Here is a 70,875-nt window from a genome sequence, read left to right as displayed (position 1 = left end):
TAAGGGACCCTGCCAATTGCCCACCAACACCTCCCAAGGAGGCCCCTCCCACCACCACAAGCTCGCAGATAGAACGTGTGTGATGTCCTGCACACACCTCTCACACACAGGGCTCCGCGGCAAATCCTACAATTCCCTCCGGGCCAGCGGCCGAGCTAATCACAGTTAAAGGCGAGTCTCCGCGGCCTTCACTCTCTCGCATATACAGTGAGGACCAGAGGCCCCCCCCCCGTCTCGCACCCTGAGGGTTGGGAGCATCCTGAGGATTAACACAAGAGCCCGTCCACCGTCCACCTGTGGGAGTCGGCCTTCCGCTGCCCTCTGGAGAGTATGGGTTCCATCCTTGACCTCCTGGAGTCCCGTCAACGCCCAGAGCCCGCAGTTCTTTGTGCACTCAGGGGGCACACGGCACACACTGCTCCCTCAGGAGGGTGCCCTCACGACGGGGCGTGCTCCCGGCAGACACGAGGGTGGCTGCGGAACTCCGGGGTTCCTTGCCGTGGGTGTGGGTGCTGGATCACTGTGCGCAGTCCCTGGAGGGAGAGGTCTGCTGAGCTGGCAGGGACGGCCTGCAGGTGAGCGAGCAGAGGACATGGGGCGTGAGGAGGGGGCTTCCCTCAGCGCCCAGGGGACGCTCTGGCCTGGCTTTCCAGACGGCACTGCTCGGAGCCTGGGGTTTCCTCGGGGACTCTGATCTTGTTCCCTCAGGCCTCCATCCATCGCCCACGGAAACTGGCAGAAGTGTTGGGTGCTTGGAAGGAGTCCGCAGGGATGAGTCTTTGTCATGGTACAGATTCTGGTCTCCTGAGACCTGTCCTGGGACAGACATCAAGTAAGAAGCATTGCCTGTTGCCCTTGACCAAGCGGGGTCACTGGCTTGTGGACACTGCAGTGCTGTTCAGCCCTGGCCTCTTCCAGCCGTGGACTCCTACTGTGTCCAGTCCACTCCCTGCAGAACTGTGAGTCTGTGTGACCAAGGGTGTTTTGTGCGTGTCTCCCCTCGGCTGAGAGCTGACTGCAGGGCAGGGACCCGCCTCTCCTCTGGCTGCAGGTCTGGCTGGCCACATGGGGCCATCTCCCCCTTCAGGGGGTCATGTCCTGCATGATGGATGAAGGCGGAGGAAGCTAAGATGGGGGAGGTGACCTGTGTGGAAATGGTGGCACTGTGCGGCCTCACGGCTGCCACGAAGCACAGACTAGGAGCTTCAACAGCAGGACTTCACTCTCCCGCGGCTCATGGTGCCAGGGTTCAGACTCTGCTGTGTCTGGGGTCTGCTCTCCGCCTTGCCCCAGCTCCTGCCTGCGCACCCCCAGCCACTCCTGGCTAAGGCGTGTCACCCAACCACGGGGCGGCCTCCCCTGTGCCTTCAGAAGCCACCTTGCTCTGGGGACGCCAGCCTGCTGGGCTGGACACCCTCTCCTGCTCACTACCTCACTGATCCCATGGACGGTGGCCCTGTCTCCCCGTGGGTGCTGCTTCCCAGGGTTGGGTGACGGGACTTCAGGGTATCCATTTTTCCTTTATTTTCCTCATTTCATTCTTTCCTTTCTTTATTCCTTTCTTTGTGTTTGTGAACACAGTTCAAGCCGTCGGAGTGGGAAAGCGGAGACCAGCTCAGAAATCCATGGCCCTCAGCTAGTCAAGCTCCCAGACATGCTTCACTGACATCTTGGCTGAAGACCCAGTCGGGGAGGTCACGGCTGGCCTCCCAGGACCTGGCATGGCATGACTGTGGGGACAAAGCAGCAAGCCAAAGCATGGGTGGCCAGGGTCACTGCTTGAAAGCCACGCTTGGCCTTGGAGCGGGTTCTTGGAAAATGAGGCCGTTCCCCCTGTGGAAGGGGGTTTCTAAGGACCGTGTGGTGGGGGGGGGTGCGAAGTGAGTTCAGGTCTGACCTCTGGATGAACTTGCGTGGGTGGGCAGGGGTGTGGGGACATAAGCAGGAGGTCCATGTTCAAGTTCAGGTGAACTTCACTAGCACCTGTTTGGCTGGGAAGCCTCCCTAGCCCACCACTCCTCCCAGGCCTTCCTCAGGAGTTGGGTCCACTTGGGTGGGGGTCTGTGCCAGAGGACAGCACTGTTGGGAGGGCCATAGCTGCCTGTGTGGGCAGCACACGCCAGCCCTGTGGAGAAGGGAACTTGTTCTGGGCACTCTGCAAGGGGAAAAGTTTGCTTCTTCAGGAAGCTCATTGCTTACTGACCCAGGGGACCAAGCCCAGGGGACTGTGCAAACTCAAGCATGTCCCCGCACTTGGATCCTGCAAGCCCATCTGCAGGCCCGTTGCTGCGTCACGTCCCTACGCTGGTGTCCTGGCCTCCCACTGAGACTGCACCCTGACTTGGAGATAGCTCTTCTTTGCCTGTGACCAGGTCCAGATGAGGTGGCACTGCATTAGGGCCGGCTCTGGTCTAAAGATGGGTTATTGGACCAGGGAAATGTGGACACAGACACAGAATGTTCCCAGTGTGCTTGCTGGTCAGTCAGGGGTCAGTGACTCCATAAAGAGCCCAGGAGGCCCTGCTGCCTCTTGTTCCTCATCAGGACCACACTTCAAACACTGAAGGACAGGCGGCAGGCCCTCGCATGAGGTCACCTGGGCCTGCCCACCACGTCTCACGGCAGGCAGGCTGTGGACTCACAGGCTCGGGACGGGCTGCCTGAGGAGCGTGTGGTGCTGGGTTGGGGCTGGGCCACCACAGGCTTGGAGGGACCCCGTTCCACTATGCTCTGGGCCCTCGATTACATCTCAGAGCCTATGCTGTCCCAGCCTAGGCCCTAGATCCCTTTCCTCAGCCCTGTTCCCTCGTCACTGCCCCTGATCCAGTCTCCACTCAACCATTGGCTCCAACCAGCTGCTAACCATGACCACTTCGCCTCCTGTGGTCCTGTCTCTGCCTGAGACTCGTCACTCTCAGCTGCACAAATCCATGAACCCTTGGTCTCTGATACAGAAACTTTGTACAAGTCGGGCCCTACCTGTGAGCTGTAGGGTGAAATTAATAGCATGCAGCTTTGAGGTCCGGCATGAGGCTCTGCCCGCCGTGACCAGGCAGGTGCCCACTGGGAGCCAGTGCTTCCTCCCAGGGAGGTGGCTTGGGCTCCACGGACAACCCAGAGGTTTGACCCTCTGATAGTCCTCAAGCACACTGAGGGCACACTGTCCACCCAGAGCTGGACTACTGACCTGCAGAGGGGCTGAGTCGCATCCAGCTCCCACCCAGTCCTCTGCCCTCGTGATGCCACATTATCATTGCCATCTCCTAGAGGGTGGTCATTCACACCTGGTACCCACCCAGTCCTCTGCCCTCGAGATGCCACATTATCATTGCCATCTCCTAGAGGGTGGTCATGAATACACCTGGTACTCACCCAGTCCTCTGCCCTTGAGATGCCACATTATCAGTATTAGCCCCTAAAGAGAAATTGCTCTTTAAACATTTGTTTTAAAAGGAGTTTTGTTCTGTTACTGAGGAGAAACAGCACAGAAACATAGTGGACTATTCTCCTGTCTAAACAATCATGACACATCTTGTAGGACACATTTGGGTGGGCAACCACAAATCGTTCTTTTCCCCCTGAATATCAGCGCATTATTTCTTTTGCCAAATAATCTTTACCCACAATGGAAAGGTCCTTTTGATGGTCAGAATGAACTTGTGAATCTCATTCCTTTTTTCTCCATGGCACTTCAGACAGTGAACGGGATTTTCTTTGTCTCTCGGACACGCGTGCCTGTGAATTGTTCCCGCGGCTCCTGAATTTCCACATGTGGAGGGCGGTTTTCCTGCAGTCTCTTGCCCTTTCTCACAAGAGCTGCTCACAGGTGGACCTGGCGGCTCTGTCTGGAATTGCAATCGCTAGTGTCCGGCACTTCATAAACACCCTTCCGATGCTATTTGATACCTCCGATATCTTGGAGGAAACAGTCTGGATACTTCTGTTTCCAACGCAGCTAAATGTATTACAATAAATTTGCTTTCTCTGTCTGTGGAATTGGAAACCTATAAGATGGTGAATAAGAAAGCTGATACCACTGCTTATCAGTCCAAAAGCTAGTGGTGTTAGGAAGCCCAGTAATTGAAAAATGGATAGCATTGATATTTGAACCTTTTCATATAACCTTTGAGGTGTAAGCCTTTGGGGAATAAATTGCTTTTTGTAACAAGAGCCACGTCAGACCCCATATTTAGAAGCCGCACACTTAATTCATTTTCAGACAGAGAAACTCATGTTGTCTTGTTGGGAAAAACATTGCAAAATGGATTAAGCCTCGCCCTGGAGAGATGATAACCTAATATAAATAACTGCAGGCTGATCTTTATTAGTTACTGAGCAAATATTGCCAAAGAGGACAGGCGACCTTCAGTGGTGATTGATCTGGGATAAGTCATCAACAACATTGTCTTTGGAGAATAACTTTGGGGCATTTGGGATCTTTACTCTCTTCTTATTTAGCGGCTGTGATGAAGCTATGTGGGGGTAAGAGCACCTTATTTACTGGTAAGACAGGAGCTCACGGGAGCAGAGAAGTGACATCCCATTCCCGGGTGGGCCCACCTGGTCAGAAGCAGGGCAGTGGGCTGAGAACCTGCCCCCACCCCGCATCTCAGGTTCAGGGAAGGCTGCCTGGGCGCTACGTCTCACCAGTCCTGTAACAGTGGATGATTCACTCAGCCCGACGCTGGGTGACTGGCCCATCTCAGGATCCGGCATATACTGTAACTCGGAGCAGGGCCGGGAGGGGCCGGGCCAGGCACGTCTGCGTTTCACAGAGACGAGAGAGAGGAAAGTCAAGGAGGTAGTCTGTGATCACAGAGGTAAAACATGCATCATGAAAAGAGAGAGCAACAAACTCGTAGGGCCTTATTTTTGTTTTCAGATGTTACCGTTACGGGAAGAAGGGCTATGTTGTTCCATTTTCCTTTCTTTCCCTTTTGACAAATAAATAAATAAATACAAATTAAAATGGAAGGCCCACATTTCCAAAGCCTTGGTCTGCCTGTGTAGTTCTCACCTGAGTCCACTCAGTGTAAGTGGACGCATAGGGACCATGCTATGTCCCTGGCTGCCGGTGTTCCCCTTAAGCCTGCACCCACGCGTGCTTCATGGCGGGACCATGAGCATGGTTAAGGGCACTTGGCGCGTGGCGGAGCCCATGCAGTATTCCTAGGGAGGCTGGGGCTTCTCAAGCCTTCCTTCTGAGCCTCCATGATGAACGGGCAGCTCAACTGGCCTCTGCCAAACTCAAGCAAAGACCAGAACCAAGAGGCGGATGGTGACAGTGGCAGGACCGACCCTCAGACATGCGCCGTCTTTCCCTTTGGCATGAAACAGAGCTGCTCCCAGCCCACGGCAGCCTTCTCATCCCACCACGAGGTGAGACCCTGTGGCCGAGGCAGCATGGAGGGCTGGTGCTGGAGGCCGGAGGGAGCTAATGGTTTGGTTGAGTGCCTTGGGCAGGGTTTTCACCTCACTTTAGTGTATAAGCAGATGTTTTTTAGATAACAGCAGGAAGTGGTCAATCTGTCTCCTTCTCTATTACCAATTATAACGATGAGTCACTGTGGGACATCAATTGTTTTAGGATAAGTCTTGAAAATTTTAAAAACGAACTTAACTTTAGAATATTTTTAGACACAGGAAACTGCAAAGACGATCCTGGAGTCCCTCTGACGTAACACGTGGTGTTAGCGTGTTGCGTGTGCCGTGATCGGTGAACGTGAACTGCTCTGCTGAACCAGGCTCATGCGTTATTCAGAGGGCCTTCGTTTGCCTCCTGGCCTGTTCTGTCCTAGGGTAGCGTCTAGGTCAATGCGCTGCCTTTGCAGGCCTCCCGGGCACCCTGGAGGCTGTGGGTCCTTCTGTTCTGCTCGTGTTTGATGGCCTGAAGCATTTTGAGGAGCACTGGGCAGGTGACCTAGGACCCGTCCTTTTGAGCCTGTCTGCTGTTTTTCTCAGAGAAGACGGGTGAGGGGTTTTAGAAGACCTCGGGGTAAAGAGCCTCCTTTCTGCGTCTCCCAGGGCTGATGTGTTAATGTGGCAGGTCCCAGCTGAAGCTGACCTTGACCTGTGGAGGGGCCGGAGTGGGCCAGGCCTCTGCACATCCAGCGTGATTTGGGAGGAAGTCACTGAAGGACGGGGAAATCGTGCTTCTTCTCCTGAAGACGGCATCTACACACAGGTTTTGGATTCCTGTACATGGGAGATTTTCTGGTCTCAGTCATTTCCCGTATCATTCCTTTATTGGTATGAATTTGTAGATACCTGCTATTTCTTTGAGTTGTAAACCAATACTTTAATGCTTTGCTAAAATCTTCCTTCTGGGGGGCTGCTGTGTCCCTCAGACACACTTCATCCAGGTGTGTGTCTGACTCCCTGGCCCTAGGTGCTACTCCATTTCTGTATTCCTGCTCCGCCCTCACAATCCGCCTTCCCTTCCGGGAGTGCTGTTCCTTCCGTTGGGAATGCTGCTGACAAGCAGGGCTTGTGTGCCAGGTGGATGATTAAGTTGGGGTTTAGATGCCGGAACGGGCTGGAGGAGCAGGCCGGCTGGTGAACTTGAGCTCGAAGCCTGTCTCCCCCACTCGCTCCCTTGCCTTCAGGGTGGGCGTGGGGGCAGCATGGGCTCCTGGGGCAGCTCCGAGGGTGGACGAACCCAGCTGTGTGTGAGTGCTGCATCCTGCCCTGCCGTGCTTGCTGTAGGCTGGCAGACAGTCCTGGGCAGGGGGGCCTGGGCAGGTGCTTCCCAAGGACCACAGACAGGAAATCAGACCCGGAGGACGGAGCTGCTTCCTGTGCTGCTGCCACCTAGTGGGCAGGTGCTGCCGTTGCTGGCTGCGCAGGGGTGGCAGGGATCTGATGCAGCCAGGTGGAGTCGGCTTCCTCTGTCATGGGCCTGCTGGTTGGAATCTGCCCTGCTCTGGGGACAAAGAGCTGATTGTGGCAGTGTCCCCAGCAGCAGGTGTTGGTGGGGACCTGGTGAGGGGGTGCCAGCCTTCTTAACCCTGTTCATCCCAGCACCACCACCTTCTCCCTTTTTTCTTATAGATATCCTGATACCAGGGCGCAAAGCCTCGTGGATTATGCCCTTTGTTTTGCAAATATTTAGAGAAATTTTGTTTCCCTGGCTGACAAACCATTGTTATTTCTTTTACTGTATTTCTATTATTGATAAGGTCAGCAATTTTTGCACTGGACTCTTTCGGTCAGCATACTGTAATCTGGCTTCCCATCTCACAGGTGGCTCATGGGGCGAGATGCCGGTTTTTGAAATCATTTGGCTCTCCCCAGGGTGGAACCCACCCAGCAGATAGGGCTGATGGAGAAGTGGGGTGGACAGACCCTGGCTCCTTTTACAAGATCAGATTCACAGACAGGTTCTATTATAACAGCGGGCATGTAGTCTCTTTCTAGAATCGGGAAAAAGGGCGGCCTGCCACCCTGCCTCAGGGGCCTGGTGCTGGTGGATGCAGTGCACCTAGGTGAGCCTCTGCCGAGGCCATTCTGTCAGGAAGCATCTTGGCCCAGAATCAGTCGCTGGCCCTCTGGTAAAGGCCACTTGAAGCTCCTGTGAGAGAAAGAGAATGTCCAGGTGGGTGGAGATGGCAGGGGGCAGCAGGTACAGCAGCAGTGGTCATCTCCTTGAATCTGTCCAAATTCCATTACGTTCCTCGAATGTTTTTATAACTCTGGAATGAATCTCCAGCCGGTGCCGAGGAGCATTCTGCGGGCACACTCCTCTCTGTGTGCCGGGGTGCGACATCCCCATCAAGCCAGCTGACTGCGTGATTCTCTGGAGATACCATTTTCTTTGGTGTGCTATGTCTATCAGTTATTAACAAAAGTGACAGACCATTCTGCCATGACTCAGAGTTTCTGCCTTCCCCTACAAGTGTTACCTTGTTCACTTATTAGAAGGCCCTGCTGGGGAAAGCCAGTTCCTTTTGTCTTCTCAGAGAAGTCCACCCTTGTCTCTTGCAGTTGTGACCTTTAGGGCGGAGCCTGTTGTCTGTGCACAGCAGCTGGGTGACAGCGGAAGCTCCTACCTAGAGTTGCATGGTGACGATGCCCTTCGGCATTTTCACATTACGGTTTCCCTCGGTCGCGTTTCATGTTATGTGGTGCGTTTATTTGTCCTGCCCGCCTTAAATATCAGGAGGGATCCTTGACTCAGCTCCAAAGGCCGCCCTGGCTCTGCCTCTCCCATCAGCACCACCCTGGGGCCTGTCTGGACAGTGCTGTGTCTCGACGTTGTCCAGTGCCGCTGAGCCAGTCTCTGTGTGGTGTCCTTCTGTCTCACAGATCAGTGCCTGCTGGCAGGCGTCATCTCCAGGACTTGCCTTCTTCGTCTCTGGAATCGGCTTCTTCTCTGATCCATCTCCTGGTAGTTTTCTTCCTTGAGAGTGAGCTGGCAGCAGCTTGCCCTGGGCCTCCTGGATGCGTGGACCTGGGAAAGTCATCTGAGGCTGAGGACTGATCATGTCCCTGGCTGATGGGGTGAGTGTGATACCTTCCTGCTAGGGTTCGTGTGAGGATCGGGAGACTGCGTCCACGCTGGAATGGCCTGTGCCCACGAGCACCGTGCATGCTGGCCTAGAGTGCCTTTATTCACCCCACTTAGCTAGCCGCCCAGCCCAGGCGCGTGGTGGATCCTCTCCGCGTTTTGGAAACACGGCCACTTGCCTTCTACGGGTGCCGTTGCTGTGGCAAAGTCAGCCACCTACCAAACAGCATTCCTGTGCAGAAACTGGCTCTTCTCCCCTGCCACCTGAGGGCTTCTCCTGGACGTTGGTGTTGCCCGGCGTCAACGTACCCAAGTGGGGGTGGCCTTTGTTGGTTCCGCTGTGGTGCAGGGCTGTACGCCTGCCATCACCTCAGAGGTGCCCTGCCTCCTGCAGTCTTTCCAGGGTGCTCTTTAGAAACCCCACTGTTGGTTGGTTTGGTCTTCTCTTATCCCCGTGTTCCCCGATGTCTCTCTGGAGCGTGCTTGCCCTCTACCTATTGCAGCTCAGCCCTGAGTCCACCCCATACGCCTCTCTGTGACAGGAGGACTGAAAGTTGCCTTGTGCATGACCAGATGACTTCCTATGGGGTCCAGGGGAGGCCGTGAGAGCTGGGAACTGCCCTGCTCTGTCCCATTTGCAAGCTCCTGCTTCATTGATGCCCCAGGGCTGGGGGCACCTGGCCCCTTTGGGTCTGCCTAGAGCTAGCATTGCTGTGCCCTAGCAGGGTCCAGCTATAAGGGCCAACCTCACGTGTGCGGAGGCTTGCTGGGTCCTTCCCCCAGGCTGCTCCATAGATCATGACCTCACCCTCCTCCCTAAGGCCCACCCAGGACTGGTCAGTTTCCTGTGTGGGAACCTGGCCTCTGCCCAGCTCTTACCTTCCTCTCCTCTCCTTGCACCTGATAGGTTGTCATGTTCTGTGTTGCCAGGGAAGACGGTCTAACCCTCTGCTCACTGGGTCTGCTGGGGCCACCCTCCTAGCCTGGCTGCACGGTCCTGATCAGGAGCCCGTGTTCAGCAACTGTCATCAGGGAGGCGTGGGTTCAGAACGGCCCCTCCAAGTCCTCAGTCATGTGGTTGGCCAGGTGCCAGGATTAATTCTTTCCCTTGGGGAGATCATACACTGCATGAAGTATAAGCTTGATCCCCAAAGCAGGGTGTGCCAGAGGCTGTGGTCACAGATTCCCAAACATGGATCTCCCAGTGCTGGGCAGACTTCACCTCTAATCCTGTTTGGGGCCTCAATTCCAGCTCATTGCTCATAAGGACCCCGACTAGCACCTCCTGTCCACTCGTGGCCATTTTGCCATGCCCAGCATCCCTCCCTCCCCACAGGCACAGAGTGGCTGCTCGGGGCAGGGTTGCAGCAGGCTCCCTATTTCTGTGCAGGTGGGATCATCCACCCGGGAGTGTGCTAGTGACACCCACCTACTGCAAGGCACATCCTCTTGCCAGGGCCAGCGGAGATGTGAAGGCCTATGCAGAAGGCATCCAGGAGCCAGCAGCATCTCCTTCCTTTTTTATGGCAATGAATGTCCCCCAAGTTGATGATCATCTTCCAGGGAGTGAAATGCATACCTGCCTCTGCGTCCTGAGAAGCCACAGCAAGTACCACCCACATCGCACACCAGCACACATAGCTCTGCCCTGACGCATCGAGGTGCAGAGATGTGAGGGCATGATGTGACTCCAACACGCAGAGAATGTTTCAAATAAGGCCTCAGTTGGGACAAGACACCCAGCGCATCATGAAGGGCTGCGGAGGAAGCGCCACCCTCTCCACCCTTGCCACGGCGGACAAGGTCCAGCCAGAACTGCTGCCTTGACCTGGGCTCAAATGGTGCAGAATTTAACATTCACCTGGGCCAGAGTGAGCATGGTTCTGGCTTTCTTTGCTTTTCCTAAACAAGAAAATAATTAAATTTTAAAAAGCAGCGAGGTATTTACAAATGTGAATTCAGGGAAGCTCTGTTGCTGGGCACCAAAGCACAGGACACCTCCTCTTCACTCTTCACGGCGTGGGGCGCCTCCTCTTCTCGTCCAGGGTGTGGGCGCCTCCTCTTCCAGGGCACCTCGTGCTCTGTTCCTTGGTGTTGGCAAGAGCAGGATGTCAGCCTTAGCTCCGAGGTGCAGAGCCGTGGGTAGGGACTCGGCGGGCAGCACAGAGCCAGGCCAGGGCTGTGAAGACTCTCACCCTGGCTGGTTGCCACCTCACGAGGGCCACCACTCCAAGTGGAGCTGCAGGTTGAGATTTGAATTGACAACTATCAGAATCATTGGCCAAGACAGTCCTGGTTTTCAGGTTGAAGGCGGTCAGTTGTCCCAACACTAGAAACTGAGGTATTTCAAATGGGAGAAAATATGGTGGAGATTTTATTCCCATTCGCGTGTTATTGGTGACGTTTCCTGTGTGCCCTCTATGGGTAGCAGAGGTGGGGAGCGGACAGGCAGTACCAGCTCCCAGACAGGAAGTCCTGCTGTGCTCGGCCAGGCCACTTGCCTTGCAGGGCAGTTCTAGTATTTTAGATGTACACAAAGCATGGGGACTATAATTAAAACTGAGTTTTATTTTTACTTATTGATTTAGCAGTACAGGAGGTTTAACCCAGGGTCACTCTGTCACTGAGCAATACCCAAGCCCCTTTTGTGTTTTATTTTGAGATAGGGTTTCTCTACGTTGCCCAGGTTGACGTAGAACTTGCAAGGACCCTCCTGCCTCAGGTGTGTACCTGGGATTGTGAGGATGTGCCACCACACCTGGCTTAAACTTGATGTTTAGATTTGAAATAGAATAATTTTGAGATTATGTTGGCGAATTCCTCATAATTTCACAAGAAACATTTGAAAAAAATATTGACCTCTGACATGATTTAAATAGCCCTGCCGTTCCTCCTGAATCTAACTTGAAAGAACCCACAGGGAAGATGGGCAATTTTAAGTACCACTAGGAAAAGTAGCAGCTTCTGAAATGAAAATCCCAAGTTGCTGCCCATTCAAGGTGCAGAGATCTCAACTGAAGTGAGACTGCAAAGTGGCCTCTGGACACAGAGCAAAGCTCCGTCCACCTTCAGGCACTGGCCCCTGTGGGCGGAAGCCATGTGTGAGACTGCTGCAGGCGGGGAGAGAAGAGCAAGCCAGGCAGGCAGGCAGCATGAAGAGCCTAGCAGGCTCTGCCCCAGACGGCAGGCTGACCAGGGCCACCGCTCCCCAGCAAGCCAGCGACAGAGCACGGTCTCACACCGCCGGGGCTGAAAGAGGGCAAGGAAATGCAGCAGCAGATCCCGTGGGAGGAAGAGCGTCTCCCACCCTCTCTGCTCCCCAAATTTGCAGAAAGTGGGGAAAACAAGAAGATGGATATTTTGCTCTTCACTGGTGAACTCACATCTTCAATTAAGAAACAGGGGTTTTATTGTGTCTTGGAAGGAGACAACAAGGAAAGCCTTTCTTAGAAGGAGACAATTTTCCCGGAGTCGTGGAGTTTTCAAATACTCCACACAAAACACAGGACAAAGCCGTAAGCTTGTGAGAACTGGACCCTCTGGGGTGACTCCGGAGCCAGCACCTGGTGGCCGCCCTGGAGAGCACACTGACAGACCTGTCCCCAGCCGTGCCACACAGCCCCATGCCTGCACCCCGGGGACAGCGCTGTCACTGTGGAGGTACAGGTACTGCCGGGAGGGACTCTCCAGAGCTTGGTGGAGCACCCGAGTGCTGCTCTGTGCACAAGTCACTCCGAGTTGCCCAGGAGACCCTGAGCAGCCCATGTCCCTGAGGGTCACCGGCACAGGGAGTGCGTGGGAAGGCAGAGGCTGCAGCCTGTGCACCCGGGTTCCTCCCCACCTCCTGGGCGAGGCCTGAGGTCGCCTATCAAGGACGACTCGTTTCATTGTTTCAAGACCAGGGTCATTTTTTTTTCAGGGGTCACTATTACTGGAAGAGGTCAGGGTGATTATTTAGTGGGAAAAATTGTATTTGCTAGGACTTTATGGGTTCTCTTTTAGAAATCCGACTTATTTATGACAGGAGTCATTTTCGGGCAGCTGATGGGAGGTGTTTCTCTTTTATGACACTCGCGCCTTGGTGTGAAATTGTGCCATAAATGATATTGACAGTGCTGTACAGTGCTACTGTAGTTCTGTATGTCGTAAAACTTTGCTACTTTATGGCTAAAGTTGTGTCCCTCGGCTCCCTGGAAGTACTGGGCCTTCCGACTGAGGGATGGAAAGAGCCTGCATCCTTGCTTCTGCGCCTTCTCCCGGGCCAGGACGGCTGCGGTTGCCCCCCATGCTGTGACCTGGGACCTTGTGCAAGGCTGGAGACTCTGGGTCAGGGCAGGGCACCTCCTGGAGTGTTCCTGAAATGCCGTCTCTGGTGTGAGGGCCGAGTTCATGTGCTCCTTCCTGCCTGGACACTCAGATGAATCACTATCCTTCACGAAGGCCCCTGGGAAGCCCTGTTGTTTTGTGATTCGAGGAGGAGAAACAGCTTTTTAAGTCCCCCTGGGACTTTCCCCATCAATACTGTCATTTTGGGTCGATTGGGACTCTCAGGCTTCTCTCCAAGGTCAAGAGCACCTCAGAATTGCCTGCCACTCAGGCAGCCTAAGAGGGAAAGATCCAGTGATGGCCGCAGGGTCCTTTCAGAGCAGCTTTCTCTGTGGCCAATCCAAGGAGGTCTTCCACGAAACATGAGCGTGTGCCAGTGAGCGTACTGGGCGGATGACCGTTCCCTGCAAACCCTTAAGTGGACAAAGCCATGCCTCTAGGTGGCATCCCTGCAGCTCACAGTCTTTTGTTCCACCTGTGGGTTTCCCACAGCTGCCATGTCTGCCCTTTGCCCCACAAGGGGGAAGGTTGCAGATGCCCCAGGCTGGACAGCCAGCAGCTGGCAGAGCTGTGACCAGAGCCCAGGCCCAAGTCCTAGGTGGGCTTCTGGTCCACTTGAAAGTGGAGAATGACTTTTGTGTAGTCAGTGCAGAAGTCCCCACTGGCTTCCCGGCCAACCATGGGCCGTGCCCTTGGGAACTAGCCCTGCCGCATGCTGTGACTGGCACTGGTTTCACATTTGACCCACAGAGTCTGGAAGCAGTGTGTACTGTGAGGATGGGCATGGGGAGGAGCTTCCATTTCTGCAGCCACTAAGATGGAGACCAGGGAGGCTCTGCCAATGGGAGGCTCTGCCTGGCTCCCTGTCCAGGGTGACTTAGAATTAACTGTTTCAGGAGTTCAATCAACATAGTTCATTTTGACTTGGTCTTTGCATCCAGCCATGGAAATATAGGTAGGGGATGGTGGGTATAGTAGGGGACGTTGGACATAGTAGGGGACAGTGGGTATCCTAGGGGATGGGGGACATAGTAGGCGATGGTGGACATAGTAGCTATATTTCACTGTCTTTGTTCAGAAGAGGACACTGGGTTGGCAGAGGGTGTCCTCCATAAGGCTGTGGTATGGAGCCCTGAATGGCCAGGTGTCACCCGTGGAAAACCCACGCCTGGCCATGTCAGGACACATGAGGTCTGACTCCCCCCCACAGGCTCAGCCTGAGATGTTCCTGCTGACTCAGGACAGGAAGGTCTGTCAGTTCTTTCTGTTGGTCTTCTGGAAGTGACCTCTGTCCCCAGCAAACCTGTGTTGGAACTTTGCACTCGTCCCAAGGGAAGTGGACAGCAGGAAGAGGCAGGATCCTTGGGGCGAGGGGTGAAGAAGGAGGAGGAGGAGGAGGAGGAGGAGGGAGAGAGAGAGAGAGAGAGAGAGAGAGAGAGAGAGAGAGAAAGCCAGATATGCAGAGGAGCAGAGAGGGAGGGGTGAGGAGGGGCAGAGAGGGAGGAGGAGGAAGAGAGGCAGAGAGGGAGGAGGAGGAAGAGAGGCAGAGAGGGAGGAGGAGGAAGAGAGGCAGAGATAGCAGGAGAAGAACAGAGACAGAGAAGAGGAGAGAGAGGAGAAATGGAGGGGAGAAGGCAGCCGAGCTGGGTTCGGCCTCAGCCTTCTGGGCTCCTGGACACCAGGACCAGAGGCCAGTGTGGCCGAGTCGCCTGGGGCACGGAGCGTTTGTTCTAGAACAGGCCGTGCGCTCCCTGCGGAGCTGGTCCAACTTTCCTTCTGCAGTGTTTTGTTTCGCCTCCCTTCCTCGTCATTTATGGCGCCCTCGACAGCGCCCGCCTGCCGCCCGCAGCGCTGGAATGCCAGACTGGCACTGCGGCGGAGCCGGCAGCAGTGGTGAAATCCACTAATGGCTGCCTTCCATTCCAGCCCTCCCTGAGAGACCCAGTGGCAGATTGTAGACTCAATTACTCTCGTGTCAGGTGATTATCCTGGGTCTTAATGTAATCTTCCATTCACACATACCATATTTCAATTACAGCAGCCACGGAACAAGCTGTGTATTCAAATCGCCCATCACCTTATCACTGCTGAACAATGTCAACTGTAAAAGACGCCAGCTGAAGGCAATTACACATGTGTTGAGAACCGATTATGATTACTCTCTGTGGTATTTGTGATGAGCTGGGGAATGTTCTGAAAATTTAATTTAATGACAATATGCTTGCTGTACAATCCATAATACCTCCTGAATCCAGCACGGGGCTATTAAAACTGATAGGAGCATATTATCGCCGCGCTGGAAGGCTGGGCTGGGCTGGTTGCTGGATGCCTCTACAGGGAGCGATAGGTAATTTCTGCACATCTTTCTAACGGCTCAGGCAGGCAGCTTCCAGCTCCAGCTGCACACGGAAGGTGGTCCCGCCCCCTCCAAGCTGAGTTAAGGTGTTTTGCTGGGGCCGCCGTCCTGTTGCTGTGGCTGCTGCTGCTCCTGGACCAGAGGGTCTCTGCCTATCAGCTGGCTAGCCTGCCACCGGGGCAGAGGACTCACTCAAAGGAGTGACAGATTGTGCGTGGAAAGAGAGGCACCTGCCCCCGGCTGGCCGGCCTCACTGCTGGCGCCTCACGCAGCCACAGCGCCCTGTGACTGCCCCGGGTGCTGGGAAGCCCTTGGAACATCTCACAGAGCTGTTGCCCAGATGGAACCCAATAGTGGGCACCCGAGGAAACATTCTGGTGGCTTCCGGTGGCGGGCTGTGTGGTCCTCCCTTGGCACAGAGGGCTGCTGGGACCGGTTGGGGCGTGGTTTTCTCTCGGGTGGGAAGACCACTCCCAGAGGTATTGCCACTCCAGGGTGGGCATGGAGTGGGCAGCAGGCCTGGGGATCCAGGAGGCCAGGGCAGAGTGGGGCAGGTGTTGACGCCACAGCCACCAGCCCAGCTGAGCCCCGTCACTGTGGCACCTTGCTCACCTCTGCTGTGACCTCCTGGATGTCACAGGGGAATGTGGCTCCGCGGTCTGGTCTTGCTGCATCCACAGAGCTGCGTGACCTGATCCATCCATCGACACACTATCTTGCCTCCCTTAGCTCCTTAATGGAAGCTGGGAGGAGACGGAGACGAGAACTTTGGTTAAAGGGAAAACAACTTTGCTTTCCTTGAGGCTGAAGATTTTCAAAAATGAGCTGATTAAAGAACAAACGTGGCATGTGGCGTTATGTTGTCACCACCTCAATGCTTCAGCCCATCTCAGTCACACGCCATTATAAACAGCTTTGTTTTAATTACATTTTGATAGTGTGCATTTCTGTCACAGATTGTATTTCTCTAAATTAGATTTTTCTAGTATTTGATTCTTTTAATGAAAGCCTCACGTGACAAGCCCAGCCCCATGACCTCTGATGGCCTCCCTCTGGAGCTTCCCTCTGGGTGTCATTGCCAGCTGATGACGTCACACTTTCCCTACTCATCGTTCATTTCCTCAGAACTTCGGCTGCATGGAGTCGGGCATTTCCGTCTGTGCCTCTCTCTGCAGTGTAGACCAGGTACTTGGTGCATGGGCGCGTCAGTCTTGAAGGGCCTCATAATCTTTGGCTTTGGTCTAGGCTGTGAAGACTGGGCTGGTGTCAGATTCTTGGCTAAACATTCTCCGCCTGATATTCTGACTGTACTTCTGCTGAACAAATACCTTTGGAAATCCTGGGGAGGGTGACCAGTCCTGGTTCTTCACCAGGGTGGACAGCAGGTGCCCACACCCACGTGCCTCTGCTCATGCAGCCTGGCCCCTGAGCCACGGCCACAGTCCATGTTAACGCTGAGTGGCCCTCAGAGTCCCGGACCTCTGTCAGTGCTTGAGGTTAACAGTTGGATGATCTGATGAGAACGTCTTTAATGGAGGTGACTGTTGCTGAGGTGTACTGGGGTTAAGTGTGGACTGCCTCCTTCCATTAGAACAATTTCGTGATCATTGGGAACAAGTGGATCTTCTCTGTAAATTCTGTGATATGTACATTGGGCAGATTAAAGTTCATTGCAAGCGAATAGAGCACTGCTCAACCATGGCTAATTTGAAGTTTATACAACATGAGCTAAATCATGAATGTGAGCCGGGCTTTGTAACTGCAGGCCTCCCTTCTGGGCTTCCCGCAAGCTGCAGGGCTGGGTGGCTGAGCACCCCCACTCTGCTGTGGACAGCCTCTCACGGGGACCACTTGGCCCCACCCTGCTCCTGGGGGCTTTGGCAGCTACTGGAGGAATTTTGAGTTTTCTTAATCAGGCTGCGTGCTTTTGGCCTCTGTGGGTCAGGGATGCTGCTCCACGTCCTACATATACAGGAAGCCCCTAGATTTTCCACCACGCCAAGGCTGAGGGGGCTTGTGGAGAGAGAGGCCGACTAAAGACCACGAGGGGAACTCTTGGAAGAATCGGAGTTGGTCAGGCTGCTTTCAGCAACCCCGGGAAGATCCTCAAGTCTTGAAAACCATTCGTTTCCCCTTTGTGTCTGTCATGTCCTGTGAGTGTGCTCTCTGATCTGTTGCCCATTTTGTCCCTGCCTCTCGCCTTTCCAATGTGTGTGTATTTCCTAAATATTTTTACTGGTTGCGTTGTAATCACACATAATAGTGGGATCTCGGTGACACATCTGTACATGCACGTAACCTAGTTGGAGAACTCTGGTGAGTCTGGAGTCTTCTTACGCACACTGTGTTCTCAGTCATGACCGTCTCCCCAACACGTCCTCTCAAGTCTGACTGCAAGGTAATATTGCATTATATAAAGGGCACCGAAGGCGCGCGCAGCCCCTGCTTCCCGGAGCCTGTTGTTCCGCAGGCGCACTGGCGACTGCAGGGAGATGATGACTCCCATGCAGCTGCCCAGACTGGTGAGAGCAGGGAGCCCAGGAGCCCGGGAAGCTGCATCTGTGCCGGCATCCTCTGGCCGCCCACCTCCACCAGGTGTGGCTGCAGCCTGCCCTCCAGGTGGTGCCCAGTGGTGACGGCAGGTCATGCTAATAGCATCTTGGCAGCAGCCGCCGTGGAGCTCAGACGTAGTGTTTTCCAGCGTGAGAGTAACTTGGGGGTGTCCAGATTTGCAGCACCAATCATTGTAGGGTCTGTTTCCACAGAGAGCACTTAACAAGTGTTTGCTTTATAACCTATGTATCCATGAACCTCACCCTGCCAGACAACCTAAAATTAATTAGAAAATGTTTTACATTATTTCCAGTTACATTCTTGAGGCAGCATTGAGCTGGGAGAAAAGAAGAGCCAGATGATTCAAGAAAATCAGCTTCCTGATGGCTATGCCCATCTTTCTTCATCCTCTAAAGTTTGAATATAGAGTGATATTGCATTATATAGAGATACTAAAGCAAGCACTTGATCTCTGTATTATTTGGATCTGCAAATTGTATTGTTTTCCCAAATTTGTTGCAAGTAACTGTACTACTCCTCATCAAAGGCAAAGGTCTGGGCTGTGCTCATAGATACAAAAGCAAAAGCATGCTGTCTCCACGTTTGTATGTCTCAGCTCTCACTGTGAAATGAAATGCATGAGGTGTTAATGAGGAACTGAGGGTGCTAGCTGTACTTATTTATGTCTTATAATCATTTTTAAAAAACAGGTACTTACACTTAAACATGATTATATTTTCAAAGACAAGCAGTTGAGTCCCCAAACAAATGAGAGTCCATTACAGCAGCCGGCGTTGCTGGCTGTTCTCCTCCATGGATAATCCTTCATTCGGAAAAATGCTATCTGATTACAAATTATGTCCCTATTCTTCCTTCTTTGGCCCAAGGCGGCAGTTAGTTTTTGCCCTAGGTCACAGAGGATGAAGCCCCAAGATCGGAGCTTCTTAATTGCATTGCCTACAACGGGCTGTCGCCTGCCTCCTCGAAGGAGCTATTGCACCTCGCAGATAATGCCCTTTCCCTGCAGCCATGAAACAGATCCTCCCTCCATGGCTGTATTAATTAGACTTCAAGGATGTCAGAAAAATTACAGCTAAGCTTCTGCTCAAAAAATTTAGGCAATATTATAAAGAAATCACGGCCAGAACTTACAGGGAAATGAATTAACCTTGAGGCTTTTTTGTTTTGGAAGGAAAAGAGAAAAAAAAAAAAAATCCGAGCAGCTCACAGCCCTTCTCTCAGAGCTACAGAGGAGAAGTTTTGATAGAATTCCAGGTTAAGTTTGTCAATTCTGATGTTGTAAAAATGGAATGAATTGGCACGACCTGTGGAAATCTCAGGAAACGTTAGAGATCTCCTCGGCTGGCCATATATCAGGCATACAGTGAGGAAGGAGCGGAAGGAAGGTAGAGAGAAGGGCAAAAGGGGAAATGGTTTGTGTCCATTTAAGAAAAAATCAATAATAGCATAAAATTGATTTAGTGCTTGTCATAAAACATAAGTAAGTGCTGGAAAATAGAGAAAATTGAGTCTCAATTTAATCTGCACAAAAGCCACACTGTACTGATGGAGCGGCTGGAGTGGGGGCGCTGCATAAAACCCCAAGACAGATACTTAATTGTCATAGTAAAGACTCCTTTCAGCCTGCTGGAGTCGAGGGGTAGGGCCCATTAATCATGTGGATAAGGGGCTTTGAAATCAAATCTCAATTAAAATCTGTTCAATAATGTCTCTAATATGTTTTTCAAGCATTAATTTTTTCCCATCGATTCCACACCCCATAAATCAGATATGTTGCGGTGCATGTAATAGTTTATGGAGGACAGGATTATGGTTTTATGAAGTTAATGCAGCAGAACCATTTAATTTACACAGGCTAAAGTTTTATGTCTGTTGTTCATTTCTATTATTTTCTTCAGCTAAAAATTATTTGGGCTATAAAACTAAAACCCAAGTTCATTTTTTTCCAAGTGTCGGTGTATTTAGCAATCAGATTCCAGGTTCTTCTCTCCAAATTTGGCTGCAGATCATGCCCTGAAGCACAGGAGGGAGGGTTCTTTGTGGACGGAGGGTTTTGCACTGGCAGTCTCTGCCTGCAGAGACACCTGCAAGTCTTCCACGGATTCAGTAGAAACCTCCAAAATCACCAGCCCCACCACCCTAGCTTCCCATCTCTCACAGGTGCCACCCGAGCTTGTACCTTCTAATCGTCAGCCCGAGTCTGTGCCCACAGCTGTCCTCCTGGCTGCTGTGAATGACCTCTGCAGCAAAGGGAAGGTGAACTTTTGTTCTGAAACCAATCGCAGAGATTTTTCAATTTCAAAAATTAATTCATGGAGGAATTCTGAAAAAAAAGTGCCAATTTCTTAATTTTCTTTAACATTAGTGTTAAAATCTCATTCAAAATTATAAGTGATTTATGAAAGAGGGTAAGTAGAGCAAGTGGTTTTTCAGATGTTGGTTTATAGAACGAGGGAGGGATGGTGGAAAGAACACGCACTCAGCACCCCGCCACCAGCTCTGGGACCTTGAGCAAACTGCTGCAGCTTAGTCTTCCCTCCCGACAGGACGGGCTGCGGCTGCCGGTCTCTGAGCTGCTCCAGTCCTAGAGCCCACAGTACGTGGTGTTTGAGAAACGGCTTCTACAATTCCCTCAGCTCTGAAAGTCTGCACCCAGGCCTTCCGGAGGCATCCAGGAATGCACCTTGAAGCTTTGTTCTTTGATGAATTCATGGTTCTACTCCTGTGCTGCATTAAGTTTCAGTTTGTGACTGTCCTAAGCGGGGTGCATCTGTGCCCTTTGCACCTCAGTCTTTCCAGGTGTGCAGGACTCTAGCTGTGCCAGCTGCCACCCTGCCTGGACTGGCCCTGCCCTGGCCGGACGAGTGCCCCAGCAGAGGGTCCTGCTCCCCGTGCCTAGCTGTGGGGGACCATTCTGCTCACCTTGGCCCAGGCTAAACCAAAACCCTCCTCACCTCGGGGATGAGACCCTCCACGTTTCTGGTGGCTGACTTTAAAACAAAAACCTCCTGTCTCTTGGAACAGTTTTTGTTCTACGCAACGTTGGGAAGACAGTAACGTTTCTCAACACCCCACACCCAGCCTCCCTGTCACGGACACGTCAGTGTGTGTCTGTTACAACTAGTGATCCCTGTGGGTGTGTTATTAACCAAGACCACACTGACCCATGCTCCTGCTTTGTACAGGCTCGTCCCTTGGTCCCCGGACCCATCCAGATGCTGCCACTCTGGCCCTCGAGTCCCCTGGGCTCCTCTCGGCTGCGGCAGCTTCTCAGACTCTGTCACTTACGGTGACCTTGACAATTGTACACATGGTGGGTCAGAGGGATCCTGCCGAGCACAGTGTAGCCCCTTTGGGGATCCGTCTGCTGTTTCTCAGGGTGGACTAGGCTCATGGGACGGGGGAGGAAGATGCAGAGTGCTTGGCTCTTCTGGGCACCTGCATGGCTCATGCTCCCAGTGGACTCCACCGATGCTGTTGCCTTGACCGCCCACACGGCTGGCGACCATCAGGGTCCCACTCCAAGCTGCTCCCTTGCAAAGAACGCCTGCAAGCCCCCGGTGCTTGTGGGTGGGGAGTTCTGCCACACGCCCTTGAAGAGCAGTTTCTACAGCATTTTGAATTCTCTGCATAGGAGATTTGATTTTTGTGTAATTAATGATTATTTGATTTATGGTATTGAGGATTGAGCATCCTAGCACTTCTTAGTTTTTATTTGGAGAGGGTCTCACTGAGCTGCCAAGGCTGGCTGGAACTTGGGATCCTCCTGCTGCTGCTTCTGCAGCAGAGGGACCACCTGTGCCACCGAGCGCCTGGCTCCCAATACCTGTTGGTATCCACGAGGACTCGCGGTGATGCACTGTGGCTTGGAATCTAACCACGTGCCCAATCTTCCCAGCTTTGGCCACTGGGGCCCCCTCACTCAGCTCCAGGGTCCCTCTGCCATGTTCGCTTTGCTGTGGGAAGCAGTTTCCTCTTCTCCTGGCCAGCACGTGCGCTCTCATGTGTGGAACAAGGCAGGATGGCCGCTCCAGGCTGGCGGGGTGCTGCAGGCTGGCCACTGCCGGCGGGGTGCTCCAGGCTGACTGCTGCAGATGGCTGGCTTGCATCCTGCCTGGCTCTGGAGTCAGTATTTACCCATGCAGACCAGTGGGTGACCTTGCTCCTGTCGAGTGTCCTTGCTTCAGGCTCTCTCAGATGGCACCAAGGAGACAGGCGTGGGTGACAGCCCGGCACCAGGAGAGCCCATGGCATCCCCAAGTCCAGCTGTACCCATACTAGGCTGTGCAGGAATTCACACTGACTTGGCTGGCTCACCCCGAGGACCACTCAGGTCCTGCCCAGCTCACGTGGAACCTTTCCCTGCAGCAGTGAGGAGCCTATTGCCCACCATGTGCCCGCGACTGCTCAACCCGGCAAGTGCACTGTTAACCAGTCCACCTGCAGCTGGCTTTGCTCCCTGGCACAGGGAGCACCTTCTGAGCTTTCTCTTCACCTTGACATCAGCCTTTCAGGCCCGAGACCTCAGCCTTCCTCAGTGCTGCTCTTGGCTGTGTGCAACGAACAGGCAGAAACACTCACTGTGGCGTGTGCTGTGTCTGAAGGGACCCAGGAAGGAGCACAGAGGCAGGATGGGGATGTTTGAGCACGCGGAGCGGGTGCAGCCCAGCACTTGGTCGGGGTCCACAAGAGTTGGGGAGTGTCCCGGCTGAGGAAGCCTGCCTGCCCACAGCAGCCAGAGGGGAAGCACAGACCCCGTGTGGCCTGCCACCCGCGAGGCACTGGGGGCTCCAGCGTCTCTGGAGTCAGGGGACAAGGGAACAGAGGGAGGGCTTTTGGCGAGGACAGGGCAGATGATTCCAAGATGTGGAGCTGAGCCCACTGATGTGGCCCCGGAGGCCACTTGGGCTCTAGCTCCCAGCGTTGTCTGGTCTGGGCTCCTTGGGCAGCTCAGGCAGCTTCCCTGTGCTCCAGGGCCCAGGGGAGACCTGGCTCTCTCCAAGCGGCCCAGCTAAGCGGAGTGATGCAGAGTGCGGCCATGTCTTCAGGCCTCCCATCAATAACGCCTCCCCGCAGTCACAGCCGTAAAACCAATCACAATGGAATCATTTGATATGTCACAAATATGGTTCCCTAAGCCACTGTTCTAAATTAGTGGTAGTTAAACACCCACCAAAGGAAGCTTATCATGAAGCGCTCCCCACGGGCCCCACCTCAGCCCTGCATTAACCCAGAAAGCGGGGTCTTCAGGGTGTTGACGGAGCTGCACCCGTTTGGAGGTGAGCCAGACTGTGAGGGGCTGTTCTCTGCTCCCTCCCTGCAACTGCCTTCCGATGGCCACCACAGGACGTTCACCAACTGTCCTGACACGGGCTCCGAGACGCTGGAGGTATCGCTGTTGTGGGTTTCCTTGTCTCTTCTTTGACTGTTTTCAGACTGGAATACTAAACTCTGCAGGAGGGCCACAGGGTCCTTTTGTCCTCTCACAATGCAGACCTAGTTTTCTTACAGAAGAATTGGGTCCCCGAGTGGGCCAGTTATGAGCTGCCCTAGGTGGATCCTCCCACTTCCGTGGGCTGCTCATGCCTCACCCACGTGCCGGAGGCCCAGAGGCCTGTTCAGCACCAGAACTCGGAGGTGATGAGGCCAGAGCAGCAGGAGGGGCCCAGTGCTAAATGGGTAGGCTCCTCCTTGGAGCCTTCTGACCCTGACCAGAGCTGGGCGCCCATCCCTGTGGCACAGGTGGGTGCAGCTCCTCCATCGAGGGCTGGGTTCGGCGGATGTGAAATCCCCGAGAGGCTCTTGGAGCCAGAACCAGGCTCTCCTCGCTGGCTGCTGGGCAGTGGAAATGGCCCCGCAGGGCCTGGACTGAAGCCACGGGCAGAGCCCCGGAGGTCTTCCGAGGAGCACAGGCAGATGCACCTTCTGGCCTCTGGCGTACAAAGGCCTCAAGCCACTCTACCAAAGTCACCGCCACCCTGCAGCAGGACAGGCGGGCACTGCAAGCAGAGGTGCCAGGCCGGGCTAAGCCCTGAGTGGAGTGGCTGTGAGCACACAGAGCCACTCTGGGTCTGAGGGCTTCTTTCCTATGTGGACAGCAGAAGGTGACAGCTTCCAGTCCTTGTCCACACACCAAGGAGGTGACAGCAAATCAAAGCAAAGGGGCAGTGACTAAGAGCAAGCTGAGGGACGCAGAGGAGCTGTGCAGACTGCAGCCAAGCGGGCCAGTGCCTGGCTTCGTCCCGAGGGCGTGGAAGAAGGCCTGTTCAGCACCAGAACTGGAAGGGATGAGGCCCAGGAGGTGAGTGGAGCAGCCCTACCTCGCACAGCAGGAGGGTCACGAGCACACCACAGGCCTCGGCACGGTGGCCTGTGAGGTCTGTGGAGGCCTGTGCTGCGGTGACCCTTCACGTGTGACCCCACAACATGGCTGCCACGGCAGCTGCCCAGCTCACAGGAAATCCCAGGAGGCCTGGGAGTAGCATGGGAGAAAAGGTGGGCCTGGGTTCCCCGTGTGGACAGCAGAGTGGGCAGGTGGACGGGTGTGAGTGTGCTTTAGATGACGGCAGGCTGGGGCTGATGCTGGACTGAACATGAGGAGTCAGAAAACGAGAGTGCAGAGCCCAGGGGGAGACCAGTCACCCTACAAAAGCAAGTTGTACTTCTATGTGTTAGTAACGAATGGCAAGAAATTGAACTTAAAAGTATCATTTACAATTGCATCAGAAAGTATGATTTTCTGGGGGGAAACTGATATGTAAGACTTAATACACTGAAAGCCAGAGAAATGGAGAAAATGCCATCAGGATGCTTTGGTGTTATTAAGAAGTCAGTTCCCGAAAGTTGACCCACAGATGTACTGCAGTCTCAGTCAAAATTGTAAGGCTGTTTTTGGTGAAAACTTAAAAACAAATTCTTAAGTGTCTGTGACAAAGCAGAGCACCTGGGCTAATCCAGCCAATTTTAAAACATCAGAACTATGCTGGAGGACATGCACTCTGGGCTTTCAAGATTTATTGCCAGGTTGGCATAATCAAGGCACTGTGAGGCAGGTGTAAGGTAGAAGTACAGGTCACATCACAGGTGGTCCAGAAAGAACCAGCCTGGGCAGGACTTGGCCTTTTCCTAGTGTCCAGGCCAATGCAATGAGAAAGGGCGTTCTTCTCAGCGTGGGGCACTGGGCCAGTTAGGTACCTGTGTACACATATATGCCCACACACGTCTGCACATACTCAGGTGCATATCCACACACATACACATGCATGTGCACACACATATACATGTGCATAGGCATGCACAAACATATGCATGTATACACTTGCAAATATGCACACATACACACATAATGCAGATACATATCTACACATGCATATACACACAGGTTTACATACACAGATAAATGTGTATGCACAACACATCCACACATTTACATATGGAGACACACTTGCATATGTGCATCTACACATGCACACACGTCTACATACATACAAGCACATGCATACACACATACGCACACACACACACACATTCAATTCTCCACTCATCGTACACCAAAGTAAAGTCAAAATGAATCATACATGCAATATCAAAGTTCAATTGTAAATATCTAGGAAAAAATAGGAAATCTTAGAGATCTTGGATTAGGCAAAGATTTCTTACATTAAGAAGCATGTTTCTGGGCTGAGGTTGTAGCTCAGTGGTAGAGCACTTGCCTAGCACATGTGAGACACTGGGATCGATCCTCAGCACCATATTAAAATAAAGGTATTGTGTCCATCTATAACTAACTAACTAACTAACTAACTAACTAAATAAATAAATAAATAAATAAAAAGAAGCACAATTCATAGAGCATAAAAGGAAAAAAATAAATTGGATTTTGTCAAAATTAAGGGGCTGGGCTGTGGCTCAGTGGCAGAGCACTTGCCTAGCATGTGTGAGGCACAGGGTTCAATTCTCAGCACTGCATATAAGTAAATAAAATAAAGGTCCATTGATAACTAAAAAAAATTTTTTTAAAAAAGTGTTAGGGTAATGAAAAGGACATTCAAAATCTAGGAAAAAATGTTTGTAAAATCTGTATCCCCAAGACCATTTTTAATCCAGAATTAGATAAAGAACTCTTACAAATCAATAATAAAAATCAAAGTAGCCAATAAAAACATTAAGAGGTTTATTTCTATGAGGAATGTCATAGGGATTTTGATGGGGATTGCACTGAATCTGTGAAGTGCTTTTGGTAGTAATGTCATTTTGACAGTGTTGATTCTGCCTGTCCAAGATCAAGGTAGATCTTTCCATCTTCTAAGGTCTTCTCTAATTTCCTTTTTTAGTGTTCTATAATTTTCGTTGCAGAGGGATTTCACCTCTTTTGTTAAGGTGACTCCCAAGTATTTTATTTTTTTTTGAGGCCATTGTGAATGGGTGGTTTCCTCGCTTCCCTTTCAGAGGATTTGTCACGGATACTCACCCCCCAGCCACGCTGTGCAAATGGCAAGTGCATCCTGGGGACATGGCAGGTGGAGACTCGGCCTGCAGGGTGGAGCCAGGCGGAGGGGCAGCACAGGCGTGTGGGAAAACGGGCGCAGCCTCTTGCTAAGGATGCCCGGTGTTGACTGTGAGAGCCCAGGAGTACTGTGGCCAGGAGTCCACTCAAGAGCACTGAGGACGGCCCGCGGGAGCTGTGAAGCCTGTCAGCCAGAGAAACGACAGACAGAGGCTCCTTTGATCCCAGATGCTACCTGGCACGAGGCAGGGGAGCCCCAGAAGCCGCCTGTGAGCGAGGAACCCAGAGGTGCAGCCTGCGGTCTGGGCTCTAGCACAGCCTCTGGGACAGGGAGCCGTCGGGCCACCTGAGTCCTGCCTGGGGATGGGTGCGGGGGGTCACCAGTGTGGAAACTGATCCCTCATGGTCAGTGTGAACGCCAGTCCTCACTAAGTGGATGGGGAGAGGGGACCTGGGGTCCCCAGGAGAGAGCCCAGTGAGAAGAGAGAGCTGCAGACCCCGGAGAGTCCGGTGGAGGACAGGCTCCTGGAGGGGCGGCTGGGCCGCTGCTAACCTGCCTTTCCTGATGCACTTCCGGCCTCTTCCATGAAGACCCAGGGCAGGGAGTGTGACCAGGTGCTGGCGCCACGTGACCTGCTCCACTTGCGGTGTTCCTCTGAGGTGGGGACGCGTGCCACCTTAGGCAGGGTAAAGGGCGGGTGGGGTGCCCAGCCATGTTCCCCAGCCCACTTCATCACTGAGTCACTACTGCCAGGGCCTCGGGAGGGGAACCCTGGGAGGGAGGGATGGACCCTCGAGGCCCCCGGAAGGGACCAGGCGGGACCGCGGGTAGGAAGGGGGCTGTGGGCCAGGCTTCTCTGGGTCTTCTCGGAGACTCCATGGGGAGAGAGGGGGGCTGGCTTGAGGGCCGCCTGGCCTGGGGGGCAGAGGTGCCCTAGTGCCCTTCATAGTTGGATGGTCCAGACTGGCTGGGTCACATCCTCAGGGACGTTCCAGAGTCCTGGGACCTGAGCTCAGCCTCACTTGTGCTGGGTGGGGTTCGTCAATCAGTTGCTCCCTGCAGCAGAAGAGGCTTCAGAAGGGTTGCCTTGGGCTCAGGGACCTGCTTCTCCCGGGGCGGGGGCACCCTAGCTTTCCCTAGTGGGAGGGAAGCATGTCCTGCTCCATGGTGTCAGACCGGAGCCTGGGCAAAGGGTGACGGCCGCTGCCTGTGGTGCGGGCTGCTCTCAAGGCTGGGCTGCCTCCTCAGGGCCGGATCAGCCCCGGGGGATCCCATCGGCCTGGGGCCTTGGCAGCTTCTGCATTGATGGGGTGGCCAGGGGAGAGCTGTGGCTACTTCCTGAGGCCTGTGAAAGTCACAGTTGAAGTCATACACCAGCAGGGGACAGCTTGCACCAGGGACACTGCCATCAGAGGGCACAGTGCATTACTGAGACCAGAAGGCACGTGAGCTCAACCCCTGGTCCAGGAGGAAGGAGCTGGGTTAACTCTGGAAATGGGGACAGACCCACAGGAGGGGCTCGCCTGGTCCCTCCAGATGGGCACACTTAGAATGTGACCTGGTTCCAGTGTCTCAAGACGGTGAGAGCTGGGCCTGCCTGTGCACATCTGGAGACCAGAAGACAGACAGAGGGAGGTCAGGGTCTGGAGAGTGCTCCAGAAGGCTGTGCTGTCTGTGCATGAGCAGTGGCTGGGCTGGTCCAGCACCTGACAGTTCTGTGGGGACCATGGGATGTGATCGGCAAGCGAGCGACAGTGTCTCTGGAAACCCAGGGTTTAGATTAAAGGCTTCATTTTCAGAAGCAGGACACCAATGTCAAGACTGACAGAGACTGATTAAAAGTCTGCAGGACGCGGAGGGCGGCAGGTTCTGGAATGAGCCTGCGGAGCCGTACATCAGCAGGGCTCAGACCGCACCTTGTGCAGGGGTCCTGCAAACCTCCCCCTGAGCCAGAGGCCACGCAGCCTGGGCCCAGAGCTTTCCCAGCTTCACCCTCCAGTGACCAGCAGAACCACCCCCACGGAGCAGGTCCGGCCCGGCCAGCAGGCGGGGCCTGAGAGCTGTGCACACACCTTGAACCCTGGCCCGACTGGCTCTGCTGCGCTGCCTGGGAGTCCCCGCTGGTGCACGCGGTCACCTCCATGCTAACCTGGTCGGTGGTGGCCCCGGGAGGAACCCTGGGGTCCAGCAGGCAGCAGCGCCCACCTCCTCTGTGGCAGCCCGATGCCTTCCCCAAACTTATTTATAAATCGAGTGTGATGATAAAAATAAAGCCTTTGAGTCAGCTGGAAAGACGATTGGAGGCATGAGACTGAGAGTATTCCATTAGAGCGATTCACCCTTCAATTATTATTTTCCATAAGCTTTAGTGTTCTAAAAAGATTTTATTTTAATGTAAAGTGCCTGATTCTGCAGTCTTCAGTAAGGCAATAACTTTTCATTAACTTCATTTTTCATTTTTATCTTTCTTTGAGTGTTGCAGAACGTAGCATATGATTTTGAATGTCATGTAATAACAAGTCTCTAAAATTATCTGCCCCGTATTTGCATTTGACACTAATATTTGATATGTTAAGTTAAGCAGATCGACAAATGTGGGTCTGGTGGAGTAGCCTCGGGTGACAATGAGAACTGTCAGTCTCCCATTTCCTGACGGCATGCGTGTTGCTGATGACTGCTGATTTCTTAAAAATCACTGTGAGTGTGTAGAGAGAGAGAAAGGGGGGAAGGGAGAGGAGAGAGGAAAAGAGTCTCAACCGGCTCCGGATAAAAGAAAATAAATAGAAAGAAAAGACAAAAACTGATACATCGTATATTGGGTTTGCAACCAGGAGTGACTCCCGATGGAGAACAACCCGCAGGATCATCTTCATTAAAAAAAATCAGTGTGAGTCTGCAATAGGATTCCATGCTCGTGTCTCTCGCCGCGTCCCACGACGTCTGACGCGCTTCGCAGACGTGCAGTGCCGAGGACTCAGGGACACTGTCCCCACACCTCCAAGTTGGCCGCCGTGAGCACCCGGCTGGGCCGTGGGTACCTCCCTGGGGTTGTTCGCTGACTTCCTTGTGACCAGGGCATGGTTCCTGCTGTGGCAGGGAGTAACTTGTCCCAGGCTCCAGACCCAGGTGGTGGCCTTGCCTCCACTGGGACCCTTGGCTTGCCTGGCATGCATGTCCTGGTCACCAGGGTACAGGTGCTACCTGTTCTGTGAGCTGAGCCCTGGGACCTGTTCCTGCTGTGGGACCCAGCCCCTGTCCTCTGTGCCCTGTGCCTGGCTTCTGAAGGTGCATGTGCTTTCCCCTCATTGCATCAGCGATGGCTAAACTTTGTTGGCATGTGGATTCTGAAATCTGAGCCTCAGTAGGGAGAGAGTGTGCTGGTGACGGTGAAGACACCCTTCTCTGAGGAGCTGGGTGGAGACTGTGACCGTGCTGATTTTCCAGCCCTTCTGGACTTCCCAGAGTTGTTTTCTGGAAGGGCACTCAGGTTGTGCACTGCACAACTCCAGGGCCACGACTTATTAAACTCCTGGCACTCCCTGGCTGGGAGTAGCAGGCCCCTGACCTCTAACCCTGTGGCCACTGAAGACATGGAGCAGGATGGATGTCTGTGTTGTTCAGGGCAATCTTCACAGAAGACAAAGTAGATAGATACCCTGGTGGCATGGGGACAGGGGTTGTGAACTCCATGACTTCAAATCCAGGTGGATATTTGCACCTTGATCAATTTGAGTTTTACATGAGCACAGAAGGTAGAAGTGAGGGATGTAAGGAGATCATGCAAGTCTGGGATTTGTGTGTGTGTGTGTGTAGGGAGAGGCAGGAGAGGTTGTGTGTGTGTGTGTAGGGAGAGGCAGGAGAGGTGTGTGTAAGGAGAGGGTGTGTGTGTGTGTGTGTGTGTGCAGGGAGAGGCAGGAGAGGTTGTGTGTGTAAGGAGAGGGTGTGTGTGTGTGTGTGTGCAGGGAGAGGCAGGAGAGGTGTGTGTGTAAGGAGAGGTGTGTGTGTATGTGTGTGTGTAAGGAGAGGGTGTGTGTGTGTAGGGAGAGGCAGGAGAGGGTGTGTGTGTGTGTGTCTGTGTAAGGAGAGGGTGTGTGTGTGTGTGTGCAGGGAGAGGCAGGAGAGGTGTGTGTGTAAGGAGAGGTGTGTGTGTATGTGTGTGTGTGTGCAGGGAGAGGCAGGAGAGGTGTGTGTGTATGTGTGTGTGTGTGTCTGTGTAAGGAGAGGGTGTGTGTGTGTGTGTGTGCAGGGGGAGGCAGGAGAGGTGTGTGTGCAAGGAGAGGGGTGTGTGTGTGTGTGTGTGCAGGGAGAGGCAGGAGAGGTGTGTGTGTAAGGAGAGGGTATGTGTGTGTGTGTGTGTGCAGGGAGAGGCAGGAGAGGTTGTGTGTGTAAGGAGAGGGTGTGTGTGTGTGTGCAGGGAGAGGCAGGAGAGGTGTGTGTGTAAGGAGAGGTGTGTGTGTATGTGTGTGTGTAAGGAGAGGTGTGTGTGTATGTGTGTGTGTAAGGAGAGGGTGTGTGTGTGTGTAGGGAGAGACAGGAGAGGGTGTGTGTGTGTGTCTGTGTAAGGAGAGGGTGTGTGTGTGTGTGCAGGGAGAGGCAGGAGAGGTGTGTGTGTAAGGAGAGGTGTGTGTGTATGTGTGTGTGTGCAGGGAGAGGCAGGAGAGGTGTCTGTGTAAGGAGAGGTGTGTGTGTATGTGTGTGTGTGTGTCTGTGTAAGGAGAGGGTGTGTGTGTGCAGGGGGAGGCAGGAGAGGTGTATGTGTAAGGAGAGGGTGTGTGTATGTGTGTGTGTGTGCAGGGGGAGGCAGGAGAGGTGTGTGTGTAAGGAGAGGGGTGTGTGTGTGTGTGTGCCTGAGGCAGGAGAGGTGTGTGTGTAAGGAGAGGTGTGTGTGTATGTGTGTGTGTGTGTCTGTGTAAGGAGAGGGTGTGTGTGTGTGCAGGGGGAGGCAGGAGAGGTGTATGTGTAAGGAGAGGGTGTGTGTATGTGTGTGTGTGTGCAGGGGGAGGCAGGAGAGGTGTGTGTGTAAGGAGAGGGGTGTGTGTGTGTGTGTGCCTGAGGCAGGAGAGGTGTGTGTGTAAGGAGAGGTGTGTGTGTATGTGTGTGTGTGTGTCTGTGTAAGGAGAGGGTGTGTGTGTGTGTGTGCAGGGGGAGGCAGGAGAGGTGTGTGTGTAAGGAGAGGGTGTGTGTATGTGTGTGTGTGTGCAGGGGGAGGCAGGAGAGGTGTGTGTGTAAGGAGAGGGTGTGTGTGTGTGTGTGTGCAGGGGGAGGCAGGAGAGGTGTCTGTGTAAGGAGAGGGTGTGTGTATGTGTGTGTGTGTGCAGGGGGAGGCAGGAGAGGTGTATTGTAAGGAGAGGGTGTGTATGTGTGTGTGTGTGCAGGGGGAGGCAGGGGAGGTGTGTGTGTAAGGAGAGGGTGTGTGTGTGTGTGAGTGTGCAGGGGGAGGCAGGGGAGGTGTGTGTGTAAGGAGAGGGTGTGTGTGTGTGTGCAGGGGGAGGCAGGGGAGGTGTGTGTGTAAGGAGAGGGTGTGTGTGTGTGTGTGCGGTAGGAGGGGTGTGGTGCAGGGGGAGGGCGTGTGTGTAAGGAGAGGGTGTGTGTGTGTGTGTGCAGGGGGAGGCAGGAGAGGTGTGTGTGTAAGGAGAGGGTGTGTGTGTGTGTGTGTGTGTGTCTGAGGCAGGAGCCGGGGAGCCTCCTTGCAGCTGCGGCTCTCCCTCGTCTGGACTTGGGTTCTGGGGGAACTGCGGAGGAGGCGTGATGAACCCTCTCAGTAGCAGGGGGAATCAATACTGCCCACAGCGCAGACCATGAGGCATGTTTTCCCCGGGGAGCTCCATAATTTTAAAAGCAGCTCCTTTTCCTCTGTTTCATTTTGAGGGTCTGCCTGCCGGTGGAGACACCCTGGAGCTGTGCCCTGCTCGGTCTACCCGGGGCAACCAAGTCACTCTCTTAGGCCAGGAAACATTTCCCTGCTCCCGTGGTCAACTGCCACCCCTCCTGGTCTGACGGGACGCGAACCACGTGGGTGCAGAAGCCTGGACTCTGCACCTCGGGCCGGGAAGCCCAGGCGCTCCGTGCCACCCTGAGGTCGAGGAATCCCAGCCCGTCCCATTCTGGAATCAGAGATGGCCTAGTTGTGAACACCTGTGCTCTGCTGGGGCAGCCGGCCAGCAGAGGGACCTGAGGTCCCCGGGCAGCTCCCAGGTCGCCCTGAACCACCTCAGGAGCTGGAGAAAGCCCCATGGGAGGAGCTGGAGGGCAGCGCCCACCTGACAGGAGACCCGCATGCTCCTGAAGGAAGATCCAGGTTGGCCAGGTGGCCTGCTCACTGCGTGGACTCTTCTCTCTGGCCCTACTGCAAAAGGATCTCGCTTGGGTTTGTCTGGGCTAAAGCAATGGCTGCATCTGCCTAAGCCCCACTTTCCCTGGTGTCCGGCGGTCCTCACGGCCCACGCAACATGTAAGGCAGGTGTTCGCAAAGGGTCCTGTAGCTTCTAAGCCCATTCCCTTGTCACCCACTGGGGCACCTTAAGGTTCCCTTCAGCCCAACACCGGCAGCTGTGCTTCAGGGTGGGTCTGGAGGCAGCCGCTGGAGTGGTGGCAGGAGGGAGCCGGACGTCCTGGGGTGCTTCCCTCCTGGCTTGGAGGGTCAGTGTGCCCAGGGTGAGTCCTCTGGGGTGGTGGCAGGAGGGAGTCAGACGTCCTGGGGCACTTCCCGCCTGGCTTGGAGGGTCAGTGTGCCCAGGGTGAGTCCTCTGGGGTGGTGGCAGGAGGGAGCTGGACGTGGAAGTCCTGGGGCGCTTCCCTCTTGGCTTGGAGGGTCAGTGTGCCCAGGGTGAGTCCTCTGGGGTGGTGGCAGGAGGGAGCCGGATGTCCTGGGGTGCTTCCCTCCTGGCTTGGAGGGTCAGTGTGCCCAGGGTGAGTCCTCTGGGGTGGTGGCAGGAGGGAGCCGGATGTCCTGGGGTGCTTCCCTCCTGGCTTGGAGGGTCAGTGTGCCCAGGGTGAGTTCTCCAAGGTTCAGCGACAACTGGTCGGCTTGTTGGAGCTCATTTCACGTCTTAGAGAGGCATTTCCCTTTAAGAAGTGGAGGTTCCCAGTGGGACTTAGGAACATTTACCCGAGGTCCTCTGAGAGTCCCCCGGGAGAGAGCAGGAAGGGTCCTCTCTGGCTGTGAGGCAGCTGCTCTGCTTCAGTCCCCTTCGAAGCGGCCGGGCCTGGAACTACAAGGCTCAGAGAGGCCAGGCACCAGCTGGCGGCACAGCGGCAGACAGAGCCCACAGCTGGGCCACGCTGAGCGCTCCTGTGCCAGCTGCAGAGGCTGGGCTGGTGGCAGCTCTACAGCAGGTGCCACTTCCCATCCTAGTTTTAATTTTGTTTCCTACCTTGAGATTCACACACCGCCCGTGTGCTAGGACAGCCGCTTGGCTTCCTGGGGTCGGTGGGTGATGACAGGGTGACATTTCTCTTGCCAGGAGAGTTTCAGATCAAGACCTGGCTCCTCCCACAGCACGAGGTGGCACAGGAGGGAGCCGTGTCTGGGTGATGGCGGGAGGGCGTGGTGGGCTGGGCCTCTGGGTCCTCCCTCACAGTGGGACGCCCTGGCACCTCACTCCTGAGAAGCACCGTCTTATTCCTTTAGCACTGTGTATCTTAGAACATTCTGCTGGGTTACGTGCTGAGTGTGAATAGCCCATACAGACTTCTGAAGCAGACCCACTCAGGTGAGCCGGACGGTGGCCACAGGGTGGGCTTTGCCTGTGGGCGTGAAGGCGCCCGGAGCCCTCACCTCTGCTTTCTCTGGCTCTGTCTCTGCCCAGGGTGGGCATTTCTTTGGACACTTTTATAAAGGGGAAGCTGACCAGGTTTGTGGGTTTGGCCAGGGCCGTGTCTGTCTCAAAGATGGAGCTTTGGCCAGTGAGAGAACAGGTGTGGGGCTGCTTCTTGACAGGCAGGCGCTGCCTACCTCCACCGTGACAGTGGGCAGTCTGCCTTAGCTCCCCAGGAACGAGAGGGCTTGCTGGGTCTGCCTGCCGCCGAGCAGTGGCCTCCAGGCTGGGTGCAGAGCGTCGTACCGGCCCCTCAGCCGGACCCCACACCAACGTGACCGTGACCATTGCAGAGCCCGTGTTCTTTGCTGACTCCTGTCCGTGAGTCGTTGTCACACACTGTAGACTGAGCACAAACTAATTCTGGAGACGGCTTGAAGACTTATCACGGTGTTCTGTTGCTGCTGGAAGTCCACTGCCTACACGGACGCCAGCCAGGACGGACACCGGGAAGGTCCGGCCACAGAGCAGAGTGCACACCGCAGTCCGGGAAGCACTGGCTTTTCCGTCTTTTCAGTGGTCATATAGGAGAAATACCTTCTGAAGTAAAATCTCATGCTAAACCCAAAGGTCTTGTGTCTTCACCGAGATCACCATCCCGGGAAGGGCTGCAGCAGGACAGAAGCCCCGTCAGAGCTGGATCTGCCCTGCGGGGGCGTCAGCAGCCCCCACAGCCCAGGAAGGACGGCTCTGTCAAGAACTAGAAAGCCATTCCCCGATTATGTGGAAGTCTGTTCTTAATTTAAAAAGTTTGTTCTTATAATAATTATGTCCATTAATTAGTCCATTTTAGGAATGGCTTGAACGTCAAGTTGGAAATGCCATCTTGGGGAGCTAAGTTACATGGCACATTTGAATTGGTGGCTGGAAATTTACATTCAATTTGGATAGAAAGGTTACAATTGCTTTTAGCATCTCAATTTCAGATAGTTGAGATAGTGACTGTGAGTAAAGTGCACACCTGTCCTCTTCCACCCACTCACCATTCTGCAGGGTTTCGACGTTTGCTTAGCCATGTGTCTACTTGAACCCCCTGTGGTCAGGGGGGTTCCCCTAGGATCAAGGAGGAGCGGTCTCTGGCTGCCCAGAGCTCGGGTTTCCTGGGTTCCCGTATGCAGGAGGTTGGTCAAGAGTGGGCTCTTCCTGGGTGGAGCTGGCCAGGCCTGTCTGAGACCGGGATCTTAGCCCAGGCATGCATCGATGGCTCAGGTGGGCACCATTAAAAAAACCGGCAATATGAAATAGAGCTGTTGAAAGGGGGTCAGATGAGGGGTCTCTGTGCTACAATGTCCAGAGGGTACCTGAGGGCATCGCAGGTTGCAGATTTGTGTGTGACATTTATTGAGGATACCAAGGTGATTGATTGTTCAGGTGTTCTCTCCTTCAGTTTTCAATAATGTCGACACTAGTTGACATGTTGGGGTCTGACTTTCACAGGCAGTCCTAACAGCCAAGCATGGCCTGTAAATCACATCTCAATCTCCATTGTTAGCAAGACCCCTGCAGTAGAGCCCAGAGAAAGGCCAGCAGAATCGGGAGGCCACAGGTTTCCCGGTGTGGTCCCTCAGTGCTATAAGGTTCCTGTAAGGAACTGTGCCTTTTGATTGAACCTGATGCCAAATAATAGCCCCTTCTAGAAGAGCATGAGAACATGATGTCTGGAGTGTCGGGTAAGTGCATGTGTTTCCTCTTCAGAGCAATCGAACGCAACTCGGGCTGTGAAGGGGGTTGATCAAACTCTCCCTTGACCCCTCCTTCCCGGTGTCAGTCATGCTGCATCCCAATCCCTCAGAGGAGCTGAATGTGTCAGGATGGGAGGGGCTGTGGCAGAATGCTTGGGGAGGTCAGCCCTGGGCAGTCCTGGGGTCTCATGGTGGGTACTGGGGCTCCGGCAGGGTGAGGGGCATCCCAGGGATGCTCTGTAGACCACCTTTGGGGACCCAGGGGCCTACATGCCACATGCAGGATGCAGGCAGGATGGGCCTGCTCCCAGGGTCCTGGTGAAGGGACCACATGTCCTGAATGCAAGTCAGAGGGCAGCCAGCAGCAGAGCTGGAGGGCCTTCTGCTCCCCCTCCCATGAGAGTGAGGCCCCGGGCTGGAGTCGGTGGAAGAAAGGGTGAACAGAGAGCTGACCAAAGGTGAGCTGGGAGAACGTGCTACTCCTCCCAGGGACCCAGTTAACTCCGTCCAAAGACTTGCGGAGGTGGCAGCTCATAAACACTCTCTGCTGCTGGCTCTCTGTGGTCAGAAAGAGCTGTCAATTACCCACTTCCTTCAGTCCTGCTAGTTTGGGATGGCAATCACCAAGTCATAGCCATTTTGGCAACAAGTCCAGAGCAGGTCCAGTCCAGCCCGCCGAGTCTGTGGATTCTGTTCCCCGGGCTAGCTCTCCTCCACACTGCAGGGGGCTGATGCATGTAGGGTCCTGTGCTGACTCGCAGCTGCACGTGCCTGTAAACAGCACCACGGCTCCTGCCCTCTGCCACCAGTGTTCCTCCCGTCCCTTTGGAAGTAACTTCCAGATGTCCAAGGCTGGCTACTTCTCTTCTGGGCTTGTACTCATCTCAAATTGAATCTAACCCACAGGGAGCTCTTGGTGGCTGACCCTGGCCCATGTCAGGTCTCTCCTCCTACCAAGGTCCTCAAGAGCCTAGATCCGCCTCGGCACACCCAGGCCAGCTTAGGATTTCTCTGGACTTGATCTTCTCCTGTCCACCAATCCCTCCGAGGGCTGGAGATGAGCTTCTCCTCTGCCTGACTCCGTGTGAGGGGATCTTGGTCTGTGCTGCACACAGCAGCCCTAACATTTACAGTTTTGAGTGTGGATCACCCACTGCATGCATTTCTGCACTTCCTGTGTTCCCAGGACGACGTCCAAGCCCCTCTGTCTGCACTCCTTGGCTTGCCCCTTCTACTCACACGGGCCATTTTCTAGATTCTGTCCCAGAAATTAACTGCTCCTCAGTGAGTTTAGGCACCCACCAGCTGGGGCCTCCATCAGGAGGGCAGGGTTCAGGGGGCTTGTGTTCTAGTGGTCCAGGAAGGCTGCTCAGCCCACCAGCCCCCCTGGAGCAGAGGAACAGGTTCATGTTGGTCACTGTGATTTTCTATCTCCCATAAAGCGCAGGTGCTGTATAATGTCTGCTCTGATAAGAATAAATCCTGTCTGCTCATTTCACCAGGACGTGATGTGCTTCGCCCAGGGCCCGCGTCCCGCAGGGCTTGGGTCTTGTCCACAGCCAGTCATGCCGCAGTGGTGGGGTAGGTTGTATACAGCCCAAGACAGTGCCTGGACACAGCCTGGCAGACACGTGGCTTTGTAGGAAGGCACGCAGAGACCAGGCTGCTGCAAGAAGCAACCTGCTGCAGGCACACCTGTCCGCACCGTGCTTTGTCCAGTGGGGCCAGCTGGATGAGCAACATGTGTCCCTTCCTCGGGGTCCTTGGTTGGACACCCATCCCCACTTATAGAGGGGTGTGTGACTTGGTCTGCAGAAGCGGTGACGTCATGAGTATTAGCTTCTGGCCTCCCAAGGAGCCGCGACCTGGTGCATGTGCAAGAGAGCAGCCTTCCCTGACATCCCGGCCTGCCCAGCGCCCGGCACCTGAGGGAAAGCCAGCCTTCAAGGATGGCGTACCAGCACCCCTGCCAGGCCTGCGCTCCCTGTGCCCTGCACTCAGGTAGGTTTTGAGGAACAGCAAGGGGACAGTCAGGGGTTTTACGGTCCCCTTTTCTTTAGGGACTACTCAGGTTGCATTTCAAAGGGTGTAAGGCAGGTAGCAGAAAGTGCTCCGTCAGGGCAGGAGAGGGCAGTGGGGCCAGGACCGGGGCGTTCCTTCCACCTGCGGGAGCCAGGTGGCCTGTGTCACTGAGGCCAAGTGGCCTGGCCTCTGTGTGAGCCAGGGCAGTCCAGGAATGACACCGAGGCCTTCCCCATCATGTGTGCCAAGAGGTCTCCAAGGCCTGGGTGAAGGCGACCTCTCCTCGACGGCTTTCTGTGGGGCCGTTGCCTGTGCAGCCGCTGCCTGCTCTGGAGCTCCGGGCCTGGAACGGCAAGCATCCCTTACTTTTCCCACAAATAAAGAGTTTTGGGCCCAGCAGCCTGCCCATGACATCGCACTACTAAATTCGCATGACAGTCATGAAACGCTCCCATAATCAGGGACACGAGGTGATTTTCCGCCCCTGACAAGCCCCTGTATTGAGTATGATAACAGTTACTTTGTCTTCATCCACCGCTGGAGTATCATATCAATCCATTTGATGGTCCAGCCAGCCGAGCCCGGCACTTCTGTATCAATCTTCATAGAGCGCTGGCTGTTGTCTAACAAAAAGCCTGAAATGAGATCATTCAATCACTCGCTCTCCTGCAGGACTCAGGCCCCTGTCACTCTCCCACCCGGCATGGAGAGAACAGGGGCTAATTGTAGTAGAAATACCTAGTGCTTCAGCACAGCCAGCCATGCACACCAGGAGGGGAATAGAGCCTCCTCCATACAGCACAGTCTGCACCATTAAAGATCCACGGCGGCACCAGAGGGGCATCCCATCCACTAACGCTCTCCAGGCACTCTGTGGCCATCGCGCAGCTTCCTGAAGCGGGTTTCGAGTCCCACCGTCCCACAGTCACACCTAGGTAGCAGTCTGCCTCGTGTTGCATGAGTGATCAGCCGAATGTGTGCTTGGGCTTCCCCTGGACTTAAGACACAGCAGAACTGTTTCATAGAACTCGAATAAAATGAGAAAACACCCACCCTCAAATCTGATGGTGGAAGCAGGGGGCAGGTTCATGGACCCACTCTGCACTACGCGCCTCTTTGAGAGACACACCAGGGGGAAGAGAAAGGAAGAGGAGGGGAAGCCCCTGCTCCTGGCCACCCCTGCTCCCTCCCTGTTTCAAGAAGTCTCGGGTTGTTAAGAGGATGAGTTTCTCTGTGTAATGAAAGGAAGAGACTGGGTGATCCCTGATTAATCCAGAGACCGTTCCCCAGTAGGACCTGGCGCGACGCTCAGGAAGGTTGGACTGAATTTCAGGGGCCTGGTCTGAAAGCTGTCATGGAGGTTTCCACGGTGTCTTGGGTGCTTTGACACCGAGAGATCTTTGGCTTCCAGACAGCTGAGTCCTCATCGTCTTGCGGATGAGACAGTGCCATTTCCCGTCATCAGTGTAAGGACGGACTGTTAAGCTGACCTTCGGTGCCCTTGAGGGAGGTTCCGCCCGTCCTCCCGTCCACACCCGCACACACCATGTGCTGTCCTGCGGGCAGGCGCGCTGTTCCAGACATGAGCTACTCCAGGAATCGCCCAGGAAAACACGAGATGCTAAGAGAGTTTGTCATTTTGAAGCGATGTCTGTCCCTGCGGGCCAGGTGCCAAGAAACATGCTAATTATTTCCCTTAATACCAAACCTTTATGTTCTAAACACAGTGTCTTGGAAACCCGGAAACAGATGTGCCGCGGCATAATGCAAATAAAGAGCCAGGCTGCTGCAGGAAGGTATGCCGGTGGGAATCCGGGGTGCTGGTGGGAATCCGGGGTGCACACAATGGGCTCCTCCGTGCAGCTGGGGCTCAGGCTCTGACCCCTACTTGGCTTTTAGAGCATTTGTTTTTCTCCTATTTTAAGCAGTACAGGAAAAAACAATGTTCCTAATTCTTTCCTTGTGATCTAATTGGCTGTAGTCCACACACACACAAGGTTTTGGTGCAATGTTAGAAAGACACAAAGTGATATTAGAATGGTTACACCCCACAGATAGAGCGGAGATACGGGAATATTCTTCCTCTTTTGGAGAAAAAGCATTTCCTTTTGATGACCTTAGGATGGACATTAGACACAGGACTGGCAGCTGCGTCAACGAGGACCCGTAGTGCAGTGCCCGCTTTCTGGCTTCCCCTCCCACCTGTGCTCTTCCCTGGCTGTGTGGCACGAGAATCCCTCTGCTCCTGAAACTCTAACGGCGGTTTTGCCATGTCACCATTTTTTTTTCTATCATCCAAATACCCCAATTCAATTAGGCTCATAAACTCCCCACTCCAGGTCCGGTGGCCGAGCAGCTCTTGCGAGAGGAGGTGGAAGAGCCGCGCTGTCCATGTGAGATATGGTCCAATCAACGGCCAAAGTTTCCTTGTCAGTTTTGATATATCCCATAATAGCTGCAGGTTGTTTTGCAATGTCCAATGTTCTGTGAAGATGGGCTTTTCATATTCTTTATTGTTTTTTACTGACAAAATGTTGCCTGGACTTTTGCAGTTTTGTGAAATGAAACAACAGTAAACACAATATATAATTGCTCCTCATCCGCCTAGCTGGACGCCCCATCCTGTGGTCAGCCTGGCCAGGGCATAACTGCGTGGTTCATTGATCCTTCATAAGTGCCTCCTTAGTGACTGAGCGCCACAGCTCTTCCGGTCCCCTTGGCCCATGTGGGCCCATGCGGATCTGAACATGCACTAGTGGGCACTTTGCCACCTGTGCTCACATTTCACTGTCTCTCCGGCTGGGGGCTGAGGAGGAAGAATGAGATGACCCCCTGCAGTGGGTGGGAGCTGCTGGGCCTCCGTGCCGGTGGCCCTGCGGGCTAGTTTCTCCCTGGGGAGCCGAATGCATCCCTCGTTCACTCTTCTCCCCACATCCCCTGTTTCATTTGGAGACACTGAACCAGAGGGTACTGACCCACGAGCCAGCAAATTTTGGTATTGGAGAAGCCAGGCCTCAGGACCCTCGCCAGGGCCAGGCAGGGCGCACACCCCCTCAGGGACAGGTGCCCAGGGCGATTTGCGCGGCACGGGAGTGTGAGCGTGTTCCACCCGGGTGGAACTTGCTGGTGGCCATGCCCCATCCCTTGCGCACAGAGCCCTCCTGTGCTCGTGATCTCCTGGCTTCGTGGTCAGGACAGTCCCTCAAGACTCAGTTACTTCAGTGCATGTCAACGACTGTGGGCACAGTGGAGGTGGCGCTGCGTGGTCTGAGCGGCGTTGCTTGTGCTCTTGCTCTCCCACGGCAGGCGCGAGCCGCTCAGCAGCGGGACTCGCTGTGGCATTGAGCCTCCACCCCAGGCTTCTTGCTGTGTGCAGGTCGCTGTCCCTGACATCCTCACCACCCCGACGGTGGGCGTCGTGAGGCCACACCCGCTGTCTGACATGGATCATGTGCCAACTTGTTCCCTCATGAGAATGCTGACATGGAACAGCTCCTCAAAGGAAAGAGCACCGCTCCAGCGACTGCTCTCGGCTGCGGTGCGGGGAAGGCCAGCAGAGGCACATGGTGGTGAGGCGGCCCTCTGTGCATGCAGGCGCGGTGGCCCGTCCAGGGTGAGAGCTGGGTCCACCGCTCCAGGAGCCCCTTGGCAGTGTGAGTGCCATGGGGAACTCCCATACCTGCTGTGACCTGGAGAGAGGAGCGTGTGCTTCTCTCTCCATAAGGCCTTGTCCTTGGAATCGTTGCCCCCGGGGCCACTGGCCAGTCACCATGCTGGACTGCTTCTGGATCTGCTGGTTCCATTCCATGAAAACTAACTCACTCCTGTGACAACTAACCCTCTCCTATGATAACTAAACTGCTCCTGTGATAACTAACCCTTCCCCAAAATAACTAACCCACTCCTGTGATAACTAAACTGCTCCTGTGATAACTAACCCTTTCCCCAAATAACTAACCCACTCCTGTGATAACTAAACTGCTCCTGTGATAACTAACCCTTCCCCAAAATAACTAACCCACTCCTGTGATAACTAAACTGCTCCTGTGATAACTAACCCTTTCCCCAAATAACTAACCCACTCCTGTGATAACTAAACTGCTCCTGTGATAACTAACCCTTTCCCCAAATAACTAACCCACTCCTGTGATAACTAAACTGCTCCTGTGATAACTAACCCTTTCCCCAAATAACTAACCCACTCCTATGATAACTAAATTGTTCATGTGATAACTAACCCTTCCCCAAATAACTAACCCACTCCTGTGATAACTTTTAGCCCACTCTTAAGAAGAGTAACCTGCTCCCATGATAACCAATCAGCTCTCATGATAACTAACCCATACCCAAGATAACCAACCCACTCCCATGATAAGAAACCCGTTCTCATGATAACTAACCCACTGCTGGGATGAGGAACCAGCCCTAGTGATGAGAAGCCAGCTCCCTGGTCACTAGTCACTCCCGTGATGACTAACCTGCTCTGGTGATAGTGGCCTTGATGAGGGCCCTCATGACCCCATTGCCTCTCAGAGCCCCGCCTCCCCTCCCTTGAGTGACAATTAAATTTCAATAGGAGCTTTTGAGGGTCATCTGGTGCCCAAGGTCATGCACCGTCTCTGTCTCTGTTTTTCCGTCTTTGTTTTCGTTTCACCTCGTTTCTTGTTGTGCTGGGTGGAACCAGCCGGGGCAGGTAGGGAAACGCTCCACCCTGAGCCATGGCCCCGCTCTCCTCCCCGTCTCAGTTCAGCAGAAACAGGATTGTTGAGGCTGTTGTTGTTGAAGGCTGCAAGGCTGAGTGGCCATCTCCCGGGGCCTCTGGGCCCAGGCGACCCTGCGTCTGGACTCCTTCACTGTGAAGTGAGTGGGCGGGGGGTGCGTCTAATGCTGTTCTCCGCTGTGGGCTTTGGTTCTGTTCTTCTGACATCCCCAGGAGGGGGACAGCAGGCCCGGCTGTGCTCGCCTGGGTCAGCCTGTTTGCAGGCCTACACAGTCCCCCTTTAGGCCTTGCGATCCCCGGGGACTGGGTCTCACTGTGGGATGGACGGGCTCCTCCGGCTCTTGGTCCCGCTGCCAGGCCTGGTGGGCTGCACACAAGACACAGCTCTTTCCTGGGAGTCGGGTGCGGGGAGAGCGTGTGCGTGAGGCTGGCCGCCTGTTCCCAGCGGTGTCTGCCCCGGGCTCAGGGCTCCATCCTGTAACCCGCTCTCACCTCCTCCAGTCTTTCCTCTCACCTGAGAACCATCAGTTATTTCTATACAAAGCAGCTTAGCAATATCTTCACACTTTGCTGTAAACACAAAGAGTTTATGAGTCTCCTCTCAGAGTGACTTATCTGTCATCTGCTGGTAAAAAAGTGACTTTTACTGTCCCTCTGTGCCCATTGTACAATTGACATAGCTGAGACCAGGGGGAGTCAAGGACTCGCCAAGGTCGCAGGGCCTCTCAGAAGCAGGGCTCTGCCTCCACCATGCACAAGGGACTTCCCCTGCCCTCTTATGTCCTAAGAAGCACCTCCCTGGGGTTCCTGAGACTGGGCTGGCCCTGGTGAGCAGTGGGGGGGGTTTCAAAAGTTTATGAGGGGTAAGGGCATCCTGGAGACTCAAGTGGAGCAGGTACCGGCAGCCAAGGGGTGTAGGAGGGAAGCGTGGGGCCCCTCAGGGAGATGGGGTGCACAGAGGGGAACACAGGCCAGTGGGCACGGAGGGATGCCAGAGCCCAGGGCAGTGGAATGCCAGGTCAGGTCTTCCTTTAATTTGAGCGGCCTTAGGTGGGGGTTGTGAGATGGCAGGAGCCACACATGGCCAACGCTAACCGAGTCTCGGGAGATTTCAATCTTGCCATGTTTTCCTCATCTCAGAGGACCAAGGGGGCATGCACAACAGAGAGGTCCTGCTGTGACAGTAAGGAAGATGGAGACCACAGCGATGCCGGCCCAGGAGATGGGGTGGGTTTCTGGGCAGACGGATGTGGCCACGGGCCTGGGGAGAACTTGGGCCATCAGGTGTACTCAGCTCTTAGCCCAGATGGGGACAGGGGCTGCCTTGTGCCCTGGAGCACGGCTAATTTGGCCCCCTGGCCACCAGGATCTGTCCTCCTCTGAAGAGACAGATTTGGGCAATCGTTTGTATAAAATGTGAGCAAATCAAACCAACACAGGTCTTTCAGAAGGCAGGGCAGGGTCATCCTGTGGCCTCAGCTGGGTGTCCCCAGCCTCCTCTTCCCACTTCCTGGTTCAGCGAGCTCGCTAGGCCTCAGCATCCCCAGCTCTGCCCCCTCCTGGGGGATTCGCTCTCTTTTCCCTGTCTCTCAAGACCCCCTCCTGCCAGGCTCAGCGCCTGCCCCCTCCTTCTCTCCCAACAGCCCTGCCCCTGCCCTGCTGGCCCCATCCATGTGCACTGATGGGGCAGCAAGCTCACAGTGCCCTTCAGATCTGTGTCCAGGAACAGATGCCCAGTCTCCTAACTATCGACGGCTCACTATCACGTTTAGAAGTTAGTCGTCATGAATCACTAAACACACAGAGGACACAGCAAGTGTATCGTCAAGAGTGGCCTCAGCTGTACATCTGTTTCATGTCAGAGCCCTGGCAGCTTGGCTATCCTAAACTTACGGTGTTAGAAATGTGCTCTTGTGTGGTTTATTCTGAAGAAACTCTGCAAGCTTACGAAGCCTTTCAAGAGTATGTTAAAAAGAAAAAAAAAGACCTAAAGAAAACTCAGTTGCAAAATGGCGATATCAGGGACTGTTTAATGCCCTGCTGCCCCTATTTGAAATATTAAAACACACCCAACAGCAGGGAAATAGCTAGGTAAACAACAACATGTTGAAGACCTGCATGTGTATGCAGTTACTGAAATATGGCTTAGGTGCGTATTTATGCTTTATACAAAATCATGCATTCCATCAGTGAGGACAGGAAGGAAAAGTAGAGAGCAAAACAGGTGATTTTCTCAGATGTACTCTTGAAGGATTATTTTTCTAATTCCTTTCTGGTGTTCTAAAATTTTTCCCAGAAGAAAAGCTAATTAAAAAACAACTCTCTAAAGAGAAGAATTAAGTTGAACCAACATGGTTTTAGGAAAGACTTCCTGAATTAGTGAAGGGTACCCTGGTGGCCAGAGTCAGCACCTGCTGGCCTGGGACAGGGAGCCTGCATTGCTGATACAGCCCCTTCCTGAAGCTGTCTGTTTTGTTGGGTTAGCGCTGAAGAGGTGGCACTGAAGAGGTGGTACTAGACAGGAGGAATGAAAGGAAGCCTACTTTCAGGATGCTGACTCTTTCGAGGTGTGACGCCGTGAGGAATAAACGCACCCCTTGGCTGGGTTCGGTGGCATATGGCTGTAACCCGGTAACTCTGGAGGCTGAGGCAAGAGGACGGCAAGATCAAGGCCAGCCTCGGAAATTTAGTGAGGTCCTCAGCAACTTAGTGAGACCCTGGCTCAAATAAAAATAAAAAAGGGTTGAGGATGCGGCTCAGTTGTAAAGCACCCTGGGTTCAATACCCAGTACCCACATAAGTAAATAATACTTATTTACTTATAAGTATTAGTAAATAAGCAAACACACTCGTGATGAGAGTATTCACCTGTATGGCACATAATGGCTTATGTTTCTAACTAGACCTTTTAAGCATACAGTCAATGCAACCAGGATGTGAAATGTGTTTAAGTTAATGTTACAATTAGAACATTGGCATTTGCATTTACTGGCCTTTTGTGCTTGAATTTGTAATGCTAACATTGCCTCAACAAGATTTTGTGTGTAATTTCTCCGGTGTTTTCTGAAGTGGCAGAAAGAAACAGAAAACACTCACTAACATTTGCACAAAAGCTTCAGGGGGCAGCAAGGGTCCCCTCGTGCAGTGGCAGCCCAGGCTGGGAACCACCCTCTGCTGGCCTCTGCCTGCTGCCTCCCCTCAGCCATTTGCCCCTGAAGTCTCCTAAGAGGCTTTGAATGTGACAGAAAGGGACAGTGGTTTGGATTCTGGAGTGCAGATATTGAACAGTATTTCTTCCTTCCATGAAACATAGGTTTCAAATATAGAGTTTAATTTCCGAAACGTAGTGACAGCCTTTGGTTAGATCAGGTGTTGGGGTCCATTGTGACCCTGTGTGGTTGGAACTCCTGGAGGGTTCTGCACACCAGATGAGGCGGTTTCAGGGAGGCAGAGATGATGGCTGGGTGGGCCTGCAGCTTCGGTGTGCAGGCCCCTGGGCCAGTTAGGTGACGGTGACACTCACCCCCTTGGACAATGTGCCAGGATGGGTGCTTGACAGGAGGGCAGTCAGGAGGGCGGGGAGCCAGGGGCGTGTGGCGCAGACGTTTCTGAGCCTGGGGGACTGGAGGTGAGTGCCTGGAGCTGGTCCTTGGGACTGAGCATCTTGGGACAAGCCTCGGCCTGGAGCCTTCCTCAGGCAGACACCTTCCTCCAGCGCTTTCCACAGCCCAGTGGCCAGGAACGTTGTGGTCTCTCCTTTCCAGGAGACTTCAAACAGGCGCTCCATGAACCAGGGCACAGAAGGCTGGCTTTGACTCCTCGGGCTCAGGTTGTCCTGGGTCGCGCATTGGAAGTGCAGGTTGGTGGCCCACATGTCCCTTTCTCTGCCAGAGAAATGGCAATGATCGCTGCCCTGGGCAGACTGTGCAGGTGGACTGCAGGCCTGTAACTGCAGCCTCCCCCTCTGCACTCTGGTGGGACCATGGGACGGCCTGCAGGTCACTGCACACTGGACGGAGATGGCACCCGGCCAGGGGTGGGAAGGAACGTGCTGTGCTTACTCTGGAAGCCTCGGGCAGGCACAGCTGGGGACAGAGCCCGGCCGCCTGCTCCAGGCTTGTGCTGCCCCTGCCTCTGAGCTCCCCCAGACTACTGAGCTGAGAAGACAAGGCCTCTTGAGCCCAGGGCCGCGTGCCGCTGCTTGATGGCCTACTTGCTAATTTATTTGCTGTACTGCGGCTTGAACCTGGGGTGTTCTGTCTCTGAGCTACATCCCCAGCCTCTACCCCAATTGTTTTTTTAAGTTTTAAGACAGGGTCTCCATAAGTTACCTAGGCTGGCCTTGAACTTGTGATTCTCTGCCCTCAGCCTGCTAGTCCCTGGGATCACAGGTGTGTACCACAGGGCCTGGCACGTTACTTATTTGTAAGGACTTTGTACCCTCTTCAGAGGGGTAGGGGTTTGACCTGAATTTTGCTAAATTTCAAAACAGATGTGAACACTCATGTCTAGCTGGGACATGATTTAAATATATATGTGCATATTCATACATATGTGCACATGCATTTGCTAATAGTTATGATTTTGGTGTTTCCTTCTTATTATGCAATTTCTTACATAGTTGTAATCTTAACACCATGCTTACACATAAAATTTGATTTTACTTTTTCAATTAATGTGGCATAATTACTTTTATATTATCACATAGTCTTTATAAACACTGCTTTTTTGAGACTAACTGCTATTTAATAGCTCTATCACTGTCCAGTTTTTGGATATCTCTGTGGTCCAAGTTTTGGAGCCATTTGGACTTAATAAATCGTAATGGTTTGGATATGAGGTGTTTCCCAAAGCTCCTGTTGATGCAGGAAGTTCAGAGGTGGATGGCTGGACTGGGAGAGCAGCAGCCTAAGCTTTTGAATGGACTGGCTGGGGTGACTGTGGGCAGGTGGAGGGACTGGAGGACCCTTCCTGCTCTGCGTCCTGGCTCCCCTAATGGAGCACGGCGTCCCCACCGCAGCCCTTCGCCACGATGTTCTGCCTCTCCGCAGACCCAGAGCAGTGCAGCCGGCAGGCAGGTGCTGGATCTCTGAATTCATGAGCCAGAGGGGACTTTTCCTCCTCTAAGTCCTTCTTGTTGGGTACTTTGGTCTCAGGAAAAGGTGACTAGCACCATCATCAGTGTTGTGAGCAACTTGTACTTATGCCACATTAGGCTCGAAAGCCTAACCTTGTGGGTGTTGGACGAGGCTGGCTGTGGCTGGGACAAAGAGGAAGCAAGGGAAGGGCACTGTGTCCTACGCTGCTGCGTGGACCCACCTTGGATCTGGATCTCACGTTTGGGGGAAGCAGGGGTGTGAGAGGAAGGGCCAGACTCGCGCCTCAGACAGTGAGTGACTCTGGGTGCTTGTGCTTGCTCATTTCACGCTGGGCACGTCTCCTGGGCGAGGAAGACCTGGAGCACAGGTTAAGTGCCTGCCGAAGCTGGCCTGGATGCTGGCACCTGACTCTCACCCATATCAAGACATCTGTGTGCAAAGGGGTATCAGTGATTTCCCCCAGTGTGGAAATCAATGGCACATTAGCACATTTAAACCATGGATCCATGATTGTATTGCATTATTTAATTATTTGTACACATTGATAAAGAAATCTCTTGAAAAACACCTCCCTTATTGTTTAAAATGCTGTTTTTCTTGACTTACACTTTCAACCAAGAAAATACACAAATGGCCAAAGTCCAGCTCTGGTTGAAATGGGGGCACCCACTGATGTACCCAAGTGGCCACGTGATTTCTGTGGAAATACTCCCTCCTGGCTGCCCAGGTGCTGGCTGGCCAAGAATCCTGTGTCCAGTGCTGGGCTTGCACTGTTGCTGTCTTAACTGTGGGGAGCAATGCCGACCGTTCCAACGTGGGACCACTTAGGATCAAGAAGTGTGTGGTGGGATCCTAGTGGCTTTGGCAACAGTCGGGGTGACAGGGCAGTAGTTAGTCCAAGGTGATTCTGGGAACATTCCTCCAGCTTTGATCCGATTGGCCGTGCAGAGCTGAGCTCATTTCACTCTCCTTTTGGAAACTGAGCACAGATTGTCAGGCCCATGGATGGCAGGGAATCGCTGCCACAGCCAGGCGGCCTGTGGCTGCTGAGACGCTGGTTATCATTGGCCGATGGCCGTGTTCGAGCAAGTCCTCGCTTGCATATCAACATCGTCCCTGACTCGTTTTGCTTTTTCTGAAGGTCGCCATAGGAAAATATTGCCATCTGATTGATTTATCTCCTCCCGAGATCCTCCATTGGTACTTAATGTGCAGCAGTGAGAGCGGCATGTGGAGACACCTTACCCAGCGCGGCAGATCTCCGGGTAAATTATCCGTGGTATTGGGAACTCGCAGGTCGTTGACTATCCCAATTTAATTTGGGCAGTACAGGACATTTCTAATAATTAATACTGTAATAACACTTAATGATCTGCACTCATGCAATCTGAAATTCCAGCTAATGGTGCAGTTTTTAGTGATTGCACAAACAGCAAGTTTTAAATGTGTCAAATGCTGCTATTTCAGCATCCCGGTGCCAAGCAGGAGACCCTGCCCGTGGGCTCTGGCTGACCCGAACCCAGAGCCTAGACATGGATGCGGCAGCGGTGGGCTGGGTCCCCAGGGAAGGGCTGCCTCTGCGGCGTGGGTGCTGGGGCAGAGCGCTTCCCTCCAGATGGAGAGGCACTTGAAAGCCGTGAGCAGCGGCACAGCAGAGGGAGAGGAAGCAGAGGGATTGGGGCAGGAGCAAGGCTGCAGACTCTCACAAACATCCTCAGAAAGGAGTTACTATTTTGGAGCCTGGCCGGCAGATAGCGCTGCATCTGCTGACCTCGCCCTCCACCCACGCTGCTGTTCCATTTGGACACATGAAACTGTCCTAGGCTCCTCTGCAGATGGGGGCCCAGCCTGTGCTGGGGACTACCCTTCCTGCAACGACGTTGGTAATTGCATGATTTTTTTGAGAGGTGCAGTACTGTTTTATTTATTTTTATTTTAATGGGAAGACATTAAATTATATTCCATCTACCATTTCATAAGAACAGAAAATGGTAAAACTGAATGAGAAATGCAGTAGTTGTTAGCCAGGCAATAATTTAATTTTGTCATTGTTTGTACTCACCCCGAATGCTACCTCCTTTAGGATTGCAATCGCCAATCATTATTTTAAAAAATAGGAAGTGAGACATAAAGGAATGTACAAGGAAAATGCCATTCTAGCTCCAGAGATTTACACTCTGCTTTTCCTTTCTTCCTTTCACAGTGCTCCCGGGATGGAGGGCCTGACGCTTGCGAGGCTGATCTTCTCATTATAGCATGCAGATGAAATGTCATCCGCTATCGGCTGTGATATAGATCCACAAGAGAGATATATAGATTTGCGTGGTGCCAGTAACACACAAATTGGCTTTCTAAAGCCTCTAGTATTTGAAATACTCTTTCACGAATATAACCAACTCAAAACAGCATCTAAAATATTTTAAAATTAATTTTAGTTTATATCTTGCATTTACAGAAAAGAAAAGCCAGGATTTGCAGTAGCAATTAATACTGTGAATTATCTGGTTCCCCTTCTCAGTTACATGTACCCAAACATGCTCCCGTGTGGCTGTCCACAGCTTTGTCCCACTGTTGGGGTTTTGTGCACTCCCAGGAAGGGACCTTCTGTTCATTGATTGGCATGAGTAGAGTCCATTAAAGAAGTCTAGATCTCAAGGAACACGAGGAAGACACCAGTGAGGCATTCCCAGCCCTAAGTGGGGCAAACGAGAAGGGAGGCTTAACAGAAATCAATGCTCTGGCTGGGGAGCACAGGGGGGCCATCTGTGCCTTTTGCAGAGGGCTCGTGCCTCCATCAGAATCCCTTCACCTTTCCGCCCTGTCCCGAGGCCTGCACACTCAGCTTGTGTAAGAGCAGGAGCTCATTACCAAGGGGATTAAATCAGCTGCTTAAAAACAAAAACCCCTCTCCATTCTGATAAAGCAACATTAAAGGTGCTTCAGTACACAGGAGCTTAGAAACTCAGAGTGTGGGCCCAGCCCTGGCCGGGACCTGGCCCTCAGTGACTCAGCTTTAGCACCAGCAATGAGATCCAGAGCATCAGCCACTGAACCCACAGTCCCTGCAGGAGTCCGGAGAGGGTCACCCTGTTTCATAGATGGAAAAGCAAGTCAACAGAGCAGCGGGGGTCCGAGTCTCGGCAATGCCCCAGAGGCGGTTCTTTCCACTCAAAGGGCCACGTCTTCCCTGGAATAAGAGGCTGTTTCAGGGTCTGAGTGAGGATGAGGCCACAGCCTGCTTTCCCAGGGAACACCCCGCTGCCAGCCTTCAGCCCTGCCTGCTGCCAGCCTCAGATGGTGTGACCTGGCGTTGAGTGGGCAGGCCAGCAACGCAGTCTGAGGTCAAGCACTGAGTCTGCTCCCAGTGAAGGAGGGCAGAGCCCCCTGCTCCCCGGCAGCCAGCACAGGAAGTCCCTACTCACTTCCACTATCTGCCCCCAAGTTCTGCAGAGGGCCACGTATGCATGGTGGCTGGCTTTCCTTTCTTTAAAGGAAAGTGCCCTTTTATTAATGGATGTACGTGTTTATAATGAACCGGGATCCATCTGCCTAGAGTGCAGCACTACCTGTTACCAGTTACACATCTATCTAAACATTGTTCATATAATTCAATACACGTAAGGGCGACCTGGGTCCAAGCCATTCTCCTAGATCTTAAAGCGTCCCCTCTGCAGTGGATGTGGCAGAGCTGCTCGGGGCTCTGAGCAGAGCATGCAGCATGGGAAGGGACACCGAGAGACAGGGATGCAGGGCTGGATGACCAGGCCAGAGGTGGAGATGTCAGTGAGTATGGCAAAGCCTGGTGTGTGGCACAGTTAAAGGAGAGTGTTAAGGTCGAGAGGACTAGATTTCCCACTTGCCAATGTCTTATTCCTATTGGCAAAATGTGCAGTGCGCTGGCACACACCAGTACCATCAGGGGGGAAACACGTCCAGCAGACACAGGGAGGCCAGGACCTCACACGTCAGCCCAGGCCTGACAGACCCCTGCTGGACATGCAGCTCAGCAGCATCAGTGGCCAGCGTTGCTGAGTGTGTTTTGTGACTGCCACACACTGGCCTTGCCTTGTCCAGCTTCACCATGGGACATTCTGTTGAGGTACAGGTCAGATAACTCGATCACGAAACAGAGCTGATTCCAAAGATGTGACCACAGCCTGTCTGTTCTGTGCCCTCCAGACACAGAGCAAAGATTCACACACAGGAAGCGGGACCATAGTGACCATGATGAGCTGCCGGTGCTCCTGGGCTCGCCCTTCTCCTGGAAAGCTGGTCTGGCCGGGAAGCGCAACACCACCCAGGGTCTCAGACTCTGGGGTTCACTTCTGCTGCATATTTCAACTCCCAGGTGTCCCGGGGCTGTTTTCTTCCTTCTTGGCTCCGACAGAGCGTGATGGGCAGACCCCGTGGCGTCACTCCACCACCCCCTCTGAGGTTGAGCACAGGGGAGGACTGACCTTGGGGTCAGAGCAGAGAGGAGCCCTCCCAGCCTACCCCAAGGCTGTCATGCCCTTGACCCCGGCAGGGAGGAGGAACCCTGTGCTGTGGGTTGTGACTTCATGGAAACACTGGACGGCACAAGTGAATCTTAGTGTCCCCTAGTGCTGACGCTGCAGCTGCTCTAGGGCTCCGCGTTCCGACGCCCAACACTGAGCAGAGACGTGGGCACTTGGACCCATGGCTAGTCCTGCTTCAGCCCAAGCTGTTCATCTGAAGTAGGTGGACAGACCCCCTCTGCCCATGAGGACGGCCACCTGACTTCTTTCTTTTTTTTCTTTTCTGTACTGGGGATTGAACCCAGGTGCTCCCCACTGAGTTAGACCCCCATCCTTTTTATTTTTATTATGAGGCAGGGCCTTGCTAAGTTGCTGTGGCTGGCCCAGCCCTTGTGCCCCTCCTGCCTAGGCTCCCGAGTCACTGGCGTCTCAGGCCAGCTTTCGTGGTCACTTCGGTCATCAGCAGTAGTGTCCGCTGCCCCTGTGCTCCTCAAGGTGGCTCCTGCTCCCCTGGGTCCTGGAAGCTGAGCTGAGTATTGTCCTTGAATCGCAGACCAAGGGGTGGGGCTGCTCGTAGGGCTCTGGAAGGAAGAGAAAAACACGCTTCTGCAGCACGTCTCAGCCGCACGCTGACTGTCAAAAGGACTCTGAACATCTGGGCAGCTGATGGATTTGCTGGTTCATTTGAGTCAAGGCCAGATGTTGGTCTCATGTAGATGTCGCTGAGACTTCAAGGTAGCTGTGGTGCAGAGACATCATCAGTGCCCAAAGTCAGTGCTGGCTTTCAGCCTATTGTAATCTAAGACACGCACACGCACACAGAGCGCATAGGATTGGAGAGAGGCACCACTCCATGAATGGTGAGTGCCTTTGTAGGCTTGAATAGAGGAGGACACTTTATATGGGTTTTTAAATATTTCTCTTGAAAATAAAAATAAAATCGAAATTATTGCACTTATTTAAAACTCAGACCATTTAAAAATAGATTATTCTATTTCAACAAAACATGGTGTTGCAGTCCCCGGTTCTGGTAGCAATCCTCGAAGTCTGTGTGGCTGGCGACTTTGGAGTCATGGGTGTGGCTCTGAGGACCTAGCTCCGAGTCTCCAGACCTTGCTTGCCTTTCGAGGCCCTGACCCCGGCTCATTGTGAGCTGACCACTCATGGCATGTTCTTCTCTTTGATGTAGCTCTGAGTTTTTCTGGACTCTGACACACACCGCTGCGGCCGCCCAGGGCACACACGATGACCACCCTCCAAGGTGGCCACGCTGGCCACCTGGCCCCTGCCCTCCTGTCCGGCTGTGCCCACGCTGGTCTCAGAAGTGCATGCATGGAGTCACGGAGCTGAGAGGAGGCCTCGGCCCCACTCTGCAGCTCCTGGGCCAGCAGCCGCTCCCGTCTGGAACAACGTGGCTGGGATAGAGTCTGCTTTTCTTTTTTCCTGGCTTCTATAAGCATCAGTTTATATCCCACACTGTCCAATGTGTGTCAAGTGAAAGTGTCCCCATCAACCACAAAGGCAACTGAAAAAGAAGAAGCCCCACAGGCAAAGAAACTGAGGTGCTCCCGGGGTGGCCAGTACGGGTTCTGGGAACGAACAACGTCCACTCACATAAAACCAGTTGTGGACATGGGCGTGGCTGTGTTTTATTTGGGTTAAAGGTGCTCCTTGTCAGTCTGCCGATTCTGGCCAGCCGACAGGGTGTTCTCTCAGCATTGCTCTGGGAACTTCCAGGGCTCACCCACTTTCGCGGGTGCCGGGTATGAGTGCTGGAGGCCAAGAGCAAACAGAAAGGCACAGAAACGCCCACCTTCCGCACCACAGCTGCCTTCCTGCACGTGTGCTTCTAGGCAGCGTGCCAAGTGCTGAGGGAAGCCCCGTGGAGGTGTCAGTCCTGGGCACGGCCCCTGCCCTCAGCAAGCAGCCGCAGCAAGAAGGCCCTCCCTGGAGACGGACAGGGCCCTCGCCACGGAGCTCGGAAAATAACCTCCCTGCTCCAGAGGGACTTGGGCTCCGGCTCACAGCAGCCTCCCTTCCTTCCATTGGTTCCCGATTCCTTTCAAGGTCAGATCAGAAACTTAGTAATTACAGTTAAAACTGACAGCAGGAAAGTGTCAGCACTTCAGAAAAGGCTCTGCCTCGAGGAAGATCTCAGACTCCTCTGCAGCAAAGACCAGGCAGCAGTGGGCTCCGCAGGGCTCATCCGCTAAAAATAACGTCTCGGGAACAGAAGGCGGATCCACAGCCTCAGCACAGGGAGGCTGACACCGGAGGAGGTGGCCGCTGGGACCTGCTCCGATGGTGCCCCTTCCCTCTCCATGTTTCACTCAAGTGCTTCTGCAATAATTTCACTGATGTTGTTCACTAATAAGGGCATTTTTACAGATTCAGATATTTCATATCAAGATTTTGGTAGATGTACAACACAGAATTTATAAGAACATGTTAGGGGCCATACTCAGCATTTTACTTAGTTAATTCTGGGCCTAAGTTAATTGCTGAATTATGGGCCAGTATGTGTTGTCTGACATGTTTGCACGGATTTGACCCTCAAAACCACACTCTTGAGAAAACCCATCTTTGAACAGGTATGTGTCCATCTGTGTGAGCAGGCCAGGTGGGTCAGGTACTCACACTGACTGGATGAGGGGCTGTCCCATGCTCTGGGCAGAGGGCTCCAGAGTCCTGTGCTGCCTGTGCCTTGGTGGTGATGCCTTACCTATTTCTAAGCCTCCTGGACCTCCCTCTCCTCCTCTGAAGGGCACTGTGCTGTGGCCAGGCTCTCTTGAGATGTGCCCTGGGTCTGGATTGTTGTCCTTCTGCCATGTCCAGGGTGAGGCGTCATGCATGACCGTGTCTAGCCAGGTGGCCAGTGTCACTCTGCAAGGGCGTCCTGGGAGAAGCCACATCATCACTCTCCCTGGGAGGTCTGTGCTGAGGGCAGGATGGCCGAGGGCTTGCAGTGTCCCCTGGAGGGAAGCACAGGTGTGTGCTCACTGTTGAGCACTGGTCTCCGGACAGAAGAGACCCTCAGGTCCTGCCCTCAGCAGCTGGGCGCCCACCGGCAGCTTCAGAGTCGCTTCCTTTTGATACCTGAGATTGTGACTACCCCCAAGAGTTGTGGAGTGGAGGAAAGAGGCACCTCTGACAAAAATCTGCCTGTGAAAGACATCGATTCTGTCCCCAGGCCTAAGGTGGGCACTGGCCTCAGCAAGGGTGGATCAGCCTCTTTTCACTGGTGAGGAAACCGAGACCACCTGGGCCTCCGTCTCCTATCGGATCAGAGCCGACCGCAGAGTCCAAGGTTCTGGACCTGCAGCAGGCTCTGCCACAGACCTGCATTGACTTCCCCGGGGTGCCCCGCGGCTGCAGGGACCCCGACCTCCTTGGCTCCTCGTGCTTCCTCACCTCAGGAACAGGTGGGGGGATCTTGTTTTGCCTTGAAGTTGTGGCAAAGTCACACTTTGATCTGATGTGACCACGGGCGTTTGTTTGGGAGTTTCTGCCACCCGTGTGGACGGAAAGTCAGGTCCACGTGAGTGAGCCTTTAGTAGGAATGCTGCTGGCCTGGGTGAGAGGGACCACAGAGGCACATCTGGTGACCGTTCCTGGGGTCACCGGGCAGGAGGCTCTGCAGCGAGAGCCAGGGGAGCAAGGCCCTCCCGGGGCTGGGCAGCGGCCCTGCTCATGGGCGCCTCCTGCCCACAGCTGCAGCTTGGGTTCCCCCAGCTCACGGGAGTCCATGGGGCTTGCCTTCCCTGAAGTGGGCCAGGTTGGAAAGCCTGCTGCCCCAGGTGCTGTCGGGCATCCTCGGGACACTGTGCGTGCTGACCTGGGCGCCACACCACAGCCTTCCACAGCACCCCTAAGTAGCAGGGAAGGCCAGACTGCTCCGACTTGGGAACCCGTGGGTCGCGCTGTGCAGCCGGATCGTGTTTCATAACCTCGTTTCCCTGTCAGCATGTCACCGTGAAGAGCTGTTAGCCTCCTACACATTTATAAATCCTTGCTCAGCTTCATCTCCCTGCTATTTAATACCACTCTGCTTGGCCACGGAGCTTACGAGCTTAAAATGCCTTCTGCGGAGAGAAACGCACACTTACTATTATTATCGAGGAGTTTTGGTGAGATTTCCCCCAGCACAAGCTGACAAGCTGCCCGGCACATTGTCATTTATCATTGTACACCAGATCTGTCAGCTAGAGAAACAATTTCAATAAAAAATTTCTGCATGAAATTACTTTCCCGAGAAGAAACTGGCCGCGCGGCTGTGTGTACCCATCCGTGTCTGTGTGGGTTCTGTTTTCCTTCTTCTCCTTCTTCTCCTTTCTTGTTTTTTTTTTTTTTTTTTAATTTTGGCTGTGAAAGGTACTTAATGTACCAAAAACAATTTGTGCAGACATTATTTTACCAATTGAAAGTGCGTACGCCTTGCTGAGGCCCCCTTGTCTAACTGTTGCTAATACATTTTCATGCTGTGCTCTTACGGCTTCATTTTACAGTTGAGGAGATCACCTACTCCATGCTGGGTTGGAAATGGGACCCTCGTCACTCGGGTCCACAGAGTGCACTTACCATGGGAACAGCACACAGCAAGATGGCGCGTCGGAGCGTCCCCAGCCCTGGTACTTGAGTTGCAGGCTGGGCCCTTTGATGGCTGCTGTCTGCGATGACAGTGCTCAGCCGCAGGGCCCAGCAGGGGGTCCTGTTCCTCAGGAGGCCAGGGTACACCAGGATCAGGGTCTGAGCATCCTGTGCCTGCAGGGTGCCCAGAGTCCCCTCCGCCTTGGCCCTCTGTCCTGCAGAGGGCCAGGAGGACCCCTATGGCTCGGTGAGGAGTCCAGGTTCACTGGGCTTCCTGTGTGAGCCCAGTGATGAGCAGGGACTTGGGCTCCGGCCTCGAGTGCCGGCGGCAGTAATTGCCGTGAAGTTATGTTTCTGGACAGCTGAAATGGAAAGATCAGCCTCGGAGGCCCTAGTGTTCCACCCTGTCAGGTTCTTGCCCAGCTGCGGATCTGTCGTCATCGGTGCCTGATGACTCTGCTCCTCCCCTGCCAGAAAATGGATTTTTTACTCCCACTTGGCTGACTCCATTCACCGGGTGCAACTCTGTCAAAAAACACCGTCTCGTGCCCTAACTCAGGACTCCTGGGCCATGGGAACCAGCCCAGCAGTACCTGGCCTCCCTCCCCAGATGCTGCTCGGGGCTCTCCGTGGTGCCTCCTGAGATGGGGCTCTTGACCTGAACTGCTGATCCTACGAAAGCTAAACAGCAAACAACGTCAAACTACTTGCATTGGAATTCTTCCAGAATGAGAAGTTTTCATAAGACAAAAACTGATTTCTGGCCAAGAACTGGAATTGAGTTTGTATATTAGTTCATGTTGTCTGGTTGTCTCCTTTGTAAAATATGTTTGCCTTACTCTCAATGTCTGAATCCTCAGAGAAACTGCAGACGGTTCCTGAGGCCAAGGCAGAAGGGCAAAGGCCCAAGTCCATCACTGTCAAGTCTAGGAACACAGATAAAACAGATGGTCCCGGGACATTGTTTTTCCTGGATTTATACTTTTTATACAATGGCAGTAATGATCTCAATACACAATCTCTACCTGTAATGGGGCCACAAAAGGCAACTAGTCATTGAAGCAGCTACTTGGTTTTTTTCATGTAAGTTATAAGTTTATCAATATGTCAATCAATATATCATAAGTAAGTTACCATATCTGTGGACAATAGGCTAGACCTACTGGTAAGGACTCAAACATATGAACAAAAATAACTGTTGCTAACGTTTGCTGAGCACTTTTTCTTTATATCAGGTTTGAAAGCGCTCGATCCCATTGCCCAGACCTCTCCACGCTGTGGACAGGGCTGTGACTGTGGCTTCGTACAGCAGAGTATCATGGGCTGTGTTGTCCCCAGAATCCATGTCCACCAGAGCCTTGTATAGAAATAAGGTCTCTGAAGGCATAGCAAGGTAAGTCAAGAAGGTCATACTGGACAGAGGCGGGCCCTGCTCTAATGACAGGTGTCCTCCTGAGGAGCAGAGAAGGCTCACATGGACACTGAGGGAGGAGACAGCCATATGAAAGGGAGGGAGGCTGAGGCTTGATGTGCCATCAAGCCAAGGAACACCTAGGGCCACCAGGTGCTGGAAGGAGTGGGAGGGACCCTTCCTGAGTCCTCAGGGGAAGCGTGGACTGACTTTACGGTGGCTTCACACCGTGAGGAGCAGATGCCATCTTACACCACACAGTCTGCAGTCCATCTGTGCTGCAGCAGCCACGGGGAACCAGAGAAGGTAGATGGGGAGAGCCAGCCCTGTCTGCACCTCAGAGCACCCCAGGGCCAAGGGAGCACGCTCTGCCCTCCTGCAACTGAGGTCTGGCATCCCTATTGCCATGCCGGAATAGTGGAGGGCAGGAAGAGACACAGACCCTGCGTGGACTCACTTCATGACGTTCCTGATGCACAAATCATTCTTTCCAAAGCAGGTGCAGAAGGGGCCACAGAAAGCAAGACACATACAGATGAGAAAAAGCAGATCAGACACGGCCCTTCAACTGAGGCATGGCCTCACCCCGGCCTTCACAGTGACGTTTCCCAGCATTAACACCCTCACCAACCCCAAGATGCGCTGCGAGAATGTGGGTCTGATGCAGAAGATCGGGTGGTAGGGGAGGGTGCTCTTCTGAACGACCTTTCAGATGAGGCCAACGCCCTCCCTCCACAAGCCCTGGTAACAGCCGCAAGATTTGGGGCACGGCCATCAAAAATGCCTGCCCCATTTGAGTGGGCTGGCCAGCCACACAAGGAGCCCAAGGTGAAGGCCTGATTAAGAGGTCAGTAATCTGAAGATCAGGCTCTGTGAGGACAGGCACTCGGGCTTGTTAGGCCAGCTGTCCTCCCTCCCTGCCTCTCACCTCCAGAGTCAAGGCCCAGCACCTGGATTTCCACCACCCTCCTGCAGAGGTTCCGTGGGAGTTACTGAGACTTCCCATCCATCCTCTAGTTGTTCTGCCATCAACGATTTTCTCTTGACCTTGGACCCTATCTCTCACTCTGCAAGACCCTGAGGACCAGAGGGTCTGCAGAAGAGGTCAAGTCCTTACCCTGCAGGTAACTCTAACAGAAAGGCCAGGGAGGACTGGACCTCACATCGAGTACTGAGGCACGTCGAGCCCCACAGCACCCAGAGGACACGGGTCTGCCCTGCAGGACCCTGAATGTGAATCAGAACGTCCTTTCAGAACTGCCCCGCCTTGTGGCTCTCCATGCAGACTGCCTAGAGCTATGGTCTGTAGCTGCAGGGTCCAGGTGGGCGTCCTCATGGGCATAACCTCCACCTGCACAACCTTTTCTGGCTCTGTCCAGTACAGTGGATCTGTGCACACACCGCAGCCCAGGGCTGTGGGGCCAGTTGTGCCTAGGGTGGAGCTGGCCAGCCCTGGGGCAGCAGTGGGGACCCGGGGCTCTCAGCTCTGGAAGTGTTGTCTCACGTCTGAGCATGGGCTCCACTAATCCAGGACAGGTGTCCAAACACAGTGCTGAGTCCCAAACGTCAGGTTTGGTGCCAAAGCTGAGATGCAGATGGAGACCCACAGGTGTACGGATGCAGCAGGTGCTCCTGGAGGGCAGTGCTCCGGGGCTGAGCGGGCAGTACCTACCATAGACACCGGACCCAGGAGGGCTGGCAGGCAGAGGCTGTCCACAGCTGGGGCTGCGTCTGCCTGCCCATGAGCTCAGGGAACCTGGTCCTAGGTGGACACAGGAGCTTGCATACCTGCCTTGTTCCTCCAGGCTGGGGCTGGTGTGAGCCTGTTTTGTGACGTGAGCAAATCGAAAGGCAGGATTTAAACACCCGGGCTTGAAACCAGATCTAGGCAGGAGAGCCGGGTTTAGCAAGCCTACTCTGGAGGTGTGTGGCTTTATACACTTTGTATTTGCAGAGGGGGTCTCAAATTTAGAATGCCCAGCTACAACAGGGGAGAAAGGCACAGGACTTCCAGTTCTTTCTGGTGGCTGTCTGTCCTCTGCTCAGATATTTGTTTAGATAACATCTACCAGACATATAAATATCCACCAGAATAACACATAGCATATATTGATTTATTAACACAATACATGTTAACACAGAAAACATATAAAAGCAATATAGGCTCGGATGGCCTGAATGTTCAATAAATTCTGAAACAATTTTTCATCCTCTCCGAGGGCTTTGCTTTTCTTCATCCTCCTGGCATTCTGAGGAGCACTGCCTGCCGCAGGGTCCTGTCGCATTCCCTTGGAGGAGGTATGCTCCTTAATCCAGAACAGGCTTCTCCAGTTCAGAAAAAAAAAAAAATAAGCCCCGACATATCTATGTTTAAAACTTAGATTTAATTGTTTCTCCACGAAATATAGGGACATGATGCTCAGAGTCTCCTGAACCCACCAGGTCTCTCCTGGCTTTGGGGAGGTAGTTGGCACTGTCCCATGGGCGAACACAGACGGCACAGAGTGCCACATGTCTCTATGGTAGAGCTCCTTGGGAACACAGCACGACCTTCCTGTTTCTTGCTTGGCCCTCATGCTACCTGGCCAGATCTGATACTCGATGGAGGTCACGTGGGCGGGCCACACCCCTAACATGCTCCCCCGGTTACAGAAGGTGTGGCAGCCTCTGCTGCATGGGAATCTGAGCGGCGGCTCCACTGTTATTTACCGTCTTGGAGTTAAATCACGTTCTTAGACTTACTTCAGGCATTACCAATGCTCTTCACACTAAGGAGGGGCACCCAGCTCTGCTGACCATCCCCATGGGCACAAAAGAAAATATTCTTCCTGTTCCTCTTCCAAGTGTGTTCAATGACATTTCTGTTAAATCAAAATCAATGTAAACACTACGACGTGGCTGTATCAGTTAGTTCACTGTTGACCTTTGAAGCACAAATGCTTATCTGTACCAATTTCTTTTTTCTTGCAATTAATAATTGTCTTTCTGTTACCTGAACTTCCTATTGTCAAGGATTTGGCCTTAACATTTTGGGTAGGACCTGAACTCTTCTCGAAATGGTTAAATGGATGATTATACAGAAGTGACTTTAAGGCTTTTAAAAATCCTCCCAGCTGGGCATGATGGAGCTCACCTGTTATCCCAGCAGCTTGGGAAGCTGAGGCAGGAGAATTTTCAAGTTCAAAACCAGCCTCAGAGACTTAGCAAGTCCAAGTCTAAGCAACTTAATGAGACCCTATCTCTAAATAAAATATAAAAAAGGACTGGGGGTGTGTGGTTCAGTTGTTAAGCACCCCTGGGTTCAATCCCTGGCAATCAATCAACAAATCAATCAATAATCAATCAATCAATCAATAAAATTCTCCCAGAAGCCCTCAGCCTTGAACCAGGCTTGTCTGTGGAGCAGCCCTGCCTGAGACTGCCACCTCCCTCTTAGCTTTCCTGGTCTCTTGCTGGAAATTCCCCTTGCCTTGCTCTGGCAAGAACCCTCCTGTTCTTTGCAATGTCTTCTCTGGTGTCTTATAGGTCTTAGAAATGTCAAAGGATGTCCCTGGGGGTCTGGAAGGACCACTGTGTTCCTCTAGTGACCAACACTCCCTTGGGGAAACTGATGCCTCCTGTCACCTGGTCCTTCCTGACTGGAGGTTTCCAGGGTCATCTGGAAGGACTGGGACACTTTGTGACCTGCCACAGTGTGCTCCATTTGAGGTCTTTCCCCGGGAGGCTCAGCAGTCTGGAGAGCCCTGGGATCTGGGAGATGACTTCAGTTGATAATGTCCAATGTTCTGTGAACCCATTCTCTCCTATCACGAGCACATGGAGCCGTGATGTGGAGGTGGGAGATGTTGGATGACCTTGGAGCTAGCACAGGGTCCCCGGGCACCTCAGGCCTTCTCTGCTCCCCCAGATCCCTGGGCTCAAGCTTTGGAACTCAATACCCATGCAGCAGAAACCTGGCCTGGGTGCCTCTGCAGGGCCACCTCCCGCACCTGTGCCTGGGGTCCTCCGTGCCTGCACCTCTCCCCTGGGTTCCAGCTCTCAGGTCTCTGGCCCAAGTCCGTTTGCTGGATGTGCTCATAAAACAGTAGGACCTTGAGGAGTGGGAGGCAGCTGGCATGATCCGGGAAGGGCCCAGGGAGGAAGCAGCTGGTTTTGTGATCACTGTGAAGTTTCAACCTAGAGTAGCACAATTACATTAAAAGCTCAAGGAAATAGGAGGCTAGTATGTTCTGTGTCATTTTATTTTAAAAAAAAACAACATTTTTATTTATATTTTCCTAAATTCTTAAAATTCAAAGCAACTATGGATGACATTCATCAAAAATATAAAACAGAGCTGAATGAAATTGGTTTACAAGTCTCCAGTGAAGCAAATGTTTTAATTATCTTGTTTTAATTCAATTATGTGCTCTTTGCTTTCAATAATAAGTGGATTAAGTTCCACTTTCTTTTCCTTTTATTGCTCAATGAGGTCTGTATTTGTGGCAATGGAGAATGGGCTGATGGACAGGGGCCCTGTCTTCGTGGTGGCACAAAGCCCTGGGATTCTGGTCCTGCCTTACTCCTTGCTTTTAAGGTGGGTCCTTGCTGGTTAGACCACCTTACCCTAAGTGTGTTCATTGATGACTTCTGGTTAATGCAGCATTTTGTCCTTGTGACTATCCTTAGTCCTGTCTTAGTGAAAATATATGTGAATTTATTTAGAAGTCAGCAAAGGTGAGCCCATCAGACTTGGGTGGAGCTGGCTGATACCACAAGCACCAGTTTCTGTTTTCCAAATTATCTTTGCAGGCCCAAATAGCTGAGAATAATAGACGAAAAGAGGATGTCAGTAAGTATAAAAAATTAATAATTATTTCCTCATATCTGGGAGGACGAAAAGTCATTTGCTGGAAGTTTCTATGAAATTCTGTGTAGGTTGCTTTGGCAAAACTTGTTGGAAATCTTGGTAGATGCTGCCTGGAGACCAGCTCAGGTGGGTGTTGGATGGAAACTGATTCTGCAGCTCAGTTTTCTCAACTCTGAAAAGTGACCAACAGCTGGGGAAACTAAGCAGCTGCTCACTCATCTACACTTCCAGACTCAACTGCAAAGTAGGAAGGTCTGAGGTGTGCAGCTATGATTATTGCTATCAGCATCTTGGAATATTTGTCAAACATAATAGAAGCAAAGGACCCTTTCCTTGAACATTCCACTCAATTCAGTAAGTTCTGTTAATCTTTGTATGCAAAGGGCTCTGGTAGGAATGAGTACTGCAGAGCCCTTAGGGGTGGCTCGGGGGCCCACCTGGGTGAGGGAGGGCCTGAGGTTTCCTCCAGTCCTCGCTCCTCCCAGCATGTGGAGGGAAGGATCTGCCCAAGTAGAACATAGGAGGTCTGCAGTTTTCCTGGGCTCCTGCGATGGCCCAGGACAGGGGCTGCTGCCCCAGGCATCTCCTTCCTGGCACACTGGTCAGTGCTCAGCAGAAGCCCCTGGTGCTGTCCTCGGCCAATCTGAGGACTTCTGTGTCCTCTGTTGCCCATGACTATGTGACTTTCAGCCACTCTGCCTGTTCCTGGGCTCTTTTTAGGTAAGAGGAGTCCCAGCAAAGCTCATGCGTGAGCCAGTGCAAGGAAGTTCCGAGGTGAGAGGACTGGGTTATGAGAGCTCTACCTAACCAGTGCATTAACCCACTTGACCCACTCGTTACCTGGGTGGTAACTAGAGGCATGTAGGACGTAACTGGAGGAGGTGGGTCACTGGGGGTGCGACATTGGGATTGATATCTTGCTCCTTGGGGAAGAGCTCTCTCTCTACTTCTGGATGGCCACATTCTGAGCTCTTTCCTCCTCCATGATGTTCTGCCTCAACTTGGGCCCAGAGCATTGGAGCTGGTCATCTATGGACTGAGGCCTCTGAAATTGAGCCCCGAGTAAGCTTTTCTTTCTCTAAAATAGTTCTTGTCAGGTCTTTTGGTCACAGTGATGAAAGAGCTGGCTGAAACAACTGGGATTTGTCCAGGCCCTCCCTGACCTGGCCTGGGGATGCTCTTCAGGCCAAATGCTAGTGTCATTACGGGGGCTCCCTGAACTTCTGCCTCCTGTCTGGGGGTCCGAGGAGCACTGCCATGCACTGATTTTCATGGTCTGAAAACTGTTTTGTATATTCCTCTCGGGATTTCAGCTGTTTAGGGTGGCAGAGCAAGTCTGGCTTGCTGCTACTGTGTTCTGGACAGGTGGAGCATTGCTGGACACAGGTCTTTCATAAGAAGACAGAGAAACAAGCAGCAGAAAGGTGGGATGAGCATGTCAGAAGTCCCCCCACAGAGGACCGTGGGGTAGAGCATGTGTTGCATTGCCGGGGGGGGGGGGTGATGCATGACTGGATGACAGAAGCCCTATCCAGAGGGAGAATGGTAATGTCACCACAGTGGAACAATCACACATTCAACGCCCACGGTGACCGTATTCTTGTGAGGGATCCTGACCCAGCAATGTCCAGAACCCATCAACGCAGTCTACGTTTACCTCTCTTTCTCTGCACAAGGCTTCTGATCTGATCTGTGAGGCCCCCAGTCCTGGCTTATATCCCCACTTCCATGACAACGACCAACCCCTGCTCTCTCCGTGTGGGATCATGTATAATTTTTCTTCTAAGCTATGCATGAATAATTTTAAAGGATGAAGAAACACAAAATGCCGTTTCTCTATGTGTTGAAACTTCACTCTTCCAACATTGAAGTGAGTGTGTGGGGCTGTTGTTGTTGTAGATGCAAATGCTGTGTGTGCCTGCAGGGCCGATCGTGTGCTCAGCCCGGAGTGGCCGACACAGAAACCAGGAGGTGAGCACCCGTGCCATGGACTGGAGAGGAGTCTGGCAAGAGCAGCCCTGGCATCCTCACCGGGCATCTGCTGCGAGAGGGTGCTTCAGAGCCTGCTCCGTGGCCTTCTCTGGGATTGTCTGTGGATGATGTTACATAAAAGGCAGCTTCTGATGAATCTGGCTCAACAATCAATATGCAGTGCAAGTTGTGATTAGAGGGTTGGATTGGAAGTGAGGAAGGTTTAAAAATAGAAAGCAGATGTAATATTTTAAATGACATTTTCTTGGTACTGTATTTATTTCCCTCGTTCAGTAATTAGTAAAATGTTTTCAGGTTTTTAAAACAGCTTATTACTGTGAACACAATAAACCCATATGTGTAAAAAACAAATAAGAAATGTGAGAAACAGATGATACATCCTTTGGGGTGTGGATGAGGAGAAACGGTGATAAAACAGACTGCCATGAAAATCCAGACCAGAATACGCATAACAAAGGCACCGCAAAGATGACAGAGAGTCAGGCACTCTGCTCTCCTTTCACTGGGCGTAAATTTACACTAGGGAGAGGAAAATAGATTTTGCAGGGAATTAAAACATTTCTTGAGTATAAAAAGAAATAAATATCAAATATGTTTTCATTCCTTCTCATTCAGTATAGTCATGGATTGTTTCATTTCTTATTTTATATTTTATTTTAAAATTAAAATGTTGGGGGGAAAGTGTGATGATTTTATACACACACACACACACACACACACACACACACACATATAGGTGTAATGATCAGAATAGTAAACATTTCCATTACCTTAAACATTTTAAATTAAAAGCCCCAAAACAGATGACTACAGAATCCATGGTATGCATGCACACAGAATACTAGTCAGCTATGAAAAGAATGAAATTCTGTCATTTCCATAAAAGTGGTTGGAACTGGAGAATGCTGAAAGTCAGCAGCAGAAAGACACATTCCTCAGATGTGTTCTCCTTGGGTGTTGGAAGAAGGGTGGACCTGATGTGGGCTAGCAGTTGCCCATGCTGGGAGGGAGGGCGTGGCACAGGGAGGCTGGGCCACGAGCATGAAGTGCTAGTGTTTTGCAGCATGGTGGGGACTTAGCTCTCAGCACCTGTCATGTATGTTTGAATCACTGAAGAAGAGGAGCTCCTCTGTGAAGCTTTTTAACCCACTCTATTCATTGTCTCAGAGAGGGAGCCCCTGTACAACCTTAAATTAACAAGAAATATATCACTTATGTCAACTTTGAAATAATAACTGTGTTTAGAGGTCTACTCTTCAAAGAAAAGTAATACATGAGTCGTTAGAGTGCTTGGAAGCATTTTAAGTTGATTGTGAAAGTGGCATGAACTTTGCCATGAAAGTTACGTTTCCATGGGGTTGATGTTGCTACCATTCTTCCCCTTCCTGTTCTCAGGAATAATAGATAAACCGGCAGACATCAATAGGCGCAGAGTGAGAAATGTGTGACTCAGTACCTGCTTGGAGATCAACAGCTGCCAAACACTATTTGGTTCCAGCAAGTGAGCTTTTGATTCAATTCTATTATAAGTCTAAAAACAAATGAAATGTAATTACCTTTTTATTGACACATTAAAAGGAAATAAGTACTGTAATCATAGTTGTTTGCCTTTCTGAAGATGTTCCCCTTCCTGCTGCCATTAGCTAATGGAAACTGCTTGAAGAGGGTGAGGAGGAAGGGCTAGCATGCGGGACAGGGTAGTTACTGCAGAAGAGAAGCAGAAGCCATCCCTGATACAGACAAATCATGGTGAGCAGTGAGCGGAGCCTAGGTTGTGTCTCTGGGCACCCTGGTGGTGCCTTCTTTCCAAAGTCGTGCATCCAAATTCGGCACTTTCAGTTGAAATGTTCTGAGGACCACCCAAGGCGACCACCCCCACCAGGCTTTTCCAGTGCTGCCGCAGTCTTCATTAAAGTGTTTGGAATCCTGAGATGCTGTCTCTTAGCCCCAGGGAGTGGGTCCCACAAAAGAAAGAGGCTCAGCACTGTGGGAGGAAGGACCCAGGTGGGGTCATGCAGTGGCCTGCCAGAACCTCAGCAGGTGCACAGTGGGGTGGGCGGGGAAGTGCCCCTCTCCCTGAATTCCTGTGACTGGGATCTAAGAGGAGAGGCATGTCCCCACAGCCACCTAGTCACTGCCATGCCTCTGTGCTGCTCCCCAGGGCTCCAGGCAGCTGTGAGCACCCAGCTAACACACAACAGGCAAGCCCAGTGAGGAGAAGATACTGAAATGCCCGTGATTGCACCCAAGGATAGCAGGGTCTGAGGAGTTCCAGACAGCAGGATGTCATGATCAGGGAGCACAGGGCACACTGGGTGCCGTCCTCCCTTTCCGTGGAAGGGGTCAGGGCCCCCATACCCACCTGACTCTCGCCATGCCCCCATGAGTTGGGAGCCCATGCTAGTCTCTTCATTCTGAGCCATTAGCACATCTGGGTTGACTGCTGAGGCCCGTGGCACAGTCAGCTGAGGCTGAAGTGAGGCTCCGACTTCCTGGTAAAGACCCGGTGGGTGCTGGAGAAGAGGAAAGGGCCACAGGGAGCCCTTATGGCAGAATGCTAGGCCTCCTAGGGGCCCAGGCTGCTGCTGGGAGGTCCCACCCCCGGCCGGGGACAGGAGTGGTGCCAGGCCTGGACATGACCTCCTGGAAAAGCCTACGACCAGGCAGTGACTCGTGGGACATGTTTTTCCTTGAAAGCCTTGTGTGTATTTAAAATCATCTTGGACTAACATTGCTGCTGCTCTGATTCGGAGCCTGAGTGCAGTAGGATCCTCTTACACTGAAACATAAAATGCTGATTTTATACAAGTCAGATTTGCTTTGAAAGTGAATCCTGTTCGACTTATTTAAAAATTTATTTGTTAAAAATATACCTACTAGCTGCAACGTATTGTCAGGGGTTGAGAATAGAATAAAAATTCATGCAGTCTTTGTTCTTGTGTACTTCATTCAAATAAAACAAAATAATTAGAAATTTTTGTTTATCAAAGATTCATAAGAAAGTATATTTCAAATAATTTTTCTCATATTTATTCTTATTGACAATTATCTTAATATCCAAGGTTAAGGCAAATGAATAAAATCAGAAAGTGCTAGTCATCATATTATATGGTTTAGAGTGCATTATAAGCTATAGTTCATGATCTTCAATCTAGTTTCTGCTAGAGCACAAAGATCATTATTTACAAGAATTATACTGTGGATATAATGTGTGGTATATAGTGTGGATTGCAATGGTCAAAATTATACTATTTGGGCTATTAATGATTCAGCACTATCAATATCTTTCCAAAAGTTGTCTTGACAAACCACGTTTCTAACAGGTAAGGCCAACATCCCTGAACTTTCATCACTTCAAATATTTCATTCCACCTTCTCCTTGCTTGCATAGTTTCTTATAAGATGTTGGCTGTGATTCTCCTCCTTGTTCTTTTCCAGGTAATTTATTTTTCTTTAAGATTTACCATTTGTCTCTTTTCTCATAATTTTAATATGACAAGATTTAATGTTGATTGGTCACCTCTGAGCTACTTGGGTCTGTGGTTTTTGTGTTTGTCACTGATTTTGGAAAATTATAAGCTATTCTTACTTTAAATGTTTCTTCTGCTTTGTTTTTTTTTCTTCTTGCATTCTTACAACATATACTGATTGTATCACTGTACTTAAATGTTCCATGATAATGAAGTTTTTTTGGTAAGCTCCAGGAAGACACAGTGACACATCAATAAAACCTGTCATGTCCCCCCCCAAAAATATTGTGAGTTTGTAAATCATAATCATTTTGCAATAAGTGATTACTGGCAGGGATTAAGAAGCCAAGTAAGAACCATTCCAATTGTAGCTGCAAGTGAAATTATAAAAAAGTGATACCATTTATGACAGCATCTAAAAGAGGAATGTTTATGTACAAGTTTGACATCCTCTATACTGACTTACATGAGAAAAAACTACAAAACATTGGGTTTAAAAATCAACAAAGACCTAAACACGTGGAGATAGAGTCTGTACTCATTGAATAGAAGACTCAACAATGTAAAAGGTCAATCATTCCCAACTTGGTCAATGGATTTAATGGGATTCAAACATAATCCATAAGTTTGTTTGGTAGCTTTTTGTTTCTGTGACCAAAATAGCCAACAAGAACAACATAGAAAAGGAGAAGTGTATTTTTGCTCACAGTTTCAGAGGCTCATTCCATGGTTGGTTGACTCCATTGCTCCGGGCCCCAGGTGAAACAGAAGATCATGGAGGGAGGGTGTGGTCGAGGGATGCTGCTCAGCTCACGACAGCCAAGAAAGCTGAGAGACAGGGGCGAGGCGGGCAGGAGCCAGGAGAGAGAACAGGATCCCCACAGCTACACCCCAGTTATCACTTCCTCAAACCACACCCACTTCCCTCCAGTGGTCCCACAGCTATCCATTCCAATCATTAATTCGCCAGGGGAATTCACCCGCTGTTGGATCACAGCTCTCATTATTTAACCATTTCACCTCTGAACATCCCTGGACTGTTCACACAGGTGCTTTGGGGGAAAACTTCTATCCAATCCATAGCAATATACAACGTACTGAAGCCACACATCGACTTTACACCTTGCAAAAACACTATCTCAAAAAGGGATCATAGATCAAGGCATTAAATGTAAAACTTCTTCAAGAAATAACATAGGAGATACTCTATGTGACTTTGGTTTGGCGACGAGTTTCTAAATAGGACTCAGGAGGCATGAAAGAAAGATTGTTAAACCAAACTGCATTAAAATTAAAGGCTTCTGCTCTGTGAGAGAAGAAGTTCCATTTATCTAGTTTAAAAAAATGCCAGTGTTTTAAATCGTTTTCCAAAATTCCATTAATAATTTTAAAAATACCCAGCAGTGTCAACAGGGCTGTAATTCCTTTTTCAGACAATCTGGGGCCTAGACTTCTGTCCTACTAGGATTCTGGTGGGCTCAGCACTGCTGTCCCCTAGAGCAGACACAGCTCCCTACCCTCAGTCCCCCAGTGACTAGACTGGATGACAGTCCTGCAGAGGGCACAGCCAGAGGACCGCCCAGCATTACCATGGGATGCACAGCTGCAGACTCTGAAAGTCCCACAGCCATTGACTAGCACTTATGGCTGGGTTTAAGGTTTCCAGGACTAAATAATACAAAGGTTCAAGGAGTAAAGTATTTTAAATGGATGAGACAAAGCGACTTGTTCTGCCAAAGCATTAGGACAAATCAAAGAGTTGTTTTAGTACTGATTAAGAAACTGCCTCTTAAAATTCTGGATAGAATTATTTTGTATTAAGAGGAAAAGTGATATTTTAAACTAGAATGTGTCATCATATGTGATTCAAGTGCATTTTTGTCAGTAAATTAATAAACTGATGCTCAGCGGAGTTTCTCCATTTCCTCTACCCTGCCCTTCTGCACTGGGAATTCCTCCTGCTTAGTGGGTTCGTAACCAGCTATGCCTTCTACTCTCACACACCAGGAAGATCGAATCACATCTGGCATACTAAAACCTGGGTGATTATGAGAGGATATATATATATATATATATATATTTTAGATTTTTCCGGTCAGTAATTTTCTCTCTATGCACATCTCTTTCTTCTCGTATCACTTGTATTTTCTCTGCAAGGCACAGCCTGTCAATTTCTTACCGAGTTTAAGTAGATAGGCCTTCACCTTTGCTGCCCCTGGAGGAAGTGAAATTCTCCCTGGACCACCTTCAGTTTCTGTGCATGCTGACCTACAATGCCCCAGGTGCGTTAGAAATGACCACCTAGATGAAAGTTCAAGGATGTTACTGGTAAACCACAGAACAAAACCAAAAGAAATCAGTCGTCTTGGTCGGGCTGGAGCTCCAGGCTCTGCATTTACTGATTTCATTAGCATACAGTGACTTTACCAATGTAATTGGCAGAAGGATGGGCAAAATTAAA

General features: G+C 52.4%; 1 long non-coding RNA gene across 1 annotated transcript; it reads left to right on the top strand.

Annotated features, from left to right (window-relative positions):
- Nucleotides 1–32,329: 32,329 nt before the first annotated feature.
- Nucleotides 32,330–52,186, top strand: LOC124095480 (uncharacterized). Its single transcript, XR_006852472.1, has 3 exons — nucleotides 32,330–32,720; nucleotides 48,751–48,874; nucleotides 49,813–52,186. It is a non-coding gene; the product is annotated as an uncharacterized LOC124095480 (long non-coding RNA).
- The last annotated feature ends 18,689 nt before the right edge of the window (nucleotides 52,187–70,875 follow it).

The sequence above is a fragment of the Marmota monax genome, unplaced genomic scaffold (genome assembly GCF_021218885.2).
Source record: "Marmota monax isolate L192 unplaced genomic scaffold, Marmota_monax_Labrador192_F-V1.1 WCK01_AAM20220418_F8-fsc00060, whole genome shotgun sequence".
NCBI classification, from domain to species: Eukaryota; Metazoa; Chordata; class Mammalia; order Rodentia; family Sciuridae; genus Marmota; species Marmota monax.
The sequence above is the reverse complement of the archived record's forward strand: the minus strand, read 5'-3'. Positions and strand labels throughout refer to the sequence as shown.